The 72,089-nt window shown below is 34.1% G+C and overlaps 2 protein-coding genes across 2 annotated transcripts; both read left to right on the top strand.

The window, feature by feature from the left end:
- Window positions 1-1,890: 1,890 nt before the first annotated feature.
- LOC145630991 (cytochrome P450 81Q32-like) lies at window positions 1,891-4,469 on the top strand. Its single transcript, XM_081683103.1, has 2 exons — window positions 1,891-2,786; window positions 3,655-4,469. The coding sequence occupies exons 1-2, from the start codon at window positions 1,923-1,925 to the stop codon at window positions 4,276-4,278; spliced, it is 1,488 nt and encodes a 495-aa protein (XP_081539229.1). The 5' UTR covers window positions 1,891-1,922; the 3' UTR covers window positions 4,279-4,469.
- A 41,732-nt stretch (window positions 4,470-46,201) lies between these two features.
- LOC145633107 (uncharacterized) lies at window positions 46,202-49,996 on the top strand. The gene is made up of 5 exons (XM_081685400.1): window positions 46,202-48,546; window positions 48,626-48,889; window positions 49,011-49,071; window positions 49,178-49,544; window positions 49,686-49,996. The coding sequence occupies exons 1-5, from the start codon at window positions 46,202-46,204 to the stop codon at window positions 49,994-49,996; spliced, it is 3,348 nt and encodes a 1,115-aa protein (XP_081541526.1).
- Window positions 49,997-72,089: the final 22,093 nt, after the last annotated feature.

The raw sequence follows: 72,089 nt of genomic DNA, 5'->3' as shown, positions 1-72,089 counted from the left end.
TTCGTTTGAATAAAATGAACATTTAAAAAGCTTAATCTCTTTCATAAGTGTGTCCTAAAAAGGAATATTGCATTAACATTAAAGAAAATAAAGAAATTATTAGTTTTTTTTAGGTTAATTTTTAAATTACCACCCAAAAATGTATCCATTTTCAAAATAACCACCCGTTAAATTTTTATTTTTATTTTACCACCCCTTAAATTCAAAAAGTACTCAGATTACCACCCATTTCAAAATTCCGGTGGATTTCTCTTATGTGGGCCCCACCTAACAACTCTTAGTGGTAACAAGAAGAAGATGATCAGTAGTAGTGGCAATTTAGATAACAAGCTCTTGGTTTTTTTTTACTTGTTTTCTTTTGGTTTTATATTAGGTTGTTTTGTACTTAATAAATTGGTTTAAAGGGGAGGTGGAGTGAAGACATGGTTGATTGCAATTTAGCCGTTACTAGCCATTGGGTAGATCCACATGCCAGAAATCCACCAAAATTTTGCAATGGGTGGTAATCTGAGTAGTTTTTCCCTACGTTATAAAAAGTATAAAATTACTCTTAGGAATAGTGTGCTACCAATTATACCCTAAAAAATATGTACAAAATTGTGTACAAAAATATATATTTACTTTTACCCTCATTAATATGTTTACTCTCATTAATATATTTAATTGGGTTTTTTTTCATTAAACATACCATCAATTAATACAAAGTTTTTTTTAACAAAAACTTGTAATGCCTTTTTTTTTAAATAAAAAAATTATAATGTTTTGTACTTCATATGTTATTATTGTTATTTAAAAAGGAAAAAAATGTGTATGTACGAAGACTTTGTTTATTACCACGAGATGATTTATTTTTACTCCTTTGTGGTTGCTCTTCTTATTTACAATTTTGTTGTCCTTTAATTATTACAAATATTGTTAAGGTTTATTAGCTTTTTAATTGTACATTATTTAATGGCACGCACATAAACAACGTGGAATTTAAATGACATTCATATTAAATAATGATATTTGAGGAGATGTTATCAAGAGGTATAAATAACTTTAAAATCCTAAAATCGAAGGAAATTGATGATAGAAAAAAAAATGTATTACATATGGAGAGAATTTAAGAGGAAAAATATAACTAAGTAGTTATTGTTTTAGTATTAGATATAGATATAGATATTATATGGTCGTAGAACACTGAACTTACATTATTAAGTTTTTAGCTACAACGAACAAATCACATATTATTACTCCGTATGACCAAGCTCACAAAAAATTCGTTTGAAGAAAAAATACGTTAAGTATTATTGAATCATGCAAATCAATTAAGAGTTCTAAACTAGCTTAAGATATGAAGGGATGTAAATCAATTAAATATACAAGAGCTAACTCTTTCGTGCGCATCGTGCGCGTAGGATACCCTAGTTAATTTAAAAGGTGGTAAAATAAAATAAAAAATTAAATGGGCGGTTATTTTAAAAATGGATACATTTTTGGGTGGTAATTTAAACATTTTCCTTTTTTTTTTATCATAGAAAATACTTTCATTCAAAAATTAAATGTTTATCAATTAAAGAGATTTAAGATAGTTAATTTTTTATTTACTCATTAAATATTTACTAACTTTTAAAAAAAATCATATTAGGATATAATCAAATTGATCTTACCCATTTTTAAGTATAAATATCTTCCTTGCATGTTAAGAATCTTTAATTTCCTAAAAAAAAATATTGTTTTATTTTTATTTCCTTAACTGTCACAAGCCCACATGCCTCACATGCATTGTCATCATCTTTGACCAATACATAAGACCAAGGAATTTTTATTTATTGCCTTATATCGTGACCATTTACCCGTTTGATTATAAATACTCTCACCTACTCTCCAATTTAACGATACCCTTATCACAAACAACCATATTCATACAACAAAAATCCATGGAAATGGAGAAAATGTACTTGTACCCATCTCTTTTTGCAATAATAATCTTCCTTTACAAAATCCTATGGCCCTCTAAAGAAAAGGACAAGAACCTCCCACCAAGTCCACCATCAATTCCTATATGGGGCCACCTACACCTACTCAAACCCCCTTTCCACAAAATACTCTTAACCTTCTCAGAACGTTACGGTCCAATCTTCTCCTTGCGTTTGGGTTTTCAGCCCCTTTTGGTTGTCTCTTCTCTATCGGCCGTCGAGGAATGCCTCAATAGAAACGACATTGTATTTGCTGACCGACCTAAGTTCATTGTGGGTGAAGTTTTAGGATACAACTCTTCGATCCTTATATGGTCTCCATATGGGGACCATTGGAGGAATCTCCGACGTATTGGGGTCTTAACAATGTTTTCTGTTCGTAAGCTTAATGAAGCAAGCCCCACCCGAAAAGCTGAGATCCATAACATGATCTTAGATCTTCTAACCGAGTCCGAGGGTGGGACCCGAAAAGTGAACTTAAATAAAATATTTAATAAGGTAGCGCACAACTTTGTGATGTGGGTAGTAAATGGGAAGCCATGGGATAACATGGATTTGACACCTCCTAGTTCTGTGACAATGTGTGATTTCTTTCCCATTTTGAGGTGGGTAGGTTTTGGGGGGATAGAGAAGAATTTGAAAAAGCTTTGGAAGAAGAGAGATGAGTATTTACAAAATTTGCTTGATGAGTGTAGAGAAAGTATTAGAAGAGGATCATCTTGTGGTGAAGAAGTTGTGACAAAAAATTTAATTGAACAATTGCTAGACTTGCAGGAAGCGGAACCTGATTGCTACACAGATGAATTTATCAAAAGCTTCATTTTGGTAAGATTACTCCCTTTGCCTATAGCAATAAAGCTTTGTTAATTCCTCAAAAATTTTATTAATTGTGATAATTTAGCTTTGATACATGTAATTATATATAAAAAATTCATAATTAAGATTCAATAAAAATGCTAAAGGTTGCAATATGTGATTGATAAAAATAAAAAGTTGTCACAAATTGTATGTGGAAAGTGATGTGGCAAATAGAAATAATAAAGTGGCAATTAAGAAAATGAAAATAATTAATATAATTATATGATTCCTTAGAAACTAGAAACTCTTTAAGACAGAAGAATTATTTTAAGATGAAAAAAGATAAGAAAAGATTTTATCCTAATTTGCCTTAATTATTATGGAAAAAATTAGTAAACGCAATATTTATTTGTGAGGAAAATGTTTGACTACTTTGGTCGTTTTTAGTATCCCCATATTATTATTGCTTAATTTATGGTTCATCAATCACCATCATCATAAGTAGAGACGACAATGGCTCATCACAAGAAATAGACATGCTTTAATATAGTGTTGATAATATGAGGGGAAGTGTAAATTTTGTTGAAATATAGACTTCTACATCAACCAATGTAATTATCCCACATTGGTTATTTAAAAAAATGAGTACGATATTTTATAAGACTTAGAAGCTACTTATTTCGATGTCACATGTTTTTGTGATGAACCTTGACCAACAAAGTGAACTTTCTTCTACTAAAAAGTGTGTATCTCATACTACCTCGAGCATTAATATTAAAAATGAAATGTTGTCTTACTAGGAATTAATATGAATTAGGAATTAATAGAATTTCCTTTTATAAATAAATGGAGGGAGTGTTACTTATAAAATCATATGATTATCCATATATATCAGATGCAACTGCTATCCGGATCAGAAACAACAATTCAAACCTTGGAGTGGGCAATGTCAAACCTCATAAACAACCCAAAAATCATCGCAAAAGCAAGGGAAGAAATTGATCTAATCGTAGGCAAAGGAAGACTCGTAAACGAATCTGATGTACCGAAATTGAGCTACATACGTTGGATAATGTATGAGACTTTAAGACTTTTCCCACCTGCACCACTATTATTCCCACATTACTCGTCCAAAGACTGCACTATTGGAGGGTTTTATGTAAAAAAAGGTACTATGCTCTATGTCAATGCTTGGGCGATACAAAGGGACCCTAGCCTATGGGACGAGCCGAATGTGTTTAAGCCAGAGAGATTTGCTTATGAGATCGAGGGGTACAAGTTTTTGCCCTTTGGAATTGGGAGGAGGTCTTGCCCGGGGAGCGCCTTTGCTATTAGGAACATCACTTTGACTTTGGCGACTCTTATCCAATGTTTTGATTGGGAAGCACCTAAGGATGAATTAATAGACTTGACTGTAAAGAGTGGTGTTAATATTGGTCCTAAGGAAAAGCCTTTAGAGGCAATTTGCCACCTTAGGTATTCAATAGTGGATGTCGTTGCGAAACTCAAAGTTAATTAACTATTTTTAGTTGGTTAAGAAAAAAAAAAAAGAAAAAATAATAATTTTAATTGTTAGCTAGTAAAATTAAGGGGATAATTTTCAAGTTTGGATGGATGATCCATTTGCGTTTTATATTTTATGACTTTATTTATAAGTTGTTGTATACCCTTAATTAAATAGCAAGCTAAAACGTTTATTCTACTTACCTTATTACTCTTTATTACTCATTTCTATGTTATTATGTATTGTTTAATAAATTTAATTATATTTTATACGCCAAGGGAAAGGGTTTGGTGTCCTCCTTAAAAGACCATAATAACTATATTGGCTTATAATACAATGTTTAATAAAAAAAAAAAATCTAATCTGCCATCTTCTTTTACAATTTAGTAACTTTCTAAATCAAATATGTGTTTCTTTGTTTAAACATTTCCTATTATAAATTTAACTGAATATGTTTTCCAATCAACTAAATTAAAATTTTCCTTATTAAAACAAGATTATATTCTTCCATGTATGTATAAAAATATTCTTGGGTATAATGTTTATCCTTCTCTTAACTAAGATCATGTGCTCCATTTATTTAATATTCTGTTCTTATTTATTACTTGCTCCATTTTCTTTCTTGAAACCTTTTATGCTAATTTCATATCACTAATAATAAAAAAGACGGATCTTGTAGCCAGGCCACGAGACATTAACACTTGGCATTTTAATTAATTGCTAGGTGTCTCGCCACGTAAGCAATAAATAGGTATTATCGTGACACATATTATGCTGATTAAAGTAAGCAAATTTTGGATAGATTATTTAATTAAAAATATTTATAGAATTTTATTATCATTATATTTATTATATTTCATATATAATAATTAATCATAAATTTTAATAAATATATTACAAATATATTCTATTTCCATCATAAAACTCTTTTTAAAAGTTTCTTGAAAATAAGATCCATTTATAATAAATTTAATTTATTTTTAAAAAATAATAAATAATCTGTGAAAATAAGTTTTGATTAGTAAAAATAAATTTAGTTTGGTAAAAGTAGTTTAAGTTCAATAAATATAATTTATCTATTTACAAAATAATAATAATAATAATAATAAAAAACCTACAAAAAGTACACTATTATATAAATATAAGTGAATATGATGGCATGTGTCTTAATGTCCTACATTATCAAAAAGGATTATATGACTATGTTGACATTCAAGTCAATAAGTTTATCCTAAAATTTTATCATCATTTCTTAAACGAATTCTCCTTTATATTTTCTTCTAAATTTTTTTTGAAACAAAAGGTCTGCATAATTTTTTTTATATAAATATTTTTCTTTTTCGTGTCTATAGATTTTTTTTTAATTTATTTTCATTGTACAATATTTTTTAATTTCGTTACTTATAATTTCAATACATTAAAATTGTGGTTTTTAATTAAATTATACATTATTTTTAAATTTATACGTGTAGTTTTAATTTATTTTGTTTTCGTTTTATGTTTCCGTTTTTATTTAAGAATGCTTTATAATTTTTAAGCTTGATTTTGATATTTATTCTTTACAAAGTTAATTATGAAAAATCTTTGGTTTTTTTAAAATCTTTTTTCTATGATCTAAACGAATTGTGTCGTATTAAATCTCATTTAGCTTTTTTTAAAAGATCTTTTAATATTTTTTTAAATTTTCAAGTTGGAAGATTTGCTATTTGATTTTTTATTTTCAATTCTAAATTTCTTTTTGTAGACACCCATTTGTGTCTCCCCAAAATCAAACCCAGTGATGAGTGCCTTTCACGTCGAATCATAGTTGAATGAAACGAAAGTGTGGAAAGGTCTAGTGTTGCGGAAAGTTTTATTTCTCTTCTCTTCTCTTCTCCCTGTTTTTGAAAACTTTATTTTAAGAAAACAACCAATCCAGTTTGGTTGGTCCATGATATGGGTCCAATAGTGGTGTAGTTGGATGGGGCATGCAAAGACCTTTCCAACGATATATTATAAGCCCAATTCCGATGAATATTGAGGAAGTTATGGCCAATTTACTAAACTGGGCCCGGTTTGAGCTTTAAGTACGGCCTAATGATCTAGGGGAGGGCCTAATATAATTTATCATTCCTAATGCAATTAGGAATGGTTTTAGTCTTCCAGAACATTCTAGAAGGTTCTTTTCATTCCTAATTCAATTAGGATTCTTCAGAGTTTTAATCAAGATCAAATAGCATTTTCGATGGAATTATATTATTTTATCTTCCAGTACAGGAAATTTATCAGATTTTCGAAAACGCGTAGAAAATCAGTTTGGCGTCCAACCCCAGGCCTTGGCGCCTGGAACCAGGATTGGCGCCAAGCGCTAGCCATTGGCGCCTGGCGCTAGCCACTGGTGCTGGCGCCAATGTTGATTTTCGATCTTCAGACTCTGTTTTGTTAAATTATCTTTTTTGGATGATTTTCTCTATAAATATCGTATTAAAAACTCCGTTTTCATTCACGAATTTTCATCAACAAGTAGTTTCAATTAGCATTCATCATCTACATCTATCATTCACCAACTCTCATCAAGATTTTCTTGATTATTCTCTCTATCTTTTCTAAACTTTGCTTTTTAATACAAAATTCCGCATTCGCAAGATCTAGAAACACCTAGCCATATTCGAAGTTGCCTTCGCCCTAGACGTGAAAGGTTTTAATTTATGAGGGTTTGGTCCCAAATTTCTCTTTCAATTATTTAATTTAATTGTTTGTTTATTATTTTCTTTGAAGTTACTAACGCGTGTATTTTGTTATTAGAAAGAGGTACGAGGCATCCAAGTAAGTACTTTAATGGTTTAATTGATATTATAATGTAGAAATCATGCTTAGATTGTTATTTTGATTCCTAGTATCATGTCTAGGGTAATTTAATATTAAGTATGATTAAAAGTATGATGCTTCCTATGTTCTTCCTAATACTTATTCATGTTAGTATCATGTTAGGGTTAAAGCTTTGATTTTTATTGCTTAGTGACATGCTAGGGTTTGTTATTAATCTTGTTAGTATCATGCCTAGGATCTTGCTATGCCTTAACATGATTATGATTATGATTGATATTATTATTATTCATGATGTTGATTATTTATTATGTTGCTTGATATGTATTATATTTGTTGTTATTTTTTGATCACCTTTATTGCATGTTTAAAGGGAATTTGTACTTGTAACCACGCTTAATAAGATAATTAATAATCTTGTTAGGGTTAATTGTGATTATAATTCAAGTGATCGCCAATAATAGATTTATTTGTGCATTAATATTCAACCAACATAGATTAAACAGGTTTAGGGTTAATCCTATTGATTGTATGTTAATCAGAAAGCGCACATGAATGCGAACAGAATAAAGTAGAGGCCTATTATTAGGGCAGGTTCAATCTCTTTTAGGTTGGATTTGTACCATCATCCCCGAACCCTTATTTGGTTCATGACCTTATGGAGTTGACGATCTCTTGGATCGTTAAGGGGTGTAACCTTCACCCCGTGAACAGTTTACAAGTTCCTTAAAAACTTGTTGGCGACTCTTTTGCTCTATCTTCTTTCCCTTTTGGACGCCACCGTACTTTAGTGTATGATCACAGTGGGGTTCAAGCTAGTGGGATTTTAAAGGCTTGAAATTATTCCCTACACTTCTATATATTTTTTTTTTTTGCTTTTTCAAAAATATAGGTTAATATTGTAAGTTTATATAGTTTCCTTAAAATATATCATTATGTTTTATTGTTTCCTTAACTTGGAAGCTTAGACTATATACAAAAATAAAAAATTAAAAATTAAAACACTTTTTTTGTTTTTTTCATTTCCGAAGTTTTTTTTTTAAATACTTAGTATTGTTATGGTTATATTTTGAATTAGGTCCATAAACCATTTGTATGGATTTGATAATTTTTTAATTTACATTTTAAAAATAATTTTTTATATTACTTTATGATTTTAAAAATGTTATCGTGTATTTTTTAAGATCTAATCCAAACTCTTTTTGTTTTTCAATTTTCTATATTTCTTTTATTCTAAGTTAGATTTTTTTTTTTAAAAAAAAATTTATCATTTCTAAATTTTATATTCTACTCTACAAGAAAATGTTTACTTATAAATTTGTTTTTTGTTTTTTGTTTTTGTTATTGTTTTTTTTACACATAACCGAGCTTAGCTTTATAAATTCATCATCAAAAGTTCGAGATGATTTACAAATCACCCTATGAATTTCCGGGGGATACTATGCTAACCATACTCGATACTCACTAAAAGAGCTACTTAACTTAGCTAAGCTATGAACAACACTATTACCCATTCTTTTCACAAAAGAGAAAGAGCAAGAAATACAAAGTTTTTACATCCGTAGGATATCTTTGACTACATTTCTACAAGCATTCGGAAGCGTCACTCCCTTCTTGATATGGTTACTCAGGTTTGACCTTCGATCATCCCATAACTCATTCACAATAGTTGGTAGATTTCCCCCCTCACCTTTGGCAGAGAGCATACAAAAATTGGGTAAATTAGGAACCCACGAGTCATCCCAAATGTTGATGCTACATCCCCCACCGTACCAAAAATTTTCCTTACCTTTTTTTCAATGACATTCAGCAAGCTCAAAATAAAACGCCAAGTTAAACTCATACCCAAAACCATTTTCGCATCAAAAAAACATTGGAAGAGGGTAAATATTTACATTTAAGCACTCGAGACATCAAATAATTTTCATTAGTCAAAATCTGCCAAGCTTGCTTTGCCAACATTGCTTTGTTAAATAATTACATATTCGGAACCCCTTTTTCCCTTGATTTTTTGCTCCGTACATTTTATTCCATGCCACCCAACACATCTTTCTCTCTTCACTTTTTTGTCCCCAAAAGAAAATTCTACAAATATTTTCCACTGCATTAAGGATACTAATGGGAATAGAAAAACATTGCATAGCATATATAGGAATCGCTTGGGCTACAGATTTTGATGGAATTATGTCTTTCGTCAAGTGCAAATACTAGATATATCAAGTATCATTATTATGGAGGTAATTAGTTCATTCTTTTGGGTCGTTATTGTCTGTTTCTAGATATGACAAATAATCTTTGGGCTAGTCAAATGGTCCAAAACCCAATAGAATGGATCTTATGAGGTCACACACTAGGGTATTGGATTGAACAAGTGTGAGGCTCATTAATGGGGCTGATGAGGCTATGACAAACCATGTAAGGCGTAGGTTTAGAGTTGTAAGGAATTTGGACTTGACATGGGCTCTTATTTCTAGATATGATCTCTAAATAAAGTCCATGCCTAGGGTTGAAACAAGTCACAATTAACAGACAGTGAATTGTGAAGTGAGGCAACCAAATTTCCAAAAATCCTAATCTCTTTCTCTCTCACGCACACGCCCTTCCCCTCTTTCACCCATCCATACGGCCGACCACTTCTCCTTGGTGTCTCGTCGTGCTCGTGGTGGTTGTTCGAGGTTAATTCGTTTTGCTCCTCTGTAGAATTTTGATTGAAAGGGTCGTTCAATCATAACTAAATAGCATTAGTGGAGGTTCAATCTGTGCCCGTGGACTAAGTAGCGGATTCACAATTGGGGTTTTTGCTCTCATATTGTTCTTGCTCGATCACACATGGATCGGAATCATTTTTCAAAGGTATAATTATATGTTCTTTATGGGTTGTGCATTGATCTTGGTTATTAGAGGCTTATGAATATAATTCATGCAATTCCGCTTGGAGTATCTAAAGTCCTACAGATTTAATGAGAATTTCCCGGCTAGCCTATAGTAAAAAAAAAAAAAAAAAAATTCTCCTTCCAATCTTTGAGTTTTTTCCAAACCCTGTCTTGAATAATTTGAAAAATCTACTTTTTAGAACCTCCAATGTAAGATGGAAATCCTAAATATTTTTCATGTCTATCGACAGCCTTAAAAGATAACTTCATCATAAGCGTATTTTTCTTCTCACAATCAATGTTTCGGCTAAAGGACACTTCCGAATTTTCCATATTCAATATTTGGCCCGACTCCAACTCATAAGTCGAAAGAATATCAAGAACTATGTCGGTTTCATCTTCATTTGCTCTTATAACTAGCATATATACTATCATCAGCAAAAAAAAGAGATGAGAGATAGGTTCAATATGTCTACCTATCTTCACCCCATGAATGTTTTGAAGGAATTATGTCTTCGATAAGTTCAATTACTAGATATAACAAGAATCACTATTATGGAGATAATAAGTTCGTTCTTTATTTGGGTCGTCATTATCTGTTGCTAGACTATGATCATTGATCTTTGGGCTAGTTTAATAGTCCAAAGCCCACTAGAATGGATCCTATGAGGTCACACAACAAAGGTATTGGGTTAAGCAAGTTAGAGGCCCATTTATGGACCTCATGAACAAGTAACTAATCATGAATTGGATTGGGCTAGCATAGTTAGATTAGAGTTAGGGTTTGGGGTTTGTCATGGACTCTTATTTAGAGATGAGATCTATAAATAAGGTCCATGCCTAGGGTTGTATGATACAACACAATTAACAGTTAATTATGCACCAAACAACCAGTAATCCCAAACCCTCTCTCTCTCTATCTCTCTCTCCCTCTCTGTGTCACACGCCTATCCCCTCCCCTCGTGGTGGTTCGTGATTTGTTCGTTACTCGTTCTTCTCCATAGAAGGTCAATTGAACTGTTCGATTGCGACTAACTAGCATTAGTGGAGGTCTTAATCTGTGCCTGTGGACCAAGTAGAGGAATCACACTTGAGGTTCTTTATCTCCCTTGTTCTTGTTCGATCGCACGTGGAATCACACTTCAAATGTATTAATTCTAATTCTTTATGTGTTATGCATGATCTTGGGATTAGGTGCTATATGAATATGATTCATGTTTTCCGCATTCGTACCTATAAACTCCTAAAATGGTATAGTTAGCCTATGCATGTACATATATTGAATATTAATTCTTTGATAGCCCACAATTTTAATTCAATTAGGAGTGAGAATAATTTAATTATGGGTCAATTATTATTTTAAATGTGATTTAGCAATATAGAATCATTAAAAGTTGTTTAATTTGCTCCGAATTAGCCTTCAAGTGATCCGATTTTTACCCTAAAAGCACTCGAAAAATTCGACCCCCTCACCCTAATTTCGAAATTTTCAAAAATTCAAACCCTAATTTGTGAAATTTTGTGTTTTAGTTTTGATTTAATTTGATAATTATATCTTTAAAGAATTTAATCTATTTGATTTCATGTTAAATTATGAATTTTTCATGATCAAATTATTTAATTTAAAAGTTAAATTGAATTGGGGATTAAATTCATGAAGAACCCTAATTTTGAAATCGAATATGATTTAATTTTAAAATTAAATGGACCACATCAAGTTAATTAAATTTTACTAAAAATATTTTGTTTTAATTAAAAATAAAAAATATTAATAAAGGGGTTTTTGGGTGCGGCAGCCGCGGCTGGGTGGCGCTGCCACGGCGACTGCCGCACCGGCGGTGGTCCGACAGGAGCAGCACAGCAGTGCACTGCAAGTGTTGCGTGTGCTGCTGCTGTTATTCTTGCGTTGCTGCTGGACAGCGTACACCGCAAGGTGTACGACCACCGTGGCTGGCTTCGGCTGGCCACACCACGGTGGCTGGCGCAACTATTTCAAAAAAAAAATATTTTATTTATTTTGGATAAAATCATATTTCAAAATTAAAATTAAAAAGATAAGTTTTGATTTTGAAAAGATGATTAACAAAATTAAAGTTGTTATTTTTGTTATGTTTGGATAATTATGGAGCAAAAGATTCTATTTGGATGATGATTGATTTAATGAGATTATCTCATAATTGTTTTGGATAATAATTGATTTAAAATTATGTGATTGGCTAGCAATTAGGATAAAATCTCCTAAATTAGTTAGGATAACCATGGAAAATAAATATGATTTATCTTATATAATTAAAATATGATTTGATTTTATCTCTTACCTTAAATAAAATATAAGATATTTTATGGTTGGTAAGAAATAATATATGATATTATCTAATTGCAGTAATTAATTAATTAAAAATATGAGATATTTCATGCCATGTTTCCTTAATTATGATCATTCGATGTTGTAGTTTAGGAAATCATGACGAGTGATTTATTATGTGGCACTTTATAATATATGATACTACTTATTGCTATATATAGACTAGTATGGCTCATAGATTCTAAATACGATCAACACATCGTTTCGTATTTTTGTAATCTAAATAAGGTCTGCGTACCGTTAAGTATTTTTGTAATTTATTTTATTTTATTTAAGTAGAAGATAGAATAGAATAGTATTACAGGTTGCAGTTGATCCAAAAAGCCAAATGGATGAGATCCATGAAGATTCAAGTGGGAGCCTTTATTGCTTTATTAGTTTTCTTAGGATTAAGGCCATACTATGTCATGTTTTATTTATGCATTAGTAGATTATGCATGTTAGATTTTATTTATGTTGGTTGATGATGCGTTAGAGTTCACTAAATAATCACAACATAAATGAATCTAGGTCCTAGTAATATTGAGGTTGCCTTTTCAATTAGATACCCAACAATCCTTTAATCGTGGGTAATGGGTCGGCCTTAGCAGAGTGTCACTTTTTATTTTAGGTATTGTGGGGTAGATCACGTTCTACACATTTAATTGGTTATACTCAACAAGGTTACCTAAAGGGTTTAGAACCTTGAAGCTAAGAGTAATAATTAAACATGTGATGGTTAATTATTCAACCAAAAATTACAAGAGTTGTAATCAGTAAAGAGTTTACTCACCTTGAAAATGTAATGCTTGATGGTAGGACCTTAGTCCGGTCAACTATTACACAAATAAAGGATCTTGGAATGATTTAATTCAATAAGGATCAATTAAAATTGAATAAATGCTTTAAAGTTACCAATATTTAATATCGCTTATGGTACTTTAAATTTTATTAAACATAATTGAATTTTGTGTTTACTGATAAGTAACATGTCGTTCTAATTTATTATTATTATTATTTTATCTCCTCGATTGAAAATTGTAGGGAATAATTTCAAGCGTTAACCCCTAGCTTGAACCCCACTGTGATCATACACTAAAGTACGGTGGCGTCCAAAGGGAAAGAAGATAGAGCAAAAGAGTCGCCAACAAGTTTTTTAGGAACTTGTAAACCGTTCACGAGGTGAAGGTTACACCCCTTAACGATCCAAGAGATCGTCAACTCCATAAGGTCTAGAACCAAATAAGGGTTCGGGGATGAAGGTACAAATCCAACCTAAAAGAGATTGAACCTGCCCTAATAATAGGCCTCTACTTTATTCTGATCATATTCATGTGCGCTTTTTAATTAACATACAATCAATAAGATTAACCCTAAACCTGTTTATCTATATTGGTTGAATATTAATGCACAAATAAACTATTATTGGCGATCACTTGAAGTTATAATCACAATTAAACCTAACAAGATTATTAATTATCTTATTAAGCGTGATTACAAGTACAAGTTCCCTTTAAACATGCATAAAAGGTGTGATCAAGCAATAAATAATAAATATCAAGCAACATAATAAATAATCAATCATTATAATAATCATAATAATAATATTATCATCATAAAAAAAATAATCATCATCAAAATAATAATAATATTCATAATAATCATAAATCATAACAATTATAATCATAATCATGTTCATGTTAATATTAAAGCATAATAATAGCAAGATCCTAGGCATGGTACTAACAAGATTAATAACAAACCCTAGCATGTCACTAAGCAATAAAAATCAAATCTTTAGCCCTAACATGATACTATCAATCATAAATTTTAGGAAGAACATAGGAAGCATCGTAACAATCATATTTAATATTAAAATTACCCTAGACATGATACTAGGAATATCATAATAACAATCCAAACATGATCTCTACATCATAATATCAATAAATCAATTAAAATACTTACTTTGATGCCTCGTACCTCTTTCTAATAACAAAATACACACGTTAGTAACTTCAAGGAAAATAATAATCAAACAATTAAATTAAATAATTGAAATAGAGACTTGGGACCAAACCCTCAGAAATTAAACCTTTCACGTCTAGGGCGAAGGCAACTTCGAATATGGCTAGGTGTTTCTAGATCTTGTGAATGCGGAATTATTTTGTATGTAAAAAGTGAGGTTAGAAAAGAGAAAGAGAAATATGAATTAATGAATTAAAGAAGAAAACTTGATGAGAATTGGTGAATGATTAAAGAGTAAATTAGAGAATTAATGATTGCGAATGAAAACTAATTGTAGGTGAATTCGTGAGAATTGGTGAATGAAAATGGAGTTTTTAATATGTTATTTATAGAGAAAATCAGCCAAAAAGATAAAATAAACAAAACAGAGTCTGACGCACAAAAAACAGAGCTGGCGCAAACCCTGGCTAACTAGCGCCAGGCACCAACACTAGCGCCAGGCGCCAATGGCTAGCGCCAGGCGCCAATGGCTAGCGCCAGGCGCCAGGCTTGGTTCCAGGCGCCAATGCCTGGAGTCAGGCGCCAATGCCTGGAGTCAGGCGCCAAGCCTGTTTTTAATGCGTTTTCGAAAATCATATAAGTTTGCCGTACTGGAGGATAAAATCATATAATTTCCTCAAAAATGCTATTTGATTTTAATTAAAACTCTGAAAAGTCAACAAAAGTCAATTTATCAGTGCTAATTGAATTAGGAATGAAAAGAACCTTCTAGAAGAATCTAGAAGACTAAAACCATTCCTAATTGCATTAGGAATGATAAATCATATTAGGCCCTCCCCTAGATCATTGGGCCGCACATAAGGCTCAAAACGGGCCCAGTTTGGTAAATTGGCCATAACTTCCTCAATATTCATCGGAATTGGGCTTATAATATATCGTTGGAAAGCTCTTGTCAAGCCCCATCCAACTACACTACTATAGGACCCATATCACGGACCAAACAAACTAGATTGGCTGTTTTCTTAAAATAAGTTTTCAAAAACAGAGGGAAGAGAAAAGAAATTAAAAACTATCCGCAACACTAGACTTTCCACACTTTCACTTCATTCGATTATGATTCGACGTGAAAGGTACTCATCACTGGGTTTGATTTTGGGGAGACATAAATGGGTGTCTACAGAAGCCCCCACTTTGACTTAGTTTGGAGAAACGCAAGTTTCGAAAACGAAAGTCAAAGTAGCGATAGGGACAGAGAATGATTCAGAACGTTCTGCAATCCTAAACCATTCTTGTAATGCCGATACCTTCAAACTATCGTTAGTTAAACAGATAAAAGAGTTAAGAAACGTGTATCTTGCACCGTCGAGCGCACGTCTCTGAAAGTAACCGATTGCTGCTGTATCCTTGTTGTTTTGATGACCTCCTGCAAGCTAGAGAATGCCATCCCGCTTGAAAACTGCTACGCCTGTAACTGTTTCCAAATTAGAAGACCGTTTCGCCCGAAACGATCCTCTTTCACTTTGATAATATTCCACGTCCAAGGGAATACTATCAAAGATTGCTTCTCTTGAAACAATCCTCAGTTGTTTGTGACAACTCTCCATAATCTAGGGAACGCCACCTTGCTGTTTCGATGTTCACTGGTCTCTGAACAAAGAGCTTCCTTTTTTTATGGATATGTTCACGCGTCTCTGAACAAAAGAGCTTTTGATGATATGCCTCCAATTTCCACTGTGATAGTCTTCGAAAAGATCACTGCTTTTTAATCCTTAATGATGCTACGTCAGTACGTCGACGCTTTGTTGCTTGTGAACCAGTATGTCGACAGTCCTCTTTTATTTGGGAATAGTTTCCAACACAACTCTTGTATGATGTATGACAATCTGATTGAGGGAAAGTTGTTAATGCTACGTAACAATCCATCCTTGGAAATGTTGCCACGATGAAGTGACAATCCGTACCTCGGAAAATTTGCCAAAATCCAATCTTTGGAAAAGTTGCCAATGCTTTGTAACAATCTTTCATAAGAACTTTGCTACAATCAACAATCCACATCTTGGAATATAACTCTTGAAAGCAATCCACCTTGAAAATTTGCCAACGCTATGCGACAATCCTTTTAGGAAAATATTGCCACGATTGACAATCCGCGTCTTGGAACATTTGCAAAAAAAAGAGTCGACCGACAATCCACTTCGGGAAAATTTGCCACTTACTGAAATGAATGACAATCCACGTTGAGGAACCTTTGCCGAAATTTATGATGAATAGAGACCTACAACAATCCTTTAGGAAATTTTTGCTATAGGGAACTGGGTGTATGACAATCCAATCTCGGAAAACTTGCCAACGAGCCGATGAATGTATGACAATCCGAACTTAGAAAAACTTGCCAATAAAGAAGGAGCACGACAATCCATGCTTGGAAACCTTGCCAGGGATGACAATCCAATCTTGGAAAAATTGTCGTTTGAAAAAGATGCGCGACAATCCATATTTGGAAATATTGTCGTCGTTTAAGAAGAATGCGCGACAATCCATATTTGGAAATATTGTCGTTTAAGTGCTTGCTTTTGAACCGATTGTAATGAGCCAGTGTTTTAGGCGCTTAAGCTAAGTGAGACGATTTTTTGTCAGGTCAATCACTTACTACGATTGTAATCGAGCCGACTACTAATCACGTCAAATTGCTTATAGGGGCTAATTGGCGTACCAAGGAACCCAAAATTGCTGCATGAGAACGAAATCACCTTTCTGAGAGGCTTCGAGCTCTGTCGTTGCTGAGATATTTCGGGCGCCAGGCGCTGGAGTAGGGTCTTCCCTGTTCTGCTGCACCTGTATTTATTTTGACTATAGAAGTTTGCCAATTTCTTTAATCATCTTAGGGTTGACCTAAGGTTTAGCATTTCTTGACTCATCGACTTGACACGACTCAAGGTATAAACTTGACTCGATATGATTGACTGACTCGAGGTTGACTCGACTCGAAGTGAAATGACACGTGTGACTCATGACCCGTGTGTGCATTGTATTATGATTGTGCGACTCGAAAAATGCAAAAAAAGCAAAAATTTTCCGTCATTTTGTTTGTGGAGGGTACCGACTTTCTCTCGAAAAAGAAAGACGTGAAAAAGAAAATCGAAAATCTGAAGATGCATGTTGAATGAGCTTAGTCAAATGTTGTTTGATACTATCTCTTAAGGTGCAAGGATTAATCCATCCTAGTGTAATACCCTGTATTTTTATACGTATTTTATTTAATGTATATACACTTTATACGTATTTAATTTAATATATATATTTTATAAAGGTATTTAATTAACTCTAGCATTTTAATTATAATGTTTTAATTATTTATCTCATGTATATTTGGAATATTTTACAAAAGGAAAAGCCGTTTAATTAATTAATCAATAAGAAGTTGGGGTTTTATTTTAAGAAATTATTATGTTTTAAACAAGTTTTAGTAGGGAAGGGATTAGGAAAGACTAAAGGAGGAAATTTAGGGGAAAAGGGGAGATAGAGAAGGGGTATAAATATCCCTCTTATGGGGAGAATTAACTTTGCCCAGAGTGGAGAAAACCCAAGGTAAATTTTTCTCTCTCTCCTCCTTATTTTCCTTTCTTTTTTTTTTCTCTCCTCCCCTTCCCCTTATTTTTTTCGGCTTCCCCCTTCCACCACCACTGCCAGCCGCTGCCAGCAGCGCACGCCGCTGCCAGCGGCCGGTGGCTGCCGTTTTCTCCCCCCTCTTTTACCCCTATTTTCGAGTATATATGTGTATATATATATATATATATATATATATATATATATATATATATATATATATATATATATATATATTTTCGAGTATATATATATATATATATATATATATATATATATATATATATATATATATATATATATATATATAAACTAAGTTTTCTTGTTTTAATTTAATCTATTCTTGGATCTAAATATAAATTATGAGTTTGGGGGTTTAATTTTGATGTTTGATAATTGTAATTGTATGAATTAATTTTTAGATTTGGTTTTTAATTAAAAAGCCCCAATTTTTGAAACCCTAGGTTCTTGTTTCATGATTTATTGAAAGACTATGATGTATAATAGGGTAGACCTTTGTTTTAAGTGTTTTAAAACCAAATTACAGCAAGTTTTAAGTATAATAAAGTGCTTAAATTTTATGTAGAACACTTAATATTGGGTTTCTTGAAGAAATTTTAATTACCCACTAATTAGGACTTAATTTAGGGTGTTTTAAATATAATTCCAGCTTATTCTAATTAATTTATGAAGGGTTTTAAAATAATATTTATTGCTGGAAATTTGTTTAGAGTGAATATTAATACTCTATTATGGATTTAATGTGTAGGAGACTTTGAAGTAAGCGATTTCTACTAGTTGTGGCAGTTTTAATAACGTACTCAAGGTACGTTCGCGTACTTAGCATATTTTGATGATGTAGAATCATGCTAGGTTTAATTTCAATCAATTACAAGTAGTATCATGCTAAGGTTTATGTATTGAGTTGTGAATTATTGGTGTTGGTGATTGAATTGTGAAGCATGAATTATTTGTGATGGTTTATGGATTGGAAAATTATATTTTGACATGATTATATGGACTACATATTTTTTTATGGCATGATAGAGAGCATGTTTAATTAAACTAATTGTTTAATTATAATTGGAATATTGAAAGGAAATTTTATTACGGTTCATATAACTTTTATTGATGCTTTAAGCATGAGAAAGGAGCTATATAAGTGTCTATGTACACAAGGAATAAATTGTATGTTGGTGCCTTTGTGCACTTAAGGTGTTTTTAACACCGAGGGATAGGATTTTTGGCGCTTTATGCGTTTAAGGTGTCTTTGACACTGAGGTAGAATTAAAAAGGGTTCAACATTAAATATTATGTGGTCACTAAATATTCAAGAATTAAATTGGTATGTTTGAGTGATTGAATTATTATTGATGATTGAATTGTTATGCTTTGAGGGTCATCACCAAGTCTAATAATATGTAAATAACGTAAAGTGAAAGAGATTACGCACCAAAACTCTTGGAACGTATATACCTTGAGTATGAACATATGGGGGGAGTTATGTGACTTTATATTTGATCATAACTTCTAACGGAGTACAGGACGTTGTATATTCCTTTTTATTATTATTATTATTATGCGCTGGAATTCCGCCACCTATGTGTGGCACAGGTTTGTTGCTAGCACGGTTAGCTCCCGTGTCAGTTAACCTCAATTTATTGGGGGAGGTATAGTTGGAAACCCGTTCGATGCGTAATCAACGGTAAATGAATTATTTAGTGTCTAGTTAAAGTGTCTTGTTGATTGTTGTGTGTGCTTGTAAACAGGTGCAATGAGGTAAGTGTGTGTGATGATAGGAGAATGCATGTTAGTGTGATTAATTACGCTTATATACTCAGCTTTGCTGATTGTGTGTGTTGTTTGTGTCTGACCATGTCTTTATCTTGGCCCTACGATGATCTATTTTAATGGAGAGTAGTGGGGGCAAGTAGAGATACACTTTTTAGGTATTGAAGCATGTTTATGACGGGGCATGAGTGAAGAGAGAATCATGCTAGCTTCCATTAGGATATGATGTGTTTTATGCATTGAATACTTTATTATATTACTTTATGGATTAACACAAAAGTTTGGTTGTTTCGGTTTTGAATAAGGGCCTTAAATGGTTCCCAGTTGTAGTGGATTTTATTTGACTTTGGTTTTGTTGATTTTCAACTTTACTTTCGTTGGTTTGGTTTTTAAATTGCGTTATTTAAATAGTTTTGGTTTTCAAGTCTTCCGCTGTGTATCTTTGATAGTTGCCTTAGTCGTTTTCACGGTGGCGGTAATGTCTTAGATATTCCTAAAACGTATTTTTAAAAGAGTAAATTGTGTATTTAAAGGAAAGGGATTTCTAGGGTGTTACAAAGTGGTATATGGGAGCTTAGGTTGAGATTTTAAATTACCACTAACCCGAAAACATTTTTTTTTACTGGATTTAAACTTGGCCAAGTGTTAATTTAATTATGTAACGATGATTGCTCTAATTTTATATATATTTTTTTTATATATATTTATTTTTTTTATTGGCCGAAATTTGTTTTTTAATTAATTTATTTATTTATTTAATTATGGTCCGAAATTTTTTTTTTAAGAACACTCGAATTTTTTTTGTGTCAAAAATTTTTTTTTTTTTTTGGGCCGAAATTTGATTATTTTTGGGGGAAATATGTATACATTATTTTTTTTTAATGTATTGCAGGAAGCAAGGATTAAGGTAAGTACTATGTGTTAAAAGCTTTTATTAACATGTTGGTGAGCTTGGGTAGGATAAAGAAAGAGCATATAGGCTAAGATTTAAATTTCTCCCTACGTGCATAATTTTATTTTGAGTATCAAGCATGTGATTTGACTAGATGTTCGTTGATAAGGCATGCAAAATATGTATTATTCTATGTGAACCCTAAAGATTGTATGATTGAACACTGAACTTTGTATTATTTATTTCATTTTATTTTATTTCTTTAGGGAAGGGAAATCTTTTCTAAACCTTTTCTCTACAGGATGCCAATCTTTCCTAGCAAGTTTACCCAAATGGGATCTCTCGTAAAGAAAAATAATGAACACCTCTATGACTTTGTAGAAAAGATCAGATACTTTTGTTCCTACATGAGCAATGTCCTACGGGAGAAAGTTTATGACACCCCTGATCGTATTTCGGCAATGATTGTCCATTGTCTTCCAGAGGAGCCCCCTTACTTTGCTTTCAAACAAAGATTTTCTGATTTTTATCTTCCAGGAGACATCCCAAATTACCATAAATACAGAGACTATTATGGCCAGTGGTATCCAGACTATATTTTCTTAACCAAATATCTCGTAAGGGTGGAGAAAGCTTATTGTCAGCGCTTAAACCTTCCCTACCCTGACTACTACTTTGATAACCCAGCAGAGAACAATCCTCCTCCAAATCAACAACCAGAAAATTCTGCTTCTTCTTCTTCGTCGGGGGGTAATCCAGCAGAGAATAGAGAACAACAAGAGGGTAATAGTTCACTTATGGACATTTCTGATCCAAACCCACCTCCAACTCCAGTAATTATAGATATTTCATTGGATGAGGAAGAAGAAGGGGAGTTTGTTCCAGTAGAACCTGAACCTGAATCACCTGAACCAATGGAGGAGTCAAATGATTCTAACTTCGATCCTTCAAGCTACAAGCAATCCACCGACAAAAGGGACAACGTTCGAAAGGATTAAATCTTATGACTTTCCTCGCCACGAATTCATATTCTTTATTTTAAATTTTATTTGTTATTTCAGTTTTAGCAAATAAGTGGCATGACCACATCAGTTTTTGGAACACACTTTTTATTTTAATATCTTCAGTCTATTTTAATTAATAAACCTTATTTATTTCTTTGATAAATTTTTATTTATAAATTCTTTTGTTTTACAAATATTCCATTTCACACCATTATTCCAGTAATCACCATTCCAAGCAACTTATCTCCAACAAACATTTATAAACCGCAAACGTCCATGGGAATTATTTTTATATTTATTGTGATGCTTTATTAAATGCATGGTTGTTTAACAATCAATATTAATTGATAAAGCTACATTAAGGGAATTTTTAGCAATTGCTATCCCAAATTGTTAGCTTCAAATTTTATTGTAAATGTTTAAAAAGTCGTTAGGTATATACGGGCGTTCGTCTTGAGAGCTAAACCTAGCCATTTCTAATAGTTATCCTTGTCCTATATTCAGGAGAAACCAAATGGCAAGGGGACGAAGTTCAGGTAGTGGTGGAAATGATTTGAATGATGTAGTGAGGCAATTGGCACCGATTTCCCAACAATTGGCAAGGAACTCAACTGGTAACGGGGATGCTCAAGGGGAGCTCTTTAAAAAGGTGGCGCAGAGCAAGCCACGAACCTATCAGGGCGAGCCTGATCCTGTTGTGTTGGAAAATTGGTTAAGGGAATTTGAGAAACTGTTTGGAGCTGTGGGATGCCCTGAAAACTCCAAAGTGAGTTGTGCTACCTACTATCTGAGGGGTGAAGCTGACCTTTGGTGGCAACAAAACGAGGCTACCATTAGAGCATTACCTGGGTTCAACTGGACCAAATTCCAAGAAAAAGTGAGAGACAAGTTTTATCCTAGCTTTTTGCAGAAGCAGAAGGCTGAGGAATTTTCAAACCTTAGGATGGACAAGATGACAGTTACGGAATATTACACCAAGTTTATTGAGTTATCCCGTTTTGCTGAAGGATCCATCTCTACGGAGAAAGCAAAAGCTAGGAAGTTTGAGAGTGGGTTAACTACTGATCTGCAATTGAAGCTGTGCGGGCAGGTATTTGAGACTCTGGATGAAGTATATGGAAGGGCCGCACACCTTTATGCTCTGGAGGAAAAGAAGAAGAAAGAGTTAACTGAAATAGAAGGAAGAGAGAAGAGGAAGGAAGTGGGACAAGTTTCTGGAAACCAACAGGGAAACCAGAATGGTCTTAAGAAACAAAAGTATCACCATAATAATAACTTCCACAACAATAACAACTTCCATGGTAATAACCGTCAAGGGAACCGTAACAACAATGGAGGGGCTAGAAACAATAACCAGGGGAATAATAAGAATGGAAGGATTTACTTCTGCAAGAGGTGTAGGAACAATCACCCTGGGAGGGATTGTGAAGGCAATTTGGTTGCTTGTCGCGCTTGCAACAAACTGGGGCATAGGGAGTATGAGTGTTACTCTAAGAATGCTAATGGGAATAAACAGAACAACTATAACTCAGGAGGAAACCAGAAGAATTTCCAAGGGAACAACAACAATTTTTCTGGGAATAAGGGAGTGCAGTAGAATGGGGTGAGAAACAGTAACACCAACAATAGTAACAGCCAGCAAAAGGGAGGAACTGCAGGGAAACTGAATGTTTTGAGTAGGCACGAGGCAGAGGCCACGAAAGATGTTATCACTGGTACTTTTTCTATTAACTCTATTCCTGTTAAAGTATTGTTTGATTCTGGTGCAACTTTTTCTTTTGTTTCTAAAGGTATTGTTTCAAAACTTAAAGACTGTTTAAAGACAGTAGAGGTAATAGATTTACCAATAACCATTCCGACAGGTGGGGTAGTAAATTGTACCAAAACTTTTAGATATGTGCCTTTAGAAATAGAGGGAAAGATATTTCCGTCTGATCTTATTGAGTTTGGGCTGAGCGACTTTGACCTTATCTTGGGGATGGACTGGCTGAGTAAGTATAATGCTGAGATTAGTTGTAGATCACAAAAAGTGAAGATGGTCACAAGTGGAAATGAATTAGTGACTTACTGGATGAATGGTAAAACAAAGTGCCCAAGGGTAATATCAGTGCTAAAATTAGCAAAGTACATGAAGAAAGGACATCCAGTATATTTCTGCAGCGTTAGGGATATGAACCATGAACAAGTGGAAAATCCAGGAAATATAAAAGTGGTCAACGAATTTCTGGATGTGTTTCCAAAATTGCTAAACCCATGACCACCTTGATGAAGAAGGACAAAAAGTTTGAGTGGGACGATAAATGTGAGGAAGCATTCCAAACCTTGAAGCAGAAACTAATCACAGCACCAGTACTTACACTCCCGGATGATAGTGGACTATATGATGTGTACAGTGACGCATCAAAGAATGACTTAGGATGCGTGCTTATGCAAAATGGGAAGGTGATTGCATATGCATCGAGATAGTTAAAGAAGCATGAAGTAAACTATCCCACTCATGATTTGGAATTAGCTGCAATTATTTTTGCGCTAAAAATTTGGCGTCATTATTTATATGGGGTGAAATGTAGAATTTACACAGACCACAAAAGCTTAAAATACATTTTCACCCAAAAGGACTTAAACTCCCGTCAGCGAAGATGGTTAGAGTATACGACAGATTATGATTTAGACATACAATACCACGAAGGGAAAGCGAATGTGGTTGCGGATGCTCTAAGTCGTAAGACTAGTCATGGAATCAACCCGTTGGTAGTGGCTAATGAACTATGCAGAGAAATGATGAAATTGAATCTGGAGGTCGTGGAATGGGGAGTACCAGCGGGTATTCTTGCAAATCTAAGCATCCAACCAACTATCTTTGACGAGATCTGAGTCAATCAAGAAGGGGATGTAAAGTTGGATAGGATTCGCGAGAAAATTAAGCAGGGAAAGACTACAGATTTCAAAATCCACGAAGATGGGAGTTTGAGGTACAAAAATAGATGGTGTGTACCACAGAAATGTGAGGAGGTGAAGAGAAAGTTGATGGAAGAAGGACACAATACACCTTACTCTGTACACCCGGGAGGAGACAAACTATATAAGGATTTGAAGAAGATGTTTTGGTGGCCAAGAATGAAAAATGAGGTTGCTGAGTTTGTGGCAAAGTGTTTAACATGTCAAAAGGTGAAGATAGAGCACAGAAGGCCTCAAGGAACAGTACAGTCACTAGAAATTCCAGGATGGAAGTGGGATTGCATTTTAATGGATTTTGTGACTGGCTTACCTAAGTCACGGAGTGGAAATGATACCATTTGGGTAGTGGTGGACAGACTTACGAAATCAGCAGTGTTTATACCAATGAAAGAAACTTGGAAGATGGAGCAACTTGCGAAGGCTTACATCAAGCATGTAGTAAGGTTACATGGAGTTCCAAAAGATATTGTTTCTGACAGGGATATTTCTCTCAAAATTCTGGAAAAGTGTTCAAGAAAATTTTGGTACCATGCTTAAGATGAGTACAACATTTCACCCTGCCACAGATGGGCAAACTGAAAGAACTATTCAAACCTTGGAGGACATGTTGAGAGCTTGTGTAATAGACTTCTAGGGAGGTTGGGAAGACAGTTTGGATTTAATTGAATTTTCCTATAATAATAGTTACCACGCAAGCATAGGAATGGCACCATTTGAGGCATTATATGGGAGAAAATGTAGAAGTCCAATTTGTTGGAATGACATTAGTGAGACCATGATCCTAGGGCCTCAAATGATTGAAGACACAGTTAAACAAGTAAGGGAAATTCAAGCTAAAATTCAAGCAGCTCAAGATCGCCAAAAGAGCTATGCAGACTCGAAGCGAAGGGAAGAAGAGTTCGAATTTGGTGATAAGGTGTTGTTAAAGGTGTCACCAATGAAGGGGGTGATGAGATTTGGAAAGAAAGGAAAACTCAGTCCAAAATACATTGGTCCATATGAAATACTACAAAGAATAGGCAAAGTAGCTTATAGGTTAGCATTACCTATGGAGCTTAGTAAAGTACATGATGTATTTCATGTGTCCCAACTAAGAAGGTATATCCCTGATAAATCCCATGTGCTACAACCCGAAACCATTGAGTTAGATCAAAGCTTAACTTATGAAGAGAGACCTGTCAAGATTCTCGACAGTATAGTGCGTAGTACACGCAATAAGAACGTGAACATTGTAAAGGTACTTTGGTCTAACCAAGAATATGAGGAAGCCACTTGGGAGGTAGAAGATGAAATGAAAAAGAAATACCCAGAATTGTTTCAGGTATGTTGAGTTACGGGGGCGTAACTCGTTTTCTTTAAAGGGGGTGGAATGCGATAGAATTTCGCGCTTTTTCCCTATGTTTTACATACTTCTAGTGCTTTTTGCACAAATTCTATCAAGTGTTTTAGGTAAAGGAGTGATAAATGACGGAAGTGTTTCGGGACGAAACTTGTTTTAAGGGGGTTAGACTGTAATACCCCGTATTTTTATACGTATTTTATTTAATGTATATACACTTTATACGTATTTTATTTAATATATATATTTTATAAAGGTATTTAATTAACTCTAGCATTTTAATTATAATGTTTTGATTATTTATCTCATGTATATTTGGAATATTTTACAAAAGGAAAAGCCGTTTAATTAATTAATCAATAAGAAGTTGGGGTTTTATTTTAAGAAATTATGATGTTTTAAACAAGTTTTAGTAGGGAAGGGATTAGGAAAGACTAAAGGAGGAAAGTTAGGGAAAAGGGGGAGATAGAGAAGGGTTATAAATATCCCTCTTATGGGGCAAATTAACTTTGCCCAGAGTGGAGAAAACCCAAGGTAAATTTTTCTCTCTCTCCTCCTTATTTTCCTTTCTTTTTTTTTTCTCTTCCCCTTCCCCTTATTTTTTTCGGCTGCCCCCTTCCACCACCATTTCCAGCCGCCGGCAGCAGGTGGCCGCCGCTGCCAGCAGCCGGCAGCCGGTGGCTGCCGTTTTCTCCCCCCTCTTTTACCCCTATTTTCGAGTATATATATATATATATATATATATAAAACCTAAGCTTTCTTATTTTAATTTAATCTATTCTTGGATCTAAATATAAATTATGAGTTTGGGGGTTTAATTTTGATGTTTGATAATTGTAATTGTATGAATTAATTTTCAGATTTGGTTTTTAATTAAAAAGCCCCAATTTTTGAAACCCTAGGTTCTTGTTTCATGATTTATTGAAAGATTATGATGTATAATAGGGTAGACCTTTGTTTTAAGTGTTTTAAAACCAAATTACAGCAAGTTTTAAGTATAATAAAGTGCTGAAATTTTATGTAGAACACTTAATATTGGGTTTCTTGAAGAAATTTTAATTACCCACTAATTGGGACTTAATTTAGGGTGTTTTAAATATAATTCCATCTTATTCTAATTAATTTATGAAGGGTTTTTAAAAAATATTTATTGCTGGAAATTTGTTTAGAGTGAATATTAATACTCTATTATGGATTTAATGTGTAGGAGACTTTGAAGTAAGCGATTTCTACTAGTTGTGGCAGTTTTAATAACGTACTCAAGGTACGTTCGCGTACTTAGCATATTTTGATGATGTAGAATCATGCTAGGTTTAATTTCAATTAATTACAAGTAGTATCATGCTAAGGTTTATGTATTGAGTTGTGAATTATTGGTGTTGGTGATTGAATTGTGAAGCATGAATTATTTGTGATGGTTTATGGATTGGAAAATTATATTTTGGCATGATTATATGGACTACATATTTATTTATGGCATGATAGAGAGCATGTTTAATTAAACTAATTGTTTAATTATGTTTGGAATATTGAAAGGAAATTTTATTACGATTCATATAATTTTTATTGATGCTTTAAGCATGAGAAAGGAGCTAAATAAGTGTCTATGTACATAAGGAATAAATTGTATGTTGGTGCCTTTGTGCACTTAAGGTGTTTTTAACACCGAGGGATAGGATTTTTGGCGCTTTATGCGTTTAAGGTGTCTTTGACACTGAGGTAGAATTAAAAAGGGTTCAACATTAAATATTATGTGGTCACTAAATATTCAAGAATTAAATTGGTATGTTTGAGTGATTGAATTATTATTGATGATTGAATTGTTATGCTTTGAGGGTCATCACCAAGTCTAATAATATGTAAATAACGTAAAGTGAAAGAGATTACGCACCAAAACTCTTGGAACGTATATACCTTGAGTATGAACATATAGGGGGAGTTATGTGACTTTATATTTGATCATAACTTCTAACGGAGTACAGGACGCAGTATATTCCTTTTTATTATTATTATTATGCGCTGGAATTCCGCCACCTATGTGTGGCACAGGTTTGTTGCTGGCATGGTTAGATCCCGTGTCAGTTAACCCCAATTTATTGGGGGAGCTATAGTTGGAAAACCGTTCGATGCGTAATCAACGGTAAATGAATTATTTAGTGTCTAGTTAAAGTGTCTTGTTGATTGTTGTGTGTGCTTGTAAACAGGTGCAATGAGGTAAGTGTGTGTGATGATAGGAGAATGCATGTTAGTGTGATTAATTACGCTTATGTACTCAGCTTTGCTGATTGTGTGTGTTGTTTGTGTCTGGCCATGTCTTTATCTTGGCCCTACGATGATCTATTTTAATGGAGAGTAGTGGGGGCAAGTAGAGATACACTTTTTAGGTATTGATGCATGTTCATGACGGGGCATGAGTGAAGAGAGAATCATGCTAGCTTCCATTAGGATATGATGTGTTTTATGCATTGAATACTTTATTATATTACTTTATGGACTAACACAAAAGTTTAGTTGTTTCGGTTTTGAATAAGGGCCTTAAATGGTTCCAAGAACTAGTGGATTTTATTTGACTTTGGTTTGGTTGATTTTCAACTTTACTTTCGTTGGTTTGGTTTTTAAATTGCGTTATTTAAATAGTTTTGGTTTTCAAGTCTTCCGCTGTGTATCTTTGATAGTTGCCTTAGCCGTTTTCACAGTGGCGGTAATGTCTTAGATATTCCTAAAACATATTTTTAAAAGAGTAAAGTGTGTATTTAAAGGAAAGGAATTTCTAGGGTGTTACACCTAGGCTATCTCAATTGTTGACTCAATGATGAAAGTATTTGGGTAACTTAGGCACGGAGGGTAAGCACTTCATACTTCGTGATGCGATGATAATTATGACTGACTTTGTGCTTCGTGCGTTAAGATTTCATGACAAAGGGTTCCTAAGGGAAATATATTTGGTCATGTATCTGTGCGGTGTGTGAAAGTGACACTAAAGCTAAGCCACAAGAGCTAAGTGTGTGGAAAGATATTATTTGTTAAAAGAGTCAGATAGTGGGGACTCTTAGGCAAGGTAAGCTAATGATGTAGGGATCAAGTCCCCAAGTCTAGCTCTAAGTGAATAGGGATGAGCATAGGATATCCTTTGATATGATCATGGTGCAAGTGTGTGAATGTGAATATGAATGCATGTTTATTACGGCCGCACCTCGATGTGAGGTTGCCTACGTATCCGTTAGGAATCAGGCCAAATGTAGTTCTAGCCGAACCTCGCACAAGTGTGTGTATACCTCAAAAAGGTCTTTTTAAGGGTTGTAACGTGGTTAGGCTAAAGTTGAAGAAGAAGGGGATAAAAGGCTCAAGACCCTAGATAAGCCCCCAAGGTGTGCAACTTTTCTTTTGAATCTTTGTATTTTTATTCTTGAGGTCTCTACTCTTTTTTAGCTGTTTTTGCTTTAGCATTTATTTTATTTTAATAAGTGTGAGCAATCCCGATCATGCGGTCTATCACTCACTTGGCATTCATGTTTCTCAGGCACGGTACTGAGCACTCGATAAGAGATGCAATCTGAGATGTGTTCTTATCGAAGATATTTTCATATCAAAGACATTGGAACACTTGCCCTTTTGTACACTTTTGTTTTTTTTTTTTTTTTTTTTTGCTTTTGCTTATTTTTGCTATTTTAATTTTTTTTTAAATCACTCAAGCCTTTTTTAGAATTGCATAAGTTGCACACCATCCCATCCCAAGGTTAGGTAGATGTAGGTTGAAAAAAGAAGGGTCTATCGTTAGACGAGGCTCAAAGTGGTTTATGAAGAAAGGATTGCATATTTGAAAGGTGAAAGGAGATATGATGTGGCTACAAGGGGTGCCTCAAATCATTGGTATACCTTGTGCTTAATTCGACATGGATTTTTTTTTTGTTTTTTTTTTATATTTAATGCAATATAATGAGATGATCATATATAAGGAAATAAATGCTCATTTTATTAAAAAAAGGGAAAAACTACAAAATTAATCTAAAGGAAAAGAAAAGGTGTCTATGCTAGGCTTATTGGGGAATGGAAAAAATGAAAAAGAAATAGAAAAAGAGGTCATGAAATCTTGTCGTTGAAGCTCGCCTCTGTCTTGTGTTGTTTGCTCCGACATCATCCAGTTTTCTTGCTAGCTAGAGGCAATGGGATCTTATTTGCCTCTATGAGATCTTGAATGAGGTTTTGAAACTTGTAGAATTCATCAGTAGTATGACCGCATCCTCGATGGTACTTGCAATAAGAGTTGGGATTCCATCTCGAAGATCGATTTTCTGGCGTTGGATCCTCGGTAGGGCCAATAGGTTTGATTAATCCTCGATCATAGAGACGATCGAAAGCAGCATCATAGGTCATTCCAATGGGTGTGAACTCTCGCCTGGGTTTCCTTTTAGATCCTTGATTGTCCATGGCTAAGACACCATTATGGTCAAAGGTACTAACATTATTACTAGAGTGGGCGTTTTCGGAAGAAGAAGGATTGTCGTTCTTCTTTCCTTTCCAGCCACCGTGGTTACTATTGTTAGTAGCTTTTTGCTTTGCGAGGTCGTCTTCGATTGCAATTCCGATGTCATAAACGGCCTTGAAAGTATTCAAGTTGTGTTGATATTTTAAGTGCTTTGAATACTTTTCTTGGAGATTCTTGATAAACATCCTCACAGATTCCTTTTCGGTGGGGACTTCAATCATCTTGGCGGAAGTTTCTCTCCCACTAGGTGAAAAAAGGGCTTTGGCAGCGGTTCAAACCCGACTTAAGGCACCGGTTTGAACCGGTGCCAATGTGGGGGGTGCCAATTACCCCCTTTTTGGCACCGGTTCAAAACCGGTGCCATAAACCAGTTTTGGCACCGGTTAACCGGTGCCAAAAATACTCAAAAAAAATATTATTTCTCCTTTTGGCACCGGTTCATCGGTGCCAAAAATGTCCAATTAAATTTTTTTTTTTTTTTTTTTTTTTTGGGTTTTTTTTTTTCACTTAACCATTAAATAATCTAAAAAAAATAACATCACAATATAAATTGAATTGGTTTCAATATAATCCAAAATTACAATATATAATCAAATTCAAAATTACAATATATAATCAAATTCAAAATTACAATATATAATCAAATCCAAAATTACAAAATAAATCAATTACAACTAACATATAAATAAATAAAAAAAATTACATTATAAATCATAAAAAATTACAATATACTCGTAAATCTAAAAGAAAATTACAATATAAACATATCAATATTCTGAATAATCTGTACCTGCACCAATTAAAACAAAAAAAAATCAATTAGTAAAAATAAGCTTAGGAAAAAAAACCCAGAAATTCAATCCAAACAATTCAAACCTAGAAAAAAAAAGCATTAATTCAAACCAAAGAAAAAAAAAACAGAAATTGATATCGAAATTAAAAAAAATATCAAAATCGAAAAAAAAAACCAAACTTGAAATCAAAAAAAAAAAGAACCAAAAAATCGAAAAAACCAAAACCAAAATCGAAAAAAAAAACAATTAAGATTGAAACCCAAAAATTAAAATCAAAATTGAAACCCAATAAACCAAAATCAAAAACAAAATCCCAGAAATCGAAAACAAAAACAAAAATCAAAATCAAAATATAAATTGAAACCCAAAAGAAAAAAAAACCAAAATCAAAAACCAAAATAAAAAACAAAATCCCAGAAATCGAAAAAAAAAAACCAAAATCAAAATTGAAATCCAGAAAACCAAAATCAAAAAAAAATATCCCAGAAATCGAAAAAAAAACCAAAATCGAAAATAAAAACCAAAATCGAAAAAAAAAACAAATCCGAAAAAAAAACAAGAAAACCAAAATCGAAAAAGTTGAATTGAAAAAAAAAAACAATTAAAATCGAAAAAAAATATCAGAACTCGAAAAAAAAAACCCAGAAATGGAATAAAAATCAATTAAAACTCATAGAATTGTGTTACATGTCTTCGATTAAAATACAAAAAAAGGAATAAAAATCTATTAAAACTCATAGAATTGTGTTGCATGTCTTCGTCTTCGTGGTGGTCTTCGTGGTGGAACTCGATTTCGGATGCTCGTGGTAGAAGGAGATGAGAAAGTGAAGGAGGAGATGAGGAACCCGTGGAGGAGGATGAGAAAAAACCCGTGTGTAAGGAGGAGAGGAGAGGAGAGAGAGAAGGTAAGAGGAGGAGAGGAGAGGAGAGAGAGAGGGTAAGAGAGGCGCATGAGGAGAGAGTGTTGGGTTTGGGGGGGTTTTTATGGGGCCGGTTTTTTTTTTAAATATTAAATGGTACCGGTTCACTTGAACCGGTGGCCTTTATGTTTTTGGCACCGGTTTGGAGTGAATCGGTGCCTTAAATACTGGTATATTAGGCCGCCTATTTTTTAGCCCATTTTTGGCACGGGTTTTGATTGAACCGGTGCCAATAAGGGGGTGCCTTTTTGATATTTTTTACTAGTGTCCATTTATTAAAGAAAGAAGTGAACCCTTCGTTTTCCTTTTGTTTTAACATCTCAAGTTGTCTGTGGTCTGTTTCGTCTTGGATGTTGCACTTATATCTATCTATTAAAGCGTTTGTTATCGACTCCCAAGAAGAGGTTTTTTCTTTCTCGAGAGAAAAGAACCATTATTGACAAACGGTTTCGAGAGATAGTGGGAACAGAGAGGGGAAAACCTTCTTATCGATACCCTTAATGCTCATTATAGTTTCAAAAGCTCTTAGATGGAAGTATGGGTTATCTATTGCCCTGAATTTAGGGATGTCAGTGGCGTCAAACTTATGCGGAAGAAGTTCCTTGTCCAGCAAGACCCCTTATGAACTCATGCCCTGAAATTTATAGTCACTAGATAGCTTGCTTAGACTCTCTTGCATGAGATCCATCTATTGTTGCTTCACGAGATCATTGATCTTGAGTGTGAGTAGCTTTAGTGTCTCAGTCACGGTAACCAGTTGGTTCCTAAGCTCATTGACTTCTTCTTGACTTGCCATTATCTTTTTAGCCTTTCTCTTTTGACGAATTGGTTTATCAAAAAGTGAGACTTGAACAAAGAGGTTGTCCTTGATTAATCACCCTTCTCTCCTCGACCAAGTACTGTGGAAAAGGAAATTGGGGATATTTATTGTTAATTATTTGACTCAAACTTTATTCAACATGCAATGGATGGAGGAAGTGAAGAAAAATTGGAATAGAATGTGAAAGAAGATTTAGATGGAGGGATATGAAGAATTAGGAATAGAATGTACCCCCAAACTCAAATGACGGAAAAGACCGACTCATACATGAACCTAGGACATGGTCATGGTGACATATAAAAAGTGTGTGCTATGACTAGTGAGTGTATGTGACATGTTAAGACTTGTGTCATGACCATGTGGCTAGACTACGTGACTAGACTCAAGCAAAGACTAAATTAAGACCTCGCGTATATGCATTAAACTGGACATACTGTGGTATTTTAGTCATAACTTTTGATCTACGACTTTGATTGGGATGAAACCAACGCCAAATTAAAGAAAAAACTCGGGGCTACAGATCCATAGGTTTTACGACTCGTAACTCTTCCTAGAACTCCGGCTATGACCAAAACAAGTTGACGCTTGTGCAGTATACGGGAATAAAAATCCGGGTTGACTTAAAGGGACTATGACTCGATTTTAAGTTTATTTATTAGCTCAAATTAATTAATTAAATAATTAAACAAAGTCCTTTAGTCATTATTCAGTTTATTTAGTCTTAACACAAGTCAAACAAACGGTTAGGAAAAATCACATAGAGTATGCACAACAAATAATGCACAATTAGTCAAGTAGGCACAATATGATGCAATGAGTTTGCAACCTAACCATGGCTCTAGTTCTCTAAAGTTCGGGATATGTTTTAGTCAATAGAGGGTCCATGGTTAATTTTCCGGATGCACCGCGCGGAAGCCTAACTGTGAAGGGTTGGCGCGAGTGAATGGGACACCGCGAGTTTTAGAAAAAACTCGCTTCCATGGTTTAATTTGGTGAATTCAACATTCTCGGATGTACCCTTTGTTGTACGGGGCGTTCAATCGGGTAGGTGGAGCATGAATTCCCAGAGGGTTATGTCCATATGTAGAACACATATGGGTTTCAGAAAAGTGAGAAAAAATTCAATCAGGAAGTAGGATCGAGCAAACGATACGAAAAACTGGTCGAAATTAGAACGCATATTTCTGGCTCGGTATTGGGGGAAATTGGCGCCAGCAATCAGAGACTGGTACCAGGATTTCGCTGTAGCGCCTGGCGCCAATGCTAGCGTTTGGCGCTACAGTTAAATGCCTGGCGCCAATGCTCTGGTCATTGGCGCTACTTCCCACATGCCTCAGCAGCTTTCTGTGCTCGATAAAATTTTCCGGTTTTGCGCGGTGTTATTTCGGTCCTAGTTGTGAAAAAATATTTCTCAAATTTCCTACGTGTAAAATCCTATGTTTTTAACTCATTACGGATGGTCTTTCCAATGAGATCTTTTTTATGCATATGACAATAATGTTAATCAAAATTACGCACATGCAATACTTAGAACGTTTCGAGTCTCATCCACTCATTCTAAATCATTGCCGAAACAAATTCAGAAATTCAAATAGAAATCCTCCCCAGTGGAGTCGCCAAAAACTGTAGGGAATAATTTCAAGCGTTAAACCCTAGCTTGAACCCCACTGTGTTCACGCACTAAAGTACGGTGGCGTCCAAAGGGAAAGAAGATAGAGCAAAAGAGTCGCCAACAAGTTTTTTAGGAACTTGTAAACCGTTCACGAGGTGAAGGTTACACCCCTTAACGATCCAAGAGATCGTCAACTCCATAAGGTCTAGAACCAAATAAGGGTTCGGGGATGAAGGTACAAATCCAACCTAAAAGAGATTGAACCTGCCCTAATAATAGGCCTCTACTTTATTCTGATCGTATTCATGTGCGCTTTTTAATTAACATACAATCAATAGGATTAACCCTAAACCTGTTTATCTATGTTGGTTGAATATTAATGCACAGATAAACTATTATTGGCGATCACTTGAAATTATAATCACAATTAAACCTAACAAGATTATTAATTATCTTATTAAGCGTGATTACAAGTACAAGTTCCCTTTAAACATGCATAAAAGGTGTGATCAAGCAATAAATAATAAATATCAAGCAACATAATAAATAATCAATCATTATAATAATCATAATAATAATAATATCATCATAAATAAAATAATCATCATCAAAATAATAATAATATTCATAATCATCATAAATCATAACAATTATAATCATAATCATGTTCATGTTAATATTAAAGCATAATAATAGCAAGATCCTAGGCATGATACTAACAAGATTAATAACAAACCCTAGCATGTCACTAAGCAATAAAAATCAAATCTTTAGCCCTAACATGATACTAACAATCATAAATATTAGGAAGAACATAGGAAGCATCGTAACAATCATATTTAATATTAAAATTACCCTAGACATGATACTAGGAATATCATAATAACAATCCAAAATGATCTTTACATCATAATATCAATAAATCAATTAAAATACTTACTTTGATGCCTCGTACCTCTTTCTAATAACAAAATACACATGTTAGTAACTTCAAGGAAAATAATAATCAAACAATTAAATTAAATAATTGAAATAGAGACTTGGGACCAAACCCTCAGAAATTAAACCTTTCACGTCTATGGCGAAGGCAACTTCGAATATGGCTAGGTGTTTCTAGATCTTGTGAATGCGGAATTTTGTATGTAAAAAGTGAGGTTAGAAAAGAGAAATAGAAAGATGAATTAATGAATTAAAGAAGAAAACTTGATGAGAATTGGTGAATGATTGGAGTTTTTAATACGTTATTTATAGAGAAAATCAGCCAAAAAGATACAATAAACAAAACAGAGTTTGACGCACAAAAAACAGAGCTGGCGCAAACCCTGGCTAACTAGCGTCAGGCACCAACACTAGCGCCAGGCTTGGTTCCAGGCGCTAATGCCTGGAGTCAGGCGCCAAGCCTGTTTTTAACGCGTTTTCGAAAATCATATAAGTTTGTCGTACTGGAGGATAAAATCATATAATTTCCTCAAAAATGCTATTTGATTTTAATTAAAACTCTGAAAAGTCAACAAAAGTCAATTTATCAATGCTAATTGAATTAGGAATGAAAAGAACCTTATAGAAGAATCTAGAAGACTAAAACCATTCCTAATTGCATTAGGAATGATAAATCATATTAGGCCCTCCCCTAGATCATTGGGCCGCACATAAGGCTCAAAACGGGCCCAGTTTGGTAAATTGGCCATAACTTCCTCAATATTCATCGGAATTGGGCTTATAATATATCGTTGGAAAGCTCTTGTCAAGCCCCATCCAACTACACTACTATTGGACCCATATCATGGACCAACCAAACTGGATTGGCTGTTTTCTTAAAATAAGTTTTCAAAAACAGAGAGAAGAGAAAAGAAATTAAAAATTATCCGCAACACTAGACTTTCCACACTTTCACTTCATTCGATTATGATTCGACGTGAAAGGTACTCATCACTGGGTTTGGTTTTGGGAAGACACAAATGGGTGTCTACAAAAATAAAGTTGAGAAACGTTCTCAAAAGGTTAAAAGGTAATCCATAAACCTATATTCCAATTTTGCTAAGATAGTTCTAAAAGGATAGTTTTAAACCCATGTCAAATGTCTAAGGTTGGTTTTATTCAAAATGTTTGAGTAAAATACCAACACATCTTCATTTTTAAAAGTGTTTCAAGGGATATAATGAGATGGGAGGTACAAATCCTCTAAAAGACAAGTACAGAAATCCAATAAAATCTCTTATTTTCAATATGATTGAATATAAGAAAGGGATTGGAAATCTCTATGATCAAAAGTTGATCAAATGACGTTATTCTTCATCCATTTTATATAAGAGTTAAATAGTTGATTAAACTCTAATATGAATAATGATTGGATAGACTTAGCACAATCATGCAATGTGCTTAAAGTAGTTAAGCAAAGCTTCATTTTGAACCTAAGAGAAATGTTCTAAGTGGCTCAAATGGAAAAGGTTTAAGAATATATGAGGATTGCATTAAAAAATTATAGGCCAAGAAATGCAAACAAGTTTCTACTTCTCAAACCTAGACTGCTTACATGCTAAAAGTTGTTGTGAACAACAAATGTTTCAAATTAAATGGACCAATTCCAATTGATTAGAAACTACCTCATATAGTTGGAAGGTAAAAGAATGGAAATGTTCCAAATTTAAGAAGTATATTATAGAAATTGATTTAGCATATTGCTACTTCTTGGATATAAGATGTATTGTTTAGATAACTCATTTCACAATGTGGTTGAACTAAAGGAAGAAGTTATGGCTAAAGGAGAAATAAATCTACAAGTTTAGAATAAAATGTTGCTACGTACTTCACAAGTAGAATCTACAATTCTGGAAGCAAAAGTTGCAACTTTACAAGTAGAACCTATATTTCACCTTACCTAGTAATTGACTAGAATTAAATAAATGTTATTTATACTTGCCATTATCAAAATACTAATTAATGTTAGTAATCACTAAGCATTGCATATTCAAAAACCATGGAATAAATGTTATTCTATGCTTCATTACATCAAAATGTGTTTTGAATTGCTAAATAGGTTTAAAATTCTATATGATAGAAATAATTAAACCATTTCTATATATATAAATTGTCTCTAATATGTCAATTAATTCGAATGAAAAATGAACATTGCATGCGGAAGATCCTAAGGGATGGACTTTCAATATCATGGGGTTATGAATCCATTAATATATGTAAATATCATTCTAATTTGAAAAGTTTTGACAAAGTCACCATTTAAAGAAATGATGATGCAAACTCGAGGTCGAATACATATCGATGTAAGAAAACCAAAGGTTCAAAGACTAGAAACGGACAATGAAACTTCATTTGTGATACGATCACTACTTGTGCTTAGTTGAAGCATAAGTATGAAAATTTTGAAAAGTTCAAAAGGTTCGGTATGAAGTTAAGTATCAACTTGACAAGATAATGATTACATTACAATATGATTGTAATTGTGAAAATTTGAGTCAAGACATTTACTTGGTAATATATTCAAAGTATTGCGATATGATCGTAATCATGAGAATTTAAGCCAAGAACTTGATAAACATCCAAAAGTTGTGAAATCGTTTTACAACAAACTCCAAATGAAAACCTTATGAAGTGTTTATGAAGGGAGCTATCAATCTATATAAGATATATTTTTGATAATGGATCGATGAAAATTACCTATCTTCCAACCATTGTTCAAGGGATATATTTTTAAGATAAGCTACAAAACTAAAAAAAGATACATAGGTCAAATAAAAATGTATAGTAGTAAAGGTTTCATATGTGATATGGATAAGAAAAGTTCTTATAAAGTCTTTCTACAAAGCAAGGAATAAAATTTGTATTAAAACGTTTAATGCACAATCAATTCCTATACGGAGCACAGGGTACTACTACAAAAACCATAATTAGCACAAAATGTTTGTTGCTCAAGTATGTGCCCTTATGGAAATTTTTCCAAAAGGTCAAGTGGGAGTAGTATAAATCTCGAAAGAGTTCGAGAAAAGAAACAAGCAAACATGGTTCAAACCATGCACCCAATGCTTCTTCGAAAGGCAAGTGGGAGTATAAGAATCTCGAAAAGTTCGAGAGCCTTAAAAGAGTTCAAGAAAAGCTAATTCGAAAATCTTGAAGAAATTCGAGAAGTATTTGAATAAAAGCAACAATATGATCATGATTCACCTCATGTTACAAATGACAACGTGTGTTCTCATTAAGTGTAATGGGAATAATAACCATGTGTCAAAGGTAGTACATTCCAAGTGCACATCCTCTGTTGTCGTTTCTCATTGAAACTAAACAAAGGTGTTGTATATATAAGTTTCAATTGTTGCATAAAAAGCCCATAATGATGACTAGCATATGTAAAACTTAGCCAAAGAAATATGATTTTATATTGACTAAGATTTCTAAAATATTTATTTTGGAACATGATGATTATGCAAGTAATAAAGATGATTTGACAAGTGATAACTCCAAGTGGTTTAAAAACCAGGAAATTTGAAATAGATTCTTAGTCTGTAAGAAAATGTATAACACTTGATTAATTTGCCTAATTGGGTGAGACCCATTATAAGAAAAACATACAAGAAAGAAAAATGTTTTCTAACTAAGAAAATACTTGTTAAAGGATTAAACTAATTCATAGTATGACTATTACTACGATGAAAACTTTACATTAGTTATGTTGCAAAGATCTATTAAAGATTTTTTTAGTGATTTCTACCTTATGAGATTTGGTAGATGGATTTCAAAGTGCTTTCTTGAAATGGTTCATGAAAGAAGATTTGTATATGATACAATCAAAATGATTTTGAAAATTCAATAATCCTAAGGATGCATAAAAGATCCATTAATGGATTGAAGTAAGCATCATGGAGTTAATGTTCTTAATTTTATGAGTTAATCAAATCGTTTGATGTTCTCGTAAAATAAAGAAAAGGTCTTGTGTATACAAGATGTTTAGTGGGAGCTATACAGCTTCTTGGTCTAGTATAAAGAGCCATTATTCATTGCTTGAAAAGTCAAGTGGTGGGTAATGCATTTTGTATGAAAACCTAGAAGAGGAATTGAAGATGAGTACAGTTGGAATTCAAGATCTATAGAGATAGCTTTTGAAGTATGTTTGAGCTTTTTTAAGAAAATTATATTTATAAGATTCTTATAAGGTTCAAAATTATATTGAAAGGAGTTTCAATCCCATGTAACATGACACATTGATTAAAGATTCAATAATTTGAGAAAGGTTGATGAAATTAATGTTTTGAGTGATGCTCCTTATGCAGTTTGCGAAGGATGCATCATGCATATCATGGACTATACTCGTCTATTTGATTCACGTGTTTTAAAGACAAGTGATGATAGATTTCAATCGAAATCTAATGTAATGTTGGAATACAAAATTAGAAATTCCTAAGTTCCTTGCGAAAGGACGAAGGAAAAATTCTTAGTGTATGGAGGTGAATATTATTATAAAATTTAGAAATTACAAAATTCATGTTTATGAGAATGTCTCAAGAACACTACTTACTAAACCCCTTCCATTTCCTAAGCATGAGAAGCATACTAGTGCAATTAGATTGAAGCTAATGATCTAATTTAAGTTGTATTTGTTTTGAGAAAAACTTATTACATATGTAATACATTCATTTAAAGAATTATGTTTAATCAGAAGTTTATCATTTCTCTTATTTAATCATGGTTTCAATATTAAATAAAATGTCCAAAATAATTATGGATTGATGGGCTCATCAAGTTAATTTATTTAAATAACCTGGTGAATGAAACCCCACAAGGGAACTAAAGTCATATATATTTAAGTTCCTAGTTCGGAATCATTAAACTGGACATAAATGATTTCAATAAATGGACTAGCTAGCATGTAAGATTGATTGGATAGCATTGTTTATTGGGCTATAGGAGCGTAGTGAAGCTCGGTCAATCACATGGATATGCATGGATGATGCATGATCGAACTATAGACCTACTTTGAAGCTCAAGTATAGAGCTTCCTGTTATATTAGTGGATTCCTTTGACATGAGTGGAACATTGATTTCATTCAATGATTGATGTAACTGTGTACATTCAAACGTCTTCCCGTAGCTGGAGATTATAAAGGGTGTTTCCTAGTTACCTCATGATTTGAGTGGGAGATTTAGTTGCCACAAGATTGGATTGAGTCTACCTATTTGATTAGAAATGTGTCTTCGCCTCTTGACGAGGGAGAATTCAGAAAATGTATGGCCGTACTCAAATGTATTACAAAGTAATCATTTGTTTTGTAATTCTAACTCCGTTTCTCAAGAAAAGATTTGTAGATTAATATGATCACGACATGAGATGCAATCATACTATCAAATCGACACACGTTGACTTAAGGAATTTGAATATTGTGCACTTGTAGACACCTAAAAATGTCTCCCCAAAACCAAATCCGATGATGAACATCCTTTCACCGCCATTATTGGTCGGGTTTAGTATTTAATCTTGGAGTGCTTAAATCCATGTTTCCATTTCATAAACCAACCCAATTCCTAGCCAATTTCCCCAAACCATAACTTATTTTCCTCTTTTCGTGCCTTTAAACCCAAAATAATTCATTTTGTGTCCTTTAAAATCATTCATTTCGTGTCCTTTTTATAAAAACGTTTATTTCAGTTTATTTTGGTCCATAATCTGGGCCTAATGATTGAATATTTATATGGAGCTTTAAAAGATCTTTCCAACGATATATTATAAGCCCAAATCCGAGTTATAACGAATAAGTTATGGCCAAAATATTAAACTAAGCCCAAACCGAACCTAAGCCCATCTTACCTACGACCCAATGATCATGTGGAGGGTCCAAATGATTTATCCAATTCCTAAACCAATTAGGATTAATTGGAAGCTTCTACAAGTTTCTAAAAGATCTTAATTATCCTTTTTTAAAAGATAAGATTAAAGAGTTTGAAATTGAATAAAACTCTTGTTTTTTTTAAAGTCCTAATTTTATCCAAATTGAAAGACATTCAAAGATAGACGGATATCATTTTCGTGCCTTATATTTTTTATCCAAATTTTATATGGTTGGATAGCCCTTGAAATTATATTTCCAATGATATATTATAATATCAATTCCGAGCTATAACGGAAAAGATATGAATAAAATGTCAAACTCTATCCAAAACTGACACCGTCTCACTATTTCGGCCATATCTTTTTTTTCTAAAAAATATTTTAATCTGATTCTAATTGGGTTAGAAATTAGACTTCAAGAGATTTCCAATGATATCTTATTCATCTTATGCCAATATCTGGATCAATATATATGATAAAAACAAAAACCGCAAAAACTGCTGTCTATCGAGTTTTATTCCGATTTAATTCGGATCTTATCTTGTTTTTTCGACCCTTCTTTTTTTCTCTATAAATAGAGGTCATATATCCCCTTTTCCAATAAAAGCATCAAAAAGCTTGATCATCAAATCATTCTTTCTCCCTCTTTAGCCTAAACACTAGCCTCCCCATTCTTTTACTATTCCTTCCTTTAAGCACTCCAAGGAGTCCATACAATACCTGAAGTTCTATACTTTAACCAAGGCGTGAAAGGTATAATTGACTGAGGGTTTGGACCAAATCAAATCAAATCTTTATTTAATTTAATTTTCATTTGATTTATATTTTTTATTGAAGTTACTAACAGTTTATTCATGATGTAGCAATTTAAGGAAACACGGAAAGTGAGTAATTAATCACTATAATTACTCTTATTTTTATTCTTATTGCTAGTATCATGATTAGGGTTATTATTTATATTTGATTTGAATAACAATTAATTGTTAAATTGTTTCCAATATTAATGTTAATTCTATTTTTATTATGATCACCATATTGCATGTTTAAAGGGAATATGTAATTGAAAATCACGCCTAATAAGATAATTTGGACAACCGGTTTAGGTTCCTTTTTAATCTTGTTATTAAATCAAGTGATCACTAATATTTTAGAATTATGTGTTGCATTAATATTAAACCAACTTAGCATAATAATAGTTTGGAACAAATTGAATCTTTGTTTGTATGCCTTTGAGATCGCATGAATCACTTTTCACTATAAGAATCGAGTAGAGGCCAATACGTGCGAATGTGACTCCGTGACTCACTTCGTACCATCATCCCCGATCCTCCTTTCGTGGTTCCGAACCATATGGAGTTAGTAATATCATGGATTATGAATGGGGTGTAACCTTCACGGGTCAATCGTTGTTGCCTATCGTGGTTGCCTTTTATGATCTGTGAACGGTTTACAAGTTCCTTAAAAACTTGTTGGCGGCTCCCTACTTTCCTTGTCCCTAATTGTATTATGTCAATTCTCATTTCCTATGAGTGCCAAGCATATTCACCACATGCTTTTAACGTAGGCGCACTTCGAGCGATGCCTACAATTTGGCGACTCCACTAGGGAGGATTCTTGGTTACTCATCGATTTGAGTGATCGGTATTTAATTGAGATGAGTGGATGAGACTTGAAAGATTTTTGAATTGTATTCCTGCGATTTAATTGGCATTGTTACATATGCATATACTTTTTAGGTTACCTATTTTGCTACAATAGTACGTGTTCTACGTATGTGGCTAGCCCGGGGGATTTATGCTCTATCAACCCGAAAACATTCATGACAATAAGGGTTCATCCGAGTTTTTAAATCCACCTAAACCATGGAGCCGAGTTCGATTTCATCACGAACTCGCGGAGCCGCCCGTTGGAATACACCCTCAAGGGAGGCTGCCTTGCTAACGCGTCCAAACTCTTAACCATGGTACCCTTTGACACCCAAATAAGCTTGACCATAGTCGAACATAGAACTTGTCTTTAGGTTGCGAAATTCATTGCATCATGCTTGACGATGTGCTTATATGTGCATTTTTTTATTGACTTTTTTTAATTAATTTTTTTTTTCTCTTATCAAACCCTTTTTATTTTTTTAGAGTCGAGTCATAGATTTTTTTTTTAAATTTGAGTCAACCCGGATTTTTATTTTCGTATCCTGCACAAGAGTCAACTTGTTTTGGTCATAGCTGGAGTTCTAGAAAGAGTTACGTGTCGTGCCAACTATGGATCTGTAGCCCCGAGTTTTATCTTTCATTTGGAATGGTTTTGTCACAATCAGAGTCACAGATCAAAAGTTATAACCGATATACTACAGCCTGTCCAGTTTAGGTTTCTTTTTAGAGTCACTTTTTTATTTATTTATTTATTTATTTTTATATTTTTTCGTGTCAAACTAGTCTTAGACAAGTACTTTAATCCGTGTCAACTCGTATAATATTGGATTATAGATTTTTATTTTTATTTTTATTTTTTTTATATCCATGAGTCCTAACTCTTCTAGAATACTAGTCATCTTCCTAGTTACTATCGATTTTTGTGCTAACCTTAACATGTGTTCTCTGTCTTTGATTGTGGTTGATCTTATTTATGACTAATGATTACCAATGGACTGTTTTCACCTAGTAAATAGCATAAACATTAAAATTGGACAAAATTAATCAAGTTAGTTTGTCTTTTAGTCTTCCGTGCTATTTGGTCATTGGGTCCTTTGTTTTTACAACGTCCTCATGTCTAGTCATGCGATCATACCACGAGTCTTAATAAACTCACCTAATCTCACATGTTGAGTCATTGAACACACTTTGTATTTGAGTAATGCACTATATTGTTTATGATCGTATACTAGGATCATGCATGCGTCGTTTTCCGTCGTAATACACTACAAGAAAAACGGGTTTGGGCGACGAACTTCATTAGTATGGGCAACGAAATATGTTGTCGTTGCACAAAAATGTTAATATGGGCTTCTAATTCAATTTCGTTGCCCAAATCTATATTTTGGGCGACGAAATACAATCCCGTAGCCCAATATGACTTTTGTGCCACGAGTATATATATATGGGCTACCAATTTGTTTTTCGTTGCCCAAATTTAATAAAACAACGAATTAATTTAATTCTACAGTCGCCCAAAACTTAAAAATAAGGCGGAAATTTTAATTTTTATTTTGTAATTTCCCACGTTCACAAATTAGTATAGGGTTCTCTCGCGGTTTTTCCCAAACTAATGAACTCTTAATTCTATTAAAAAAAAAAAATGAACTACTCTTAATTAATCAGGTATTCAACTCCCACCTCACCTCTAATTCAATCTTCTCCCTAAAACGAAACCCTCGTACTCTACCTCTAATTGCTTAATCTTCTCCTCAAATCAGGTTTTTTCGGTGGCCGCTCCGATCTAGTCTGGTTCTCTCCGACGCGGCACACAAAATCTTACACTACACTCGCATCTAAAGATTATATATTCAGGTAATTCGCATCTGCAAATTCGGTTTTTTTTTTTTTTTTTTTTTTTTTTTTTTTTTTTTTTAACATTTTTGGGTGAAATTTGGTCTTTGAATTGATATAATCTGCTATGTGAGTCGATTGATTTAACATGCAAGGTAGAAATCCCATTTTATTTGTCGAATTATAGGAAATTTGAGCGTTTTTATAGAAGTCGATTGATTAATCAATGAATCCTGTTAACAATGGTTTTGGTTCGTTGTTTATTCTCTTTCAATTTTGTTGCGATTATGTGTTTTTGGTTCAGATATGTTTAGTTTCTTGCTAATTTTGTACTAAATTGTACTGTTGTTTTATTTACAATTTTATTGTGATTTTCATTGAGAATTTCTTGCAATTTTAGTTGATTGATTATACTTTATATCTAGGCAATACTTAAAATGATCATTACATGTAATTTACATAATCAGATTAATATTTGCATAGATAATATTCATTCTGTTGGACATATCTTGGGATTTTTCTCATACAGTGGGTCTAATTTAAAGTATTAAAAGAAAAGATGGATAACTTGACTACCTGCACAATCTTTTGATACTTAAAAATGGAATGAGATTGATGTAATTGAGCTGTCTTTGCCTAAAAATTGAGCTGCTGCCTGTTAAGAATCTTTAAACTATATGTTAGAATATATTGGGATATATTCTGACTTTTTATATTTGTTATATATGTTATGAGTATAATTAGCTTTAGATGTATCCCTTAATTAGAGCTAATCAGTTTGTATACTCTAGCTAATTCCTAGCTAATCAGTTTGTATACTCTGCCTAACTTCACGCTTGTAATCTTGTATATAAGCCAAGGATGCTTAATGAATTGAGGAAGGAAAGATTCCCCATAATTCTTTCACTATACAATCTCATTCTAGTTAAAACTATAACTTTGTGTCAAAAAAAAGTTAAAACTATAACTTAATAACCATATTAATATTTGCATTGATAATTAGGTATCTTACATCTAGAGGGTTCAAAAGATATATTTCCCTTTAATTCAGATATCGTTATACTAGACACTAAACCAAATTTATAATATTCAATTAGCTAGAAATGTCTTAAGAAACAATTAAATTGGCACGGCATCATTCCATAAGATTTAGTATTAGTTAGTCTAAAGTCTAAACTTTAACAGACCAATATAAATAATGCAAGTAATAAAGTTTCAAGTTTAACTTGAAGTTCCTATTATATAAAAAATTAAAACCTCCAAATTTTTCATCACTTGTGTTGGTATGTTTGTTTTTGTGATGAATCTGATGATGTAAGATTTTCTTGTTCACACGGTTAATAGCTAAACTATCTAATGTGATCATTTTTTTGTCGCTAATGTTTTTTTTTTAATTATTGTTTGTAAGAATGAATATGGATCGAAGTTGGATGAATCATAATGGTGTAAAGGATAGACAAAAAAAGGAGTACATAGTGGGTGTTAATGAATTTCTACGGTTTGCTTTTAGGGGAATAAGTGGCGAAACAATGTTGAAATGTCCTTGTCTTAACTGTAGATTGGTTATGTCACAAACTCGTAAAAATATGCTATGTCACTTGCTAGTATATGGCATTGATCGTAGTTACAACCCATGGTTGAGTCACGGAGAAAGTGTAGAGAAAATTGATAAAAATAAAGATCAAGGGTATGTAGCAGAGGTTTCAGATAATGAGAGTGAGGATCGTCCTTTTGATGACATGGCTCCATTTGTTTTCGATGCAACAAGCGCGTGGAATTCTATAAAATCTACATCAATCAATGAAAATGAAAGAACCACAGATATAGGATCAAGTAGTGGCACTAGTGAAACTCCTATGTTGCTCCAAAAATTAGTGGAGGATATGGAGGCTGACTTGTATCCGGGATGTAAAACATTTAAGAGATTGGAGTTTATTATGTCATTGTTGCACATTAAAGTTAGCAACAAGTGGAGTGATAAGTCTTTTTCAATGTTATTGAATGCATTGCATAGGGCGTTTAATTATGATAACAATTTGCCTTCAAGCTCTTATGACGCAAAAAAATATACTAAAGCGCTAGGGTTAGATTATGTTAAGATTGATGCATGCGTCAACCATTGTGTTTTATTTAGAAAGGAGTTTGCAAATGAAGTTAAATGTCCTAAGTGTTCAGCACCTAGATGGAAGCAGGATATTTCTCAAGATGATGAGAATTCAGATGATGAAGATGAGGGTGTCCATAGAAAAACACGAGTACCTCAATTAGTCTTGCGCCATTTTCCACTTATTCCAAGGCTCCAAAGGATGTTCATGTGCTCCAAGCTAGCAATGCACATGCGGTGGCATAATACAGGACATGCTGGTGATAATGACGACGGTATTATGAGACACCCAAGAGATTCAAAATCGTGGAAGTCTTTAGATGAGCTATATCCCGAATTTGCTGCAGATGCACGTAATGTACGCTTGGCTTTAGCTAGTGATGGGTTCAATCCCGGGGCGAACATGAGTAGTAGATATAGCATATGGCCTGTTATGTTAGTACCTTATAATTTACCTCCTTGGATGTGCATGAAAAGTGACAACATGATGTTGTCATTATTAATTCCCGGTCCTAAATCTCCCGGTAATGACATAGATGTTTTTTTGCAACCTTTGATAAATGAGTTGAAGGAATTATGGGAGAGTGGGGTACAAACCTTTGATGCCCATAGTAAGGAGACATTTAATATGCGAGCAGTGTTAATGTGGACAATTAGTGATTTCCCGGCATATGCCAATTTGTCTGGCTGGAGCACTAAAGGGGCGAAGGCTTGCCCTAATCGCCACAAAGACACAAATTCCGAATGGTTGAAACATGGCCACAAATGGTGTTATATGTGTCATCGTGTTTTTTTAGAACCAGATCATAAGTGGAGACTTAATAAGAGGTTCTTTAGTAAGAAAGTTGAAAGGTGCGCACCACCTAATCCATTATCAGGGAATGATGCTTTGGAGCAGCTACATGGATACCCTAATGTGGAATTTGGTAAAGATAATAAAGGGAAACGAAAAAGAGGCGAAAGATATATTGTTCACCAGTTGAAAAAGATTAGCGTTTTTTTTCAATTGCCTTATTGGAGACATCTGTTAGTTCGACATAACTTGGATGTGATGCATGTGGAAAAAAACGTTTGTGAAAATATATTAGGCACATTGCTTGACTTACCTGGAAAGAACAAAGACTCTGTAAATGCTCGGTTGGATTTAGAAGCCATGAAAATGCACGATGATCTTCGACCGAAGAAAGTAAGGGACAAGTATCAAATACCGCGAGCCCCTTTCAACTTGACCTTACATGAAAGGAGGAAAATTGTCACATTTTTATCGAAATTAGCGTTCCCCGATGGTTATTCATCTAACATTTCTCGATGTGCTTCTTTGCAAGATGGAAAAATCATAGGAATGAAAACTCATGATTTTCATGTTTTCATGCAAGATTTGCTTACCCCGACTTTTCAAGGTGTCTTAGATGAAAAAGTTTTAGAACCTTTAAGAGAGCTTAGTTTGTTTTTTAAGCAGCTTTGCGCTAAGACCTTAAAAGTAGCCGACTTGGAACGAATGGAAGCAAATATAGCAATCACATTATGCAAGCTAGAACGTATCTTTGTTCTGGCTTTCTTTGATGTGATGATTCATCTTCCCATACACTTAGCTACAGAAGCAAAATTGGCTGGACCTGTGCATTATCGCTGGATGTATCGATTTGAAAGGTAAGTTTAATTTATTTTATGTCTAAATATCTAAAAATAAAGTGAATTTTATTACACTTATTCTAGTCTTTATTATTAGAGCAATGCGGACATTTAAATCATTTGTACGGAACAAAGCGCATCCTGAAGGATCAATTGCCGAAGGGTATATTCAGAAAGAATTACTAGTATTTTGTGCTAGATATCTCTCTAAGATTGAGACACAATTCAATCGTTTAGATCGAAATGAGGATATGAACTATCCACAACTTCATAGTCTTTCGGTGTTTTATAACACCGGCAAGACATTGGGAAAGCCAAATTTAAAGCAATTGAGTATTGAAGATTGGAGAAAAGCTCAATTGTATGTTTTGCAGAATTGTGAAGAAGCACAACCTTTTTTTGAGTAAGTATATAAAATTATAATTATATTATTATACGATTATACGGACTAAATGTTGCTAAACATTTTTTTTTGTTCGTAGTGAGTGTGAGAATGACATAGGCCATCGAGATGTTGAATTCTGCAAGTGGTTTGAGAATACAGTAAGATAGTGCTTTATTCCTATATATATATACACACACACACACACATAAATACATTAAATTCTGCACATATATTCATATTTGTATTTATATTGAAAATAATTAGATTATACAACTTTGGGAAGATAAGGATGAACGAGTTACAGAAGAATTATTGTGCTTGGCACGAGGGCCAATGAAGCGTGTTGTAACTTTTGATGGATATGTTATTAATGGGTTTAGATTTCACACTAAAAAGCGTCAAAGACATCGAAAAACCCAAAATAGTGGCGTTGTTGTATTAGGGGATGCAGAGAGTGGAGGGAAGGACTTTTACGGGACTTTAGATGAAGTTATTGTTCTGGAGTATGATGCCTTAGAAAACCGAACAAGTCCTAAGGTGGTATTGTTTAGGTGTAAGTGGTTTGATGTATTCAGCGACGGAAGAGGGATTAAAAAGGACAAATTTGGGTCTACGCTTGTCAATGTTTCTCGTACATTGCAAACAAATGAACCTTTTGCATTAGCCTTTCAGATTGAACAAGTTTTCTTTATCTCTTCTCATGATGAGCGACATTAGAAATATGTAATTAAAGTTAAGCCACGTAAATTTTTTGATTTCCCTAATGATGAAGACGCTGAACAAAATGAAGATCTATGGAATATTGTGGAAGAAGGAGCAACTAACCTTGAAGAGTTCACTGCACTTAGTGATGAGGAAATCAATATGGTAAGAGATGATGTTGAACCAGAGTTGGTTGATGCAGAGGTCATCTTAGAATGTACTAATAACATTGTTGACACGGATAATGACGATGAGCAAGAAGAGGAAAGTGAAGAGGATGATGAAGACGATCTTGATACAAGCTCTAGCGTGCATGAGATAGATGAGAATCTTGAGGATATAGAATCTGACAGCGATAGTTCTACAGATTCCCCTTCTTAGTTTCTGGTAATTGATGTTTTCTAAACTAAAATGAAGTAAATGAGCCACTTAAATCATTTTTTCTTCATTAATAAATATATTGTATTGGTATAATTGCAGTTACCCAGCACATGCGGAGAATGTTGCAATTTAGGCGCTACTACAATCTATAATCAAATCTTTGTTGCTCTTAGTTAGTAATTTGCAAATCTATTTTTATACATTAGTGGTTTTCAGCTCATATGGTGACAAGTTAATCACTTGACATAAACTAGCTCTAGTCTTTGTTTTAGTCTGTTCTTTGTGTTAGTTTCTTTGTTTTGTAGCAGCTTTCTTTTCTCAATTTGTTTGCTTTTCTTGTTTTGTTTTCTCTTGTTTGGGGTCTTCCCTCCATTGCAATGCAACTGCTAATTTGTTGAGTAAGTCTTTTCATTTATATGTTGCTTTACATAGATTGGATTTGATGGAGTTTAGTTTTTCATAATTTTATGCTGCTTTTATACTTATTTGAATATCACTAATATTATGCACAAGAAATTGTTATAGGAAAATGGCAATTGAGCAAGTGCAGCGGGATGCATCACAGTTGCCTAAGACAAGGCAAGCGTCAAGTACAAGGCAACATGTGCAAAATGTGCATCAACAGAATACAAAGCAGCAACAACAACAAAATGCAGAACAGCAACAAGAAACTGTCCAACAGCAACAACAGCAGATTGTGGGGCAGCAACAACAAACTGTCCAGCAGCAACAACAGCAGAATGTGCATCAGCAGCAACAACAGCAGATGGTGGGGCAGCAACAACAACCGAATCAGGTGCAGCAGCATGATGCAGAAGCATCAACTAGTGATCAGTCCAGAGAGCAAAGATTGACATATCGGGAGAAACGAAGGCTTGAACAAGCTGAACATCGACTAAAGTTTCCTGATCGTAAGAGGCGTGGGCCAACTAGGGGTAAGAAATATGTTACTAAGATGTGGAATCCTAATTCTGAAGAAAAGATTAAAATAAATTTCATGGATGAGCTTCGACGGGTGGTTGGTGAAAAGGCAGATGAATTCATATGTGATTGTAGCAATTGGGTGAAAGAATTTTGTCCCCTCAAGTCATTGTATGTGATATAACTTACAAGTTTTTTGAATATATGCTGCTAAATTTAATTTTCATGACTCTAAATTTACTTTATTCATGACAGGAATTGGGCTAAAATGGATTCAGGTGCAAAAGAGAGGCTGTATAAAAAGATTCGAGTAAGTTTTGGAAATTTGAGACCATGAAAAATGTTTGAATGTGTTTAGCATGGATGCATATTTATTATGATTTACGTTGGCAGGCTAAATATGATTTACCTGATAAAGTTGTTGGTGCTGATGTTACTGATGCGTTGAGCTTTCAGTGCTCCATGTTTTATAAACATTGGAGATTCAGGCTTAAAGAGCAATACTTTAGAAACAAGTCTATTGCAGATGCTATAAATGGCAGACCAGATAATATTGATGCTAACCAATGGACATGGCTAGTATGTGAGTATTGGAATGATGAAAAGCAAAAGGTAAAATTCCATTTGACTCTTTTTTTACCTGACCATTAGTTGAATTTATATTATGATAATCTGATAGTGCCTTGTTTTTTTATGGCTTGTAGCGTATTAGTAAAGTTAACACGGATAATAAGCTTAAGCAAACTGAAACTCCTGCAAATGGTGCAAGGTCTACCGCAAGAATTTTCCATGAATTGGTACGGCTTTTATATTTTTACAATGATTTATATAATAATTTGTTTAAAGTGGTGCAAATGAATAATTTCATGGTAGATTAGTTCTGCTAGCTTTTGGACTGTAACTATTATTTGAGCACTGATCACATTTCATTGTATAATTTGGCATTGCTTATCATAAATGTAGATGAATGTGCAACAAACTCAAGGTAGTGAAGAACATGAAGGATCATCAGATAATCCACTTAAAACTCAACAGGATCCTCTGTACATCACCTTATTTGAGAAAACTAAAAAGTAATCAATAGTCCCTTGGTGGTTTTTTTTAGTATTTTTTTATATAAGTTTTTTAAATTTTATAAATCATTGAATTGAGTTGTTTATTCTTGTGCTTGAATTAATATGCTAGGCATAAAGACAAGGGATTTGAACCTAATGCTGAGAAAGACTATGAAGCGCTTAGAAACCTTCATGAAAAAGAAGTGAAAGAGCATGGTGAAGATACACTAAGTGTCAAAGCAGCATACATAGAGGTTTTCAAACCAAAGTCTGGATATGTCAAGGGACTTGGTCCTGGAGCTCGTCCACCTAAGAAAAGAAGAGTTGAAGGAGAAACTAATGAAGTTAGAGTGGAATTATCGGCTGAGATTCAACAATTAAAAGAGGATTCCACAACACGTGAGGGTGTACTTGTATCTCAGATTGAATCCCTGAAGGAATCTAATGAAGAGCTTAGAACCTCAAATGAAGAGCTTATAGCATCAAATGATGAGCTTAAAGCGACCGTATCTAGAATCAACATAGAAGCTCAGAAACGTGAAAAGAAGCTCAGAGATGATATGATGAAAATGTTTGAGCAACTTAGGTATGACACTTACTCATCTTCTATTTGAGATATATATTTTTAGTTATTATCAAAAAAATATGTTGTTGCGTGTTGTTGCTGTTATGGTTCTTGGTAGTGTCTATTAGCTTTTTATGAAGTTTATGAAGCAAGCATACTGAATATTTGGATGGAGTATGTAGTCAAATATAATTCACTTCTATAAACATGTAAAATATAATATCTCCAAGATCTGACTCTTTCTTGGAATTGGACCTAGTCCTTGTATACTATGTCTATGGTGTCTATCATCATCCCCATCACTCTCCTCTGTAGAGCCTGACTGTTTCTGTAGCCTTGAGTTCTTTCTTACATCCTTTTTAGCATAGCACGTGTCTTATCCTTAAACCTCAAACTTTTCCTTCTTTTCTTTTGTTGCCTCTTTTCGACCTTTACAAGCCTACTATCATTAGGACATTGAGAAGCACTGCTGGTTGATTCTGCTTCATATTTTATCGTCCTTTATTTTTCCTTACCACGACTGTGTTCATCTCATTGTCCTGACTATTACCACAACTTTAACTGGAGATAAGTGCATGGAGCTATTATATGAACCTGTGAAAGAGTAGAGTTAATAGCTGACTCCTCTGATCAGCCGACTATATGTATTTTAAGTTGTTGGCTGAGTATGCAGAATCCCCTCTCGCCTTTGTGTTCCTCTATCTGCAACTTTGGTTTTGCATTACTTGTATTTTCAGAGGAAGTTTTAGAAACATCAGATTTGGTAACTTACAAGCTCTACTGGCGGAAGATGAAGTTATTCCCATGTAATTTGCTAAATAACTCGCTGTACCAAAACTTTCTGATGTGATACAGTTGTTTGAGGATGGGATTCCTGAGAATTCCTAGGCAGGTTGAAAGTCTGTGGACTTTCATTTGCCCTTGTATGACTATTGACTAGGTTCTGTTTCTGAAAAATGAGTAGATATCATATGAGCAAGTTATTATTTGTACAAATACATGCTTTGCTTGGAATGAATAGGTTTCTAGTCGTTGTTTGTGCAAGCTTTCTGGTGTTAGAGTACTGATAAAATACCCTTTCAGTTCAAAGATATTGTTGTGTGATGTAGGGATAAATGGTTATAAATCTGATTTCTATTATTGGGATCTTTGGGCATATGCATATTAGCTTCTTTACTAATACAGATTTACATCTGTAATCAAGTTATCGACCTCCAGCTATGAAACCACGCACCTAAGACTGAACCTGTTCCATATCTGAGCTGATTTAGTACCAAGCTTAATTCCGAGCCAGTCACAAAATTTATAGCTTCTTCTGAATATAGACCGGTTTTAAAAACCTGATATAACTAGTCAATATCTATTGTGCGTTGGTCTGGCTCAGGTCAAAAAGATTGACCTATAGCCTGATAACATAACCAAACCTATAACTGATCCTGTGGCAACTTAGTAGTATACATTTTGAGTGTCGAATTCTAGATTCAGGAAAAATGCTTGTGGATTTTTTAGGCAAGCATTGGGTGGAGGCCCGTGTTCATCATCAATTAATTTTCGTGAGGTATGCTTTATCATTTGGAATGAATTTTTCTGAGGTATGTTGAGTCTCAAATTTTGTAGGACAAAGGTATATTATTTTTTTGAAAGGAAATGTAAATTCTTCTTGCATCGCCTTTGATATATCCTCATTCGCAAGGTGAAAATAACTAGTATATATTTTTGGATGCAGCAATTTTAATACTATTGTGTAATAAAGTTTAGATTTGTGAAAATGATTGCATGATTTATATACTAAAATATCGGATGCTTTCAATAATTATTTTGATGTTACTAACTTATGTTTCACTTACATAGGAATAACATGGGCTAGCAATGAATTCGAAAGATGGATGATCGCAACTATTGAAGGTGGTATATATGAGCAGCGTTGAGAAGGGGTCGATGTAATTAAGTTTGTAATTAGTGTTATTTTATTTATTTATTAAAGGATCATGTACCTTGTTGACAAAGTGGGATTATCTTATAATTTACACATTTTCTTAATATGTTTTTATAAATTAAACTATTTCATATAATAATTATTCAAAATGTTTGGTATTTGAATTCATTTTTCAGATTTATTTGTTTTTTAATAGGTTGTACTACCCATAGTAAGAAAATAATAAAAACACCCGACCCTATTAAAAAGCATATGATCGATACCGACAAATATGGACAACGAGTAACTTTGTTGCACAAAGTACTATGGGCAACGCATATTGGGCCATTGGGGCAAAGATGGGCGTCGATTAATTTCGTTGCCCAAAATATTATGGGCAACGAAAATAATTTGTCGCCCAAAGTATCAAATATAGGGCAACGAACTTTGTCGTCGCCCATAATAGTATGGGCGACGAAATGAACAGATCATAGGCAACTAACTTGTTCGTTGCACAAAGTAACCTTTGTGCAACGAAATAAAAATTCGTCGCCCAATATGTAATGGGCTTCGACCTTAGGGCTTCGGACCCATGTCTAGACCCAATTCGTTGCCCAAGGTTTTGGGCGACGAAATACTGGTTTTGGGCTTCGAGTTTAGTGGTTGCCCAAAGTCGAATTTCTTGTAGTGATAGGAATGAGTGGAGTATTTCCCATCATATTTCAAAATTGTTTCATACACTCTTCCTTTCCAATCCAAGTATTGAGTTAATGCATTAAGTGAGTTCATCCTTACACAGTACTTGAGACTAAAATTACTAGGCAATAGTTGGAAGAATAAGGGGAACGTCACTCCTTCCTTCTTTCCTCCCAATCAAAGCATCAACAACAACAAATTTTTTTCCTCACTAGGCGGCAAGAAGTAACTCATAAACAGATGAAGACAAAGCACGGTGCAAGCTTCTCACCAAGATTTCATGTTTTTTTTTTTTTTTTTTTTTTTTTTTTTTTTTTTTGTTTCAAACCCTCCCCTTGAAAAGTCTAGCATAGGTTCTCCTTATCCATGTGTCTATATGTCACATTTTTTACCTTCTTCATAAATGAGCATCTCTTTCTTACATTCGATCATGTGATTAGCAAAAAAAAATATAAAAAAAAAAAAAAAAAAAAAATCAATTACCGAACTAAACACAAGGTACACCAATGACTTGACGCACCTTTGGAACCTTGTCATTCCCCATTAACCATTTAATCACATATCCATTTCTTCGTCAACCACTTTGAGCCTCGTCTAACGATTGACCTTATTTATTCAACCCACATTCGCTTAACCCTGGGATGGGAAGGTGTGCAATTTGTGTAACAGTCAGAAAGCAAGTTCAAATTAAAAAAAAAAGGGGGGGGGAAAGAATAAGTAAATAAATAATAATAAAAAAAAAACAAAAAAAAACAATGTCTACAGGCAAGTGTTCCAATGTCTCCAATATGAACATGCCTCAAATTGCGTCTCTCATCGAGTGCTTTGTACCGTGCCTGAGAAACATGAATGCTAAGTGAGTGATGGACCGCATGATCTGAGATTGCCTACATTGATTCACAAGAATGGAAAAATGAAAAAAATATATATATATATATAACTTGCAAAGTCTAATACATAATTGCATATCTTGGGGGCTTCTCTCGGGTCTTGAGCCTTTTACCCCTTTCTTCCTTAAACCTTCAGCTTAACCACCTTACAACCCTTGAAAGACCTCTTTAAGGTGTACACACACTTGTGCAAAGTTCAGTTAGAGCTACGTTCGGCCTGATTCCTAACGGATACGTAGGCAACCTCACATCGAGGTGCGGCCACATATCTATGCATGATCGAGTCAAAGAATATCCAATGCTTATCTCTATATCCCTACCCATTTAGAGCTAGACTTGGGGGCTTGAACCCACATCACATTAGCTTACCCAGCCTAAAGAGTCATCATCTTTGACTCTTCACACATATATTCCATCACCATAACCTTTGCAGCCTCACCTTAGTATCACTTTCACACACTTCTTTCACACATACATATCCATATCGTCTTTCCCTTAGGAACCCTTTATCATGAAATCTTGTTTCCCTACCGCGCATGCTTCATCATCTTTCATACAACATTCATCAGAAGAAACGTTGTATACTTGCTTAGCTTCTTGTCCTGAGCAATGTTCATTGTTTCATGCATCGCATAATGTGCCGAGTAATATTTCTATATCAATGATTTGTAATAATACAAAGCATATCGTTCTTAGCTCCTTGACCTAAGCAACGTTCATAATCACTTCATCTATATACGTGCTTAGCTTCCAAACCTAAGTGACGTTCAAGATCGCTTCTTTACACCATATATGATGCTTAGCTCCATGACCTAAGTTCATTCATCTATCGTGTCACATGATGTAATTGTCCTTAGCCTCCTAGCCTAAGAACATTCATCATGCATACATTATTTTCAAGACAAGCAATTCAATCCATACGATTCATTTCATCATGCTTAAGGAGGAAGTTCAAAACTTCTTCCCTTTTCCATTATTTTCTTTTGGGGGAAGTTCAAAAACTTTTTCAAAATTTTTATCGAGGGAAGTTCAAAAACAAAACTTCATTTTTCACGTCTTTCTTTTTCGGGAGAAAGGCAGTACCTTCCACTCGTCTCATGACAAAAATTGACGGAAAATATTTGCTTTTGCATCTTTGTTTGCTTGTGTCTGCACACACACACATACACACACACACATTCACAAGTCATACACATGTCATGTCACATCAAGTCAAACTTGGTCAAGTCAATCACAATATATACGAGTCCAATGGCAAATTTATTTTTGCAGGTCTCAATTGCAGCCCACGTCCGGGGACAAGCGGACCATCTACATCCCCCGTCCGGGGACAAGTGGATTATTTACAGCCCACGTCCGGGGACAAGCGGACCATCTACAGCCCACTTCCGGGGACAAGCGGACCATTAACAACCAGCCCACGTCCGGAGACAAGCGGACCATCCACAACCCACGTCCGGGGACAAGCGGACCACTTAAAGCCCACGTCCGGGGACAAGCGAACCACTTACAGCCCACGTCCGGGGACAAGCGGACCATCTACAGCCCACGTCCGGGGACAATCGAACCACCATCATTTCATGACGCAAGGTTCTCGATACTTGCAATCTCATCATCTGTTGACTTTCCTCAAGCATGGAAAGTATTATCCGGTGGATTTCTTCAAGCATAGAAAACTGCCAAATTCCTTTGTCGGCTTTCCTCAAGCATGGAAAGCATTATCGGTGGATTTCTTCAAGCATAGAAAAACACCAAAATCATATGTTGACTTTCCTCAAACATGGAAAGTGTCATACGGTAGGTTTCTTCAGGCTTAGAAAGCTACCAAACTCATCTGTCGGCTTTCCTCAAGCATGGAAAGCATTTCAACAAACGTCATCCGGTTGATTCCTACAAGCATAGGAAAATACCAAACTCATTTGTCATCGATACACTGGTGTCAGATACGCATTCTATCCCTTTACTCTTTTATCTATAGAAATAACATTTTTCTGCAGGTATCGACGTATATAGGGTAATTTAGGATCGCAGAACGTCTTAAATCATTCTCCGTCCCTATCGACTACTTTGACTATCGTTTTTGAAATTGACGTTTCTACAAACTCAGTCAAAGTGGGGGCGTCGGGTTTAGTATTTAATCTTGGAGTGATTAAATCCATGTTTCCATTTCATAAACCAACCCAATTCCTAGCCAATTTCCCCAAACCATAACTTATTTTCCTCTTTTCGTGCCTTTAAACCCAAAATAATTCATTTCGTGTCCTTTAAATTCATTCATTTCGTGTCCTTTTTATAAAAACGTTTATTTCAGTTTAATTTTATCCATAATCTGGGTCTAATGATTGAATATTTGGATGGGTCTTTAAAAGATCTTTCCAACGATATATTATAATCCCAAATCCGAGTTATAACGAATAAGTTATGGCCAAAATATTAAACTGAGCCCAAACCGAACCTAAGCCCACCTTACCTACGACCCAATGATCATGTGGAGGGTCCAAATGATTTAATCCAATTCCTAAACCAATTAGGATTAATTGGAAGCTTCTACAAGTTTCTAAAAGATCTTAATTATCCTTTTTGAAAAGATAAGATTAAAGAGTTTGAAATTGAATAAAACTCCTTTTTTTTAAAGTCCTAATTTTATCCGAATGGAAAGACAATCAAAGATAGACAGATATTATTTTCGTGCCTCATATTTTTATCCAAAATTTATATGGTTTGATAGCCCTTGAAATTATTTTTCCAATGATATATTATAATATCAATTCCGAGCTATAACGGAAAAGATATGAATAAAATGTCAAACTCTATCCAAAACTGACACCATCTCACTATTTCGGCCATATCTTTTTTTCTATAAAATATTTTAATCTGATTCTAATTGGGATAGAAAGTAGACTTTAATATCTTTCCAATGATATCTTATTCATCTTATTCCGATATTTGAATCAAAATATATGATAAAAACAAAAACCAAAAAAACTGATGTCTATCGAGTTTTATTCCGATTTAATTCGGATCTTATCTTGTTTTTTCGACCCTTCTTTTTTTCTCTATAAATAGAGGTCATATCTCCCCTTTTCCAATAAAAGCATCAACAAGCTTGATATTCAAATCATTCTTTCTCCTTCTTTAGCCTAAACACTAGCCTCCCCATTATTTTACTATTCCTTCCTTTAAGCACTCCAAGGAGTCCATACAATACCTGAAGTTCTATACTTTAACTAAGGCATGAAAAGTATAATTGACTAAGGGTTTGGACCAAATCAAATATAATCTTTATTTAATTTAATTTTCATTTGATTTATGTTTTTTTATTGAAGTTACTAACAGTTTATTCATGATGTAGCAATTCAAGGAAACACGGAAAGTGAGTAATTAATCACTATAATTACTCTTATTTTTATTCTAATTGCTAGTATCATGATTAGGGTTATTATTTATATTTGATTTGAAAAACAATTAATTGTTAAATTGCTTCCAATATTAATGTTAATTTTATTTTTATTATGATCACCATATTGCATGTTTAAAGGGAATATGTAATTGAAAATCACGCCTAATAAGATAATTTGGACAACCGGTTTAGGTTCCTTTTTAATCTTGTTATTAAATCAAGTGATCACTAATATTTTAGAATTATGTGTTGCATTAATATTAAACCAATTTAGCATAATAATAGTTTGGAATAAATTGAATCTTTGTTTGTATGCCTTTGAGATCGCAGGAATCACTTTTCACTATAAGAATCGAGTTGAGGCCAATACGGGTGAATGTGACTCCATGACTCACTTCGTACCATCATCCCCGATCCTCCTTTCGTGGTCCCGAACCATATGGAGTTAGTAATATCATGGATTATGAATGGGGTGTAACCTTCACGGGTCAATCGTTGTTGCCTATCGTTTTCCCTTTATCGTGGTATCCTTTTATGATCTGTGAACGGTTTACAAGTTCCTTAAAAACTTGTTGGCGGCTCCCTACTTTCCTTGTCCCTATATTATGTCAATTCCCACTTCCTATGAGTGCCAAGCATATTCACCACATGCTTAACGTAGGCGCACTTCGAACGACGCCTACAGCACATGTCTCAGACAAGTGGGAGATTGAAGGAATTATGTCTTCAATAAGTGCAATTACTAGATATATCAAGGATCACTATTATGGATATAATAAGTTCGTTCTTTTGGGTCGTCATTATCTGTTACTAGACTATGATCATTGATTTTTGAGCTAGTTTAATAGTCCAAAGCCCACTAGAATTGATCCTATGAGGTCATACAACAAAGGTATTGGGTTAAGCAAGTTAGAGGCCCATTTATGGGCCTCATGAACAAGTAACTAATCATGAATTGGATTGGGCTGGCATAGTTAGATTAGAGTTAGGATTTGGGCTTTGTGATGGACTCTTATTTAGAGATGAGATCTATAAATAAGGTCCAGGCCTAGGGTAATATGATACAACGTAATTAACAATTAATTGTGCACCAAGCAACCAGTAATCCCAAATCCTCTCTCTCTCTCTGTGTGTCACACGCCTATCCCCTCCCCTCGTGGTGGTTCGTGATTTGTTCGTTGCTCGTTCTTCTCCATAGAAGGTCAATTGAACTGTTCGATTGCGACTAACTAGCATTAGTGGAGGTCTTGATCTATGCCTGTGGACCAAGTAAAGGAATCACGCTTGAGGTTCTTTATCTCCCTTGTTCTTGTTCGATCGCATGTGGAACGCTTCAAATGTATTAATTATAATTTTTTATGTGTTATGCATGATCTTGGGATTAGGTGCTATATGAATATGATTCATGTTTTCCGTATTCGTACCTATAAACTCCTACATGTTTCTTTTAATTAATTATTGATTTTTATAAGGAATAATTTTTTATAAATATATTCGCTATTAATTTTTTTTTCTCTGTTTTTATTTTTAAAGACAGACATAACTTGATCAACTCATTAAAAAAATACAAACAAATTTAATACGTATATCATACAAACTAAATAATGGTTGAATAATTTAACAGAGAAATAAATTTAAATCGATCAAATGAGCTAAACGCGGCCTTAAACTAAAGATTAAGAAGCCAACTAGTCTAAGAAACAACGTTTGTGACGCTTTGATATTCTGCTTCTACACTCGATTTAGATAAAGTGAGTTGACACTTAGTTGACCAAGAAACGAGGTTGTCTCCGAGAAAGAAACGATAACCCGATGCGGCATGGCGGGTGTCGGGACAACCTCCCCAAATAGCATCGGTATAGGTAATCAAACGAGTTGGAGCAGACGAATATAAATGTAAGCCATGATCAATGGTACCCTGAATATAACGCAGAATGCATTTCAAAGCATCAAAATGCGATTCCCTAGGATCGTACATAAATAAACATACCTATTATACCGCATAAGCAATATTACGACAAGTAAAGTAAGATAATAAAGTACACCTGCAAGGCTGCAAGGATGCTATACAAAGTAGGATCCCGAAAGGGAAGTCCCAAATTTGCACTAAGTTTAGACTTAGTGTCAATTGGAGAGCTCATACATGCACGCTCTAATATGTCTTAAGCATATTTCTACTGAGATAGTAGCATGAAAGAGGGAGTGCGGGTCACCATAATGCCCAAAAAGTAACTCAATGGCCCCAAGTCTAACATAGGAAACTTTGTTTGCAGCCTAGAGATGATTCCTATGCGCAACCTGTCAGAAGATGTAGCTAAAATATTATCATCAACATTCAGCAGTAACTATGATGTATTTTCACCTTGTCGGAAAGTGAAGAGAGAATTATCACTCTTAGCAACGAAGAAACCGAACTTTAGTAGAAAATTCACGAACCGTTAATACCAAGCCCATGGAACTTGTTTCAAACCATAGAGAGCTTTGCGAAGTCAGCAAACATAGTAAGGTTTTCTCCAATCAACGAAACTCGAAGGTTGATGCATGTATACTGTTTCCTGCAAATCACCATGTAAAAGACATGCATTTTGTACATCTAACTAATGAATGGACCACTTTTTATCCATAGCTAAACTGAGTACTGTGAAAATAGTTGCTACTTTGACCACCGGACTAAAGGTCACATACAAGACGAGCTTTGTGCCTTTAAAGATCACCATTAGACTTGTATTTATGCTTAACGAGCCACATAAAATTAAAAGTATTCACCCCCGTAGGCCTAAGTACCAAATCCCAAGTCCCCCTTTTAATTAAAGCACTGCACTCATCAAAAATCGCAGCATTCCAATTATTGTCTTGTAGAGCTTGTTCGAATTTTTTAGGTAATGGGGATTTATGATCAATGGTCAAGTTGGCATATTTAGGATTTGGCTTAATTATGTCATGACGATCTAAGATCTCGTCTTCATTTGGGGTGAGGAAAGTGGGTTAGGTCGTGAAAGAATGGAACGCAGATTGGCGATAAAAAGGGGCTGAAGCATGTGTGCTTGAGGTGTGATGAGACTAATGGCCTGGGCTGTGGGAGGATAACTTGGGCCGGCTGGGGGTGAGACCGAAGGGCTAGGCGCTGGATGGGTCGTTGGAGACCCAGCTCCAACTAGAACAGGACTTACTGTCTTTGGCCAAGTTGGGCCGCTGGGAATTTAGCGCCTAATGGTGATGGCGGTCCTGTTTGGGCTTGAGTGTGTGACATGGGCTGCTGCATAAAAGAAGCCGAGATCTGTCATCCATACCCAAAAACTTTCTCCAAGTTTTAAAAGGAAAAATTATTAGACTCATTAAAAGTTACGTGTCTTGAAATAATAACTTTATGGGTTGCTAGATCTAGACATTTGTAACCTCGATAGTTGGAAGGGTACTCCTAAAAAACACAAGGAGTAGACCTAGCTTAAAGATTTGGGAAACATAGACATCCAAAAACTTGTAATTGATCATTAGATGAGTTTTTACTAAACAAAGCTTGGGTCGGGGTCATGTGCTTTAAAGATTTGGCTGGAAAATTAAAATTTTAAGAAGATATGTGGACGTCTCAAGAACATGTGACCAATAGGACGGGGTAAGGAAGCATGGAATAATAGGGTGCGTTTGACATTTGTAGACACCTAAAAATGTCTCCCCAAAACCAAACTCGATGATGAAAAACCTTTCACCGCCATTATTAGTCGGGTTGAGTATTTAACCTTTGGAGTGCTTAAATCCATATTCAATTCCAATACATTTCATAAACCAACCCAATTCCTAGCCCATTTCCCTAAACCATAACTTACTTTTCATTTTTCGTGTCCACATCAAAAAAACGAGAGAAACTGATTTTGTCACCATATAATTTTGATCCTATTATTATTATTTTTATAGGGCCTTTCAATAATATTTCCAATGATATATCAAAAGCCCAATTCCAATTTAAAACGAAGAAGATATGAGCAAAATACTAAACTCGGCACAAAACCGACACCCTTTCACTAAAACGGCCATATATTAAACTCTACAAATGATTTTAACCTGATTCTAATTGGGTTGGAAATTAGACTTGACAAGTATTCCAACTATAAATTATATACCTTATTCCAAGTTACTAATCAAAAGTTATCATAGTTTTAAAACTGCATAAAAATTTGAAATTACCGCGCAACAGCTTAATTGTCGCGTCGCGGCATAAGCTGACATGTCACGATGCCTGGTACCATAACACGGAATTTTGCAGCGTTTCGCGGTACACATACCATGACACAGTGCTTTCCCGTGTCTATTTTGCGTTTTTTCCCATGCTTATGAATCTGGACGCATTTTTAGACAAATATACACCGCGACATGGTGTGCTTCACCGTGCCACGGTGGACTGTACCGTGTCACAGTGCCCTGTACCATGTCACAGTACCCAATTAGGATTTTTATGCGGCTCTTATCTCTTCTGGGGTTCCGTGCATCCCCTTGTTCGTCTCCTCTATAAATACAAACCTGATTTCTATAGTTTCGGGGCACCAAAAAATCTTTCTCTCTCCCTTTACACCATCAATCATTCTCTTCTCTATCTCTCTCTTTTACTTAAGCCTAAACCCTAGCCTTCTTATTCTTCCATAAAGGTGGCATGGGTCGTGCCGGTACGTGGGCGGCACAGGCCCGGCACGGTACGACCATCAACACGGCATGGCACGACAACCCACTTGTGGGTCGTGGGCCATGCCGTGAACAAAAAAATTGAAATCCGGCACGGAAACGGCAGGCGGCCCGTGGGTTGGAACGGCCCATGCCTAATTATATAAACTTATTTAGTTTTTTTTTTTTTTTTTAAACCATAGTTTATTTATATTAACTTATTTAATTAAGTTTATATAAAAATATTTATATAAACTTAAACATAATATAAACTTATACATACATATATATATATACATACATATATATATATATATACATACATATATATGGTTGACATCCAATGAGAAAGATCTTATAATGAGAAGAAAGAGAAGGATGAAATGTGCACTTATTTTGAACTAAATGTGCATATATTTTCTACTAAATGTGCACATTTGATTTTGGACCTGATACTTTTTTTTTTCAAATTCTGGAAAAACGAGAACTTATGCACATTATGTGCAAAAAATATGCACATTTAGTGAAAATTTTATGCACATAAAATCCTTCTCATTATATATATATATCGATTTTTTTGTGCCGTCGGCTGCGGTGTGTCAAAATTTGGCACGGCACAGCACGATCCGCCACGAAGCCGGCACGGCCCGGCACAAACCCCACCCATGCAAGGCCCGGTAAAACATGATGCCCACTTTTATTCTTCCATAATACATCCCTTAAGCACTCCAAGGAGTCCATACTTAACCCGAGGTTCCGTCCTTAAACCAAGACGTGAAAGGTATAATTAAATGAGGGTTTTGACCAAATCAATTCTACTTTATTTAGTTTAATTTCCATTTAATTTATTATTTATTAAAGTTACTAACAATTTATTCATGATGTAGCGGTTTAAAGGAACACGTCAAATGTGAGTAATGAATTAATTTAATATCTTATTTTAGTCTTTATTGCTAGTATCATGATTAGGTTTATTATTTGATTTGACTAACATTATGGTTAAATTGCTTCCAATATTAATTTTTATTCTATTGTTGTTATGATCACCATATTGCATGTTAAAGGAAATATGTAATTGAAAATCATGTCTAATAAGATAATTTGGACAACCGGTTTAGGTTCCTTTTTAATCTTGTTATTTAATTGAAGTGGTCACGAATATTTTAAAATTATGTGTGCATTAATATTCAACCAATTTAGCACAATAATAGTTTGGAGCGAATTGAATATTTTGTTTTCATGTCTTTGAGATCGTAGGAATTGAATCACTTTTCGCTATAAGAATCGAGAAGAGGCCAATACGGGCGAATTTGGCTCCATAACTCACTTCGTACCATCATCCCCGATCCTCCTTTCATGGTTCTGAACCATATGGAGTTAGTAATCTCATGGATTATGAACGGGGTGTAACCTTCACGGGTCAATCATTGTTGCCTTTCGTTGTCCCTTTATCGTGGTGTCCTTTTATGATCCATGAACGGTTTATAAGTTCTTTAAAAACATGTTGACGTCTCCCTACTTTCCTTGTCCCTAATCGTATATGTCAATTCCCACTTCCTAAGTGGGCCAACCATATTCATTACATGCTTACGTAGGCGCGCTTCGAACGACAATTACAACATTATAATGGTTCTAATCATGCGTTCGCCTTTCCCATTTTGAGAAGAAGTATGAGGATAAGAAAATCTAAAGACCAATCCATTATTAATGCAAAACATTTTGAAGGGGTCATTGTCAAATTCGAGACCATGGTCACTTTGAAAATATTTCACCGGACGTTCAACTTAGGTTTGCACATATTTTCTAAAGTGTAAAAAGCATTGGAAGGCTTGAGATTTGTAAGCAACAGAGACAGCCGAGAGATAGGTTCAACATGTCTACTTATCTTCACCCCATGAATGTATTTTTTTTTTAATTATTATTGATTTTTGTAAGGAATTATTTTTTATAAATATATTTGTTGCTAAAAACAATTTCTCTATTTTTATTATTAAAGACAAACATAACTAGATCTACTGATTTTTTTTTACAAAAAAAAAGAGTAATTTTTAAATTACCACCCAAAAATGTAACAATTTTCGAACTAACAACCCAAAAAAATTTATTTTAAATTACCACCCCTTAAATTAAATAAATGCTCAAATTACCACCCATTTTGAAAATCCGGTGGGTTTCTGACGTGTGGGCCCTACGTAACGGCTAAAAATGGCTATTTTCAGCTTTTTAATTGCCCCCCCCGATTATTATTATAAAGCTCTTCCCCTAATTAAATTTTCAATCCTACTTGCAATTTATCCACAAATTTGAGCTCGTTTGTAATTGCAACCGCATCTTCAAAAACGAAAGAACTTCAATTCGCATAAGGTAATCTTACTTTTCTGTAAAAATTAGGGTTCTTGTGACATTGTAATTGGGGGAATTTGTGAGCTTAATTAATTAGAGAGATAGCAAAGAGAGATGTTGCCGCTAACGACGGAGGAATAGAAGATGGCGAAAAGAGCGGCGATATTCGCAAATTGACCACGAGATCGAATAGTTTGCATCGGAACAACCTTGAACCAAACAATGGCGATGTAACTGAAGAGAGAACAAGTTGTCATATGATACATTATAAGGAAAATTAGGTATTTGAATCCATAATTGCTCAACAAATACTTGTTTAATAGGATTACGCCGATCGTGACAACCCAATAATTCTCTCTTTAAACCTGTGAGGACCCTGAACAATTCAAGAGACTTATTGGCGTGCTACTGCCACGTGTTCAAACGTTAAGGCTTTTTCAGAAAATAGCAGCGGAAAAACTAAATCAATTATATATAAGTTTCAAAACCAATAACCAAAACCAAACTAAATCTTACAACTTGGAACCATTAAGGCCCTTGTTCAAAACTCAAACCAATAGAAATAGTATGAAAGTAAAGTTGAGATTAAATAACTTTAAAAGTAAATGACAATAAAAATAGGAAAAGCAACCAACACTCCACTCAAGATCCCACCATCTAGAAACAGATGCTACATGTGTAAGAACATGTGGTTAATCTGATTCCCAATATTACAAGTGTAAAAATTGGATCGTCACAGGGTCATTGAAAGGCAAAGGCCATGACCAAAGAAAGACACACAAAGCACGCAATCAGCAAAGCTGAGTACATACAAGCTGCAAAACATAAAACAAATCTCTAACATGCCACTAATAATTAAGCATTACATACGCATCATTAGTTTATAGATTCGACACATGACTCAACTATTTATATTACTAAGACTCCATTAATTAATAATAGGTAAATCATTTTTTTCATTGGATTACGCAATAGACAAGGTTGTCCAACCCATGCTCCATTTGGAACATCAATAAAAGAAAAACCCCATGCCTCCTTTCGGAAACATCAATAAACATCCAACGACCACGGACATGTAGACACCAATTTGTGTCTCCCCAAAAGCAAACCCAGTGATGAGTACCTTTCACGTCAAATCATAATCGAATGAAGCGAAAGTGTGGAAAGTTTAGTGGTGCGGATAGTTTTAATTTCTTTTCTCTTCTCTCTATTTTTGAAAACATATTTTAAGAAAACAGCCAATCCAGTTTGTTTGGTCCATGATATGAGTCCATGATATGAGTCCAATAATGGTGTAGTTGGATGGGGTTTTAAAAGACCTTTCCAACGATATATTATAAGCCCAATTCCGATGAATAATGAGGAAGTTATGGCCAAAATACTAAACTGATCCCAATTTGGTTTTTATATGCGGCCCAATGATCTAGAGGAGGGCCTATTATTAATTATCATTCCTAAAGCTATTAGGATTGATTATAGTCTTTTAGAATACTATAGAAGGTTCTTTTAAATCCTAATGGAGTTAGGATTGATAATTATGTTTTAAAGAGTTTGAAATTGAATAAAACTACTCCTTTTAAGAATCCTTATTTTGTACGAAGTGGAATATATTCAGATTTTATTTTCCTGACTCATAATATTTATACAAATTTTATATGTTTGGATAGATCTTGAAATTATCTTTCCAATGATATATTATAATATTAAATCCGAGTTTTAACGAAAAAGATATGAATGAGACATGAAACTTTATCCAAAACTGACACCCTTCCACTATTTTTGCCATATCTTTTTATCTACAAAATATTTTAATCTGATTCTAATTGGGTTGGAAATTAGACTTTAAGATCTTTCCAACGACATATTATATGCCTTATTTGGACTTTCGGATCAAAAGATATGATAAAAAAAACGCGTGAATTTCTTAAATCAGCGCTTGGAACCAGGCCTAGCGCCAGCTATTGGCGCCTGGTGCTAGCCATTGGCGCCTGGCGCCAATAAGCTGGTGCTGGCGCCAGCTCTGTTTTGCGTGCGCCAACCTTATTTTGCGCGCGCCAAGTGCTCTGTTTTGATATTTTATCTTTTTGGCTGATTTCTCTATAAATAACGTATTAAAAACTCCGTTTTCATTCACAAATTCTCACCAATTCTCATCAACATTCAGTTTTCAATTCTCGTTCTATTCTAATTCATTCATCTCTCTCTTTCTCTCTTCTTAAACCTTGCTTTTTACATACAAAATTCCGCATTCACAAGATTTAGAAACACCTAGCCATATTCGAAGTTGCCTTCGCCCTAGACGGGAAAGGTTTAATTTCTGAGGGTTTGGTCCCAAATCTCTCTTTCAATTATTTAATTTAATTGTTTGTTTATTATTTTCCTTGAAGTTACTAACATGTGTATTTTGTTATTAGAAAGAGGTACGAGGCATCAAAGTAAGTACTTTAATGGTTTTAATTGATATTATGATGTAGAAATCATGTTTATATTGTTATTATGATATTCCTAGTATCATGTTTAGGGGAAAAGTTATATATCAAATATGCTTATTATGATTCCTGCGATGCTTCCTGCGTTCCTCCTAATTTTTATGATTGTTAGTATCATGTTAGGGTTAAAGATTTTATTTTTATGGCTTAGTGACATGCTAGGGTTTGTTATTAATCTTGTTAGTATCATGCCTAGGATCTTGCTATTTTTATTATGCTTTAACATTAACATGAACATGATTATGATTGTTATAATTTATGATAATTTATGAATATTATTATTATTATTATTATTATTATTATTATTATTATTATTATTATTATTATTATTATTATTATTATTATTATTATTATTATTATTATTTTGATGATGATTATTATTATTCATGTTTATTCTAATGATTGATTATTTATTATTATTTATTATGTTGCTTGATATTTATTCTTTATTGCTTGATCACGTCTTTATGCATGTCTAAAGGGAATTTGTACTTGTAATCACGCTTAATAAGATAATTAATAATCTTGTTAGGGTTAATATGATTATAATTCAAGTGATCGCCAATAATAGATTTATTTGTGCATTAATATTCAACCAACATAGATAAACAGGTTTAGGGTTATTCCTATTGATTGAATGTTAATCAGGAAGCGCACATGAATACGATATGAATAAAGTAGAGGCCTATTATTAGGGCAGGTTCAATCTCTTTTAGGTTGGATTTGTACCTTCATCCCCGAACCCTTATTTGGTTCTAGACCTTATGGAGTTGACGATCTCTTGGATCGTTAAGGGGTGTAACCTTCACCATGTGAACGGTTTACAAGTTCCTAAAACTTGTTGGCGACTCTTTTGCTCTATCTTCTTCCCTTTTAGACGCCACCGTACTTTAGTGTATGATCACAGTGGGGTACAAGTTAGGAGGATTAAAGCTTGAATTATTCCCTACAGGACGCGACTCCCCGATCGTAGTTAGTATGAGATCTCACCTAACTCCTAGTTTTTAAAAATATTTGAAATAAGAGACTCGTAGATCAGATGGCCTCGAGAAAAGTGCACAGCTAATACCCCGTGTACCCCCAACCCCTGATTGTCATTACTCCAAATGTGCACCAAACTAGAGTTTTATTGCTCATCCATCTTGCACTTTACGTGATTTACAGGTTTGGACTTGGTGATGACTCATATGCATAACAATACAAACATTCCAATAACAATTCAATCAAGCAAGGCAAGTTTCCAATTTAAATTCTTGATTTATTAGTGACTGTAGACACCCATTTGTGTCTCCCCAAAATCAAACCCGGTGATGAGTACCTTTCACGTCGAATCATAATCGAATGAAGCGAAAGTGTGGAAAGTCTAGTGTTGCGGAAAGTTTTTATTTTCTTTTCTCTTCGCTCTGTTTTTGAAAACATATTTTAAGAAAACAGACAACCCAGTTTGGTTGGTCCATGATATGGGTCCAATAGTAGTGTAGTTGGATGGTGCTTGCAAAGACCTTTCCAACGATATATTATAAGCCCAATTCCGATGAATATTGAGGAAGTTATGGCCAATTTACCAAATTGGGCCCGGTTTGAGCTTTATGTACGGCCCAATGATTTAGGGGAGGGCCTAATATGATTTATCATTCCTAATGTAATTAGGAATGGTTTTAGTCTTCTAGAATCTTCTAGAAGGTTCTTTTCATTCCTAATTCAATTAGCATTGATAAATTGACTTTTGTTGACTTTTCAGAGTTTTAATCAAAATCAAATAGCATTTTCGAGGAAATTATATGATTTTATCCTCCAGTACGGCAAACTTATCGGATTTTCGAAAACGCGTTAAAATTAGGCTTGGCGCCTGACCCTAGGCCTTGGCGCCTGGAACCAGGCCTGGCGCCAGCCATTGGCGCCTGGCGCTAGTGTTGGTGTCTGGCGCTAGCTAGCAAGGGTTGGCGCCAGCTCTGTTTTTTGTGCGTCAGTCTCTATTTTGTTTAATTTATCTTTTTGGCTGATTTTCTCTATAAATATCGTATTAAAAACTCCGTTTTCTAAAAAAAAAAAAAAATCTTTCATCATCAATTCTCATCTACATTCATCTACAATCAGTTTTAATCAATATTCATCAATTCTTCTTTCAATTCTTTCTCTAAACTAGCCTTTTCTCAAATACAAAATTCCGAATTCACAAGATCTAGAAACACCTAGCTATATTCGAAGTTGCCTTCGCTCTAGACGTGAAAGGTTTAATTTATGAGGGTTTGGTCCCAAATCTCTATTTCAATTATTAATTTAATTGTTTTGTTTATTATTTTCCTTGAAGTTACTAACGTGTGTATTTTGTTATTAGAAAGAAGTACGAAGCATCAAAGTAAGTGCTTTAATGGTTTTAATTGATATTATGATGTAGAAATCATGTTTATATTGTTATTATGATATTCCTAGTATCATGTCTAGGGTAACTTTAATATTTAATATGATTGTTACGATTCTTCCAATATTCTTCCTAATATTTATGATTGTTAGAATCATGTTAGGGCTAAAGATTTGATTTTTATTGCTTAGTGACATGCTAGGGTTTGTTATTAATCTTGTTAGTATCATGCCTAGTATTTTGTTATTATTATCCTTTAATATTAACATGAATATGATTATAATTGTTATAATTTATGATGATGATGATTATTATTATTATTATTATTATTATTATTATTATTATTATTATTATTATTATTATTATTATTATTATTATTATTATTATTATTATTATTATTATTATTATTATTTTGATGATGATTATTTTATTTATGATTATTATTATCACAATTATAATAATTATTATATTGATTATTTATCATGTTGCTTGATATTTATTTTTATTGCTTGATCACGCCTTTTATACATGTTTAAAGGGAATTGGTACTTGTAATCACGCTTAATAAGATAATTAATAATCTTGTTTAGGGTTAATTATGATTATAATTCAAGTGATCGCCAATAATAGTTTATTTGTGCATTATATTCAACCAACATAGATTAAATAGGTTTAGGGTTAATTCTATTGATTGCATGTTAGTCATAAAGCACACATGAATACGATCAGAATAAAGTAAAGGCCTATTATTAAGGCAGATTCAATCTCTTTTAGGTTGGATTTGTACCTTCATCCCCGAACCCT

The sequence above is a fragment of the Chenopodium album genome, chromosome 5 (genome assembly GCF_948465745.1).
Source record: "Chenopodium album chromosome 5, dcCheAlbu1.1, whole genome shotgun sequence".
Taxonomy (NCBI): domain Eukaryota; kingdom Viridiplantae; phylum Streptophyta; class Magnoliopsida; order Caryophyllales; family Amaranthaceae; genus Chenopodium; species Chenopodium album.
Note: the sequence above shows the minus strand (reverse complement) of the source record. Positions and strands in the feature narration are given on the sequence as shown.

Coding starts and splice junctions, on each gene's coding strand:
- LOC145633107 (XM_081685400.1), top strand. CDS start 46,202: ATGAATATGGATCGAAGTTGGATGAATCATAATGGTGTAAAGGATAGA. Junction 48,890..49,010: donor GATTGGAGAAAAGCTCAATT/GTATGTTTTGCA, acceptor TTTTGTTCGTAG/TGAGTGTGAGAATGACATAG. Junction 49,545..49,685: donor TACGCTTGTCAATGTTTCTC/GTACATTGCAAA, acceptor CTAATGATGAAG/ACGCTGAACAAAATGAAGAT.
- LOC145630991 (XM_081683103.1), top strand. CDS start 1,923: ATGGAAATGGAGAAAATGTACTTGTACCCATCTCTTTTTGCAATAATA. Junction 2,787..3,654: donor TTATCAAAAGCTTCATTTTG/GTAAGATTACTC, acceptor CATATATATCAG/ATGCAACTGCTATCCGGATC.